This window comes from Jaculus jaculus, chromosome 9 (assembly GCF_020740685.1).
Source record: "Jaculus jaculus isolate mJacJac1 chromosome 9, mJacJac1.mat.Y.cur, whole genome shotgun sequence".
Classification (NCBI taxonomy): domain Eukaryota; kingdom Metazoa; phylum Chordata; class Mammalia; order Rodentia; family Dipodidae; genus Jaculus; species Jaculus jaculus.
The window spans coordinates 130,777,017-130,847,189 of record NC_059110.1 but is presented as its reverse complement, the minus strand read 5'-3'; the positions used below and the strand labels follow the sequence as shown (position 1 = coordinate 130,847,189).

General features: G+C 50.6%; 1 protein-coding gene across 3 annotated transcripts; it reads left to right on the top strand.

Moving 5' to 3' along the window:
* The first annotated feature begins 35,465 nt into the window (after positions 1–35,465).
* Positions 35,466–65,789, top strand: Axin2 (axin 2). Of its 3 annotated transcripts, none has more exons than XM_004655135.2 (11): positions 35,466–35,629; positions 38,265–39,191; positions 46,393–46,533; positions 54,208–54,310; positions 56,967–57,107; positions 57,213–57,712; positions 57,960–58,154; positions 58,448–58,678; positions 59,142–59,237; positions 60,625–60,792; positions 64,314–65,789. In XM_004655135.2, exons 2-11 carry the CDS (start codon positions 38,377–38,379, stop codon positions 64,438–64,440), a joined length of 2,517 nt encoding a protein of 838 aa, XP_004655192.2. In that variant the 5' UTR covers positions 35,466–35,629; positions 38,265–38,376; the 3' UTR covers positions 64,441–65,789. The 3 variants fall into 3 exon arrangements, with proteins under 3 accessions (XP_004655192.2, XP_045013932.1, XP_045013933.1); XM_045157997.1 differs by lacking the exon at positions 35,466–35,629 and adding an exon at positions 36,158–36,308; XM_045157998.1 differs by lacking the exon at positions 35,466–35,629 and adding an exon at positions 37,242–37,484.
* Positions 65,790–70,173: the final 4,384 nt, after the last annotated feature.

Sequence of the window (70,173 nt, the reverse complement as noted above, 5' to 3'; positions counted from 1 at the left end):
GCGCTTGTACACACACACAAATAAATAAATACAACTTTTTAATTTTTTTATATATTTATTTGACAGAGAAAGAAAGGGAGAGAGGGAGAGAATGGGTGTGCCAGGGCCTCCAGCCACTGCCAACAAATTCCAAACACATGAGCCACCTTGTGCATGGGTCCTGGGAAATTGATCCTGGGTCCTTTGACTTTGCAGGCAAGTGTCTTAACTGCTAAGGCATGTCTGCAGCCCAATAATAAATAATTATAAATAAATACATAATATATTAATAAAGAAAGAAAGAAAAGAAAAAGTGGCATGTGCTTTTGACTTTCAGAGAGTTCACAGTCCTGGGGGCTGAATGAGATACATTCTGACCCATTTTATTGTGACAGAAGAATTGCTGGAAAAATAACGAGTATACCAAGAACCTGCTATGATGAACCAGATAGTACACTGCTTCTAATATCCAAGTCTTATGACAGAAGTGCCTCCCCACCTTACGAGCTATGGAGACATAGAACTGAGGGACTTGCACAATTACCTTCAGACAGTTTGTTGCACCGTTCATGAAGTATAGAGTCTCGGGCTACACTGGACAGATAAAATTGCCTGTTACTGTAGTCATTAGGTGAGATACACCGCTAGGTTTGTTGGTCTTAGGTGTGTTCTTTACTTCCACACCGAAAAGCTTGCTTCCCGCAGTGGAATAATCTCCCTCCCCTACACACACACACACACACACACACACACACTTGTTTCTCTCACAGTGAGGCATGGTACCCTAGGAAGACAGGCTATCTACCCTGTAAGTGCTGGCCAGAGCCTGTTTCTGCTGGAGGCTTATTAAGAAAAGTGTCCCTGGCATTGGGCCCTTGTATGCCTAACAGCAAAGCCACCTTCAGTAGGAGCCTGTTCCTGACACCTCTTCATCTCCCACAAAGCTTTCCTCTCTGAAAGCAACATGAAAGATAAGCCTTTTTCTTGGTTCCTGAGGTAAGACTACTTTTTTGGCCTGCAGCATTTTTTTGTGTGAAGAAATCTCTTGGTAAATTTCAGATTTAACTTTAGTTGGTAATTAATGTCCATTTTCCCAAGCTGCAGAAATACATCACATAAACCTTCAATCCCAGCACTCAGGGGACTGAGGTAGAATTGTGGTGAGTTCAAGGCCAGCCTGGGCTACACAGTGAGTTCTAAGTCAGCCTGACCTAGAGTTAAGACTCTGCCTCCAAAGAGAGAGAGAGAGAGACAGAGAGAAGGAGAAAGGAAAGAAGGAGGAAGAGAAGGAAGGAAGGGAAGGAAAACAAATATGTCACATAAACAAACAAAACCTCCAAGATACAAATATTGTCAGATTCCCATAGTGAAATGTGGATAATGAACAGAAAGATGGAGCCAGTCCCTGACCCCGGGCTCTCCAAAATGTTCAAGGTCCCCTTATTGGGTTCCCAGCCTCTGCCAGCTCAGAACATTGTCCCCCACATGTATGAGAAGACTGGGTTATACTTTCCTGAACTGTTAATTTTTAAAAAATATTTATTTATTTGAGACAGAATAGGCACACCAGGGACTCTAGCCACTGCAAATGAACTCCAGACGCATGTGCCACCTTGTGCATCAGGATTACGTGGGTACTGGGGAATCAAACCTGAGTCCTGAGGCTTTCTAGACAGGCACCTTAACTGCTAAGCCATCTCTCCAGCCCCTGAACTGATATTTTAAAATATACTTTGTGTCCCATCTTTCTGCTCTTTAGGGAGGAGACAACATGAAAAGTATTTTTCAGAAGTATGTTCTTTTTTTTAAATTTACTTATTTATTTGAGAGCAACAGACAGAGAGAGAAAGAGGGGGGGAAAGAAAAAGAGACAGAGAATGGGCACGCCAGGGCTTCCAGTCACTGCAAACGAACTCCAGACGCGTGCGCTGCTTTGTGCATCGGGCTAACGTGGGTCCTGGGGAATTGAGCCTCGAACCGAGGTCCTTAGGCTTCACAGGCAAGCGCTTAACCGCTAAGCCATCTCTCCAAGCCCTCAGAAATATTTGCAAATGACCCCAAGGCCTTTGAAACTCTTGTAAAAATCCAGCCCCTCATAATGTATTTTCCCCTTCGACTATAAACATCCACCAGCATCTTACTTTCCAATGTGCAAAGATTGGGAGCCCAGCATCGAATGGAAAAGCCTGAAGTAAGGAGACATTAAAATGACTCTGACCATGAGCTGATTCGGGTTTTCAGACTCTTTCGCTCCTTGGCCGAGTGTTGAGCAGTTAGATTTCTGGTAGGAAGACAAACGAAATTCTCCAGCCTCACTAAAAGTTCCTCCAGGGTCTACACAAATCATATTATACAGCAGCTTTTATATAGATCCAACAATAATTACGTTTGATCCGAAGAAGTCTTGTTGTTGAGCTAACAGCCTTGACGTTAATTGGGAGCAGATGCTGGCCACAGCCCAGACGGCCCAGCACCTCGAGCTCGCCTCGCGTGCAGATAGGTGTGCGCGCATCTGGGCGTCGGTGGGAAATCCTCGCAGCGCGGGACAGCCCACCACCCTCTGCAGTGGCCCAAACCAGCCTCCATTCGTGCAGCTGCTCACTGGCTGGACCCGAGCACGTGACCCTCCCATCTGCCGCGCCCCCACGGTCTCTGCTGCACCCCCATCTGGAAGAGCTGGATGTGTGAACGCCGTGGTTCGCTTTGAGTGACGTGCCCACATCTGTGACCCCTCTGCCTCCTTTAAATCCAAGAAATGGAAGAGTGACCTAAAAGGAATGAGGGCTCAGGCTTTAAAGGATTACGCTCTCGGAGAAAAAGTTCAGTCCCTGGGAGAAAAGATCCCTAGGCCTTTGGAGAAAGTATGAGAACCATTTTGATCTTTTCACATAAACCATTCTACTTTTCAAACCCTGCTGGCTCCCCCCCCCCCCGCCCTGCTTCGCAGAGTGCTAGCTGGGCGTGTGGATAAATAAGAAATAAAAACCTAAGACCCCCTAATCCTACGTGTTAGAGTCTCAAAGCAGTTGGTCCTGCCAAGCGCGGACTGGGGAGAGGGGGTGGGGGCGCCCTAAGTCCGGTGATTCCCAGGAACAGGGGTGTGGGCTTCCCGTCTGTGCGGGCTAAGGACCAGCAAGGCCAGGCCTCAGGACCCAGGCCAAGGGCTCTAGGTTCCCAGCACCCATATCTAGCAGGCCGAGGGCGGCGGCCCTGGTTGACCCCCTCGGGCCTGCACGGGTGACCCAGCATGCCCAGCTCAGCGTCACTCTGCAGGAGGAGACTCTGTAGGCTCTGGTGGAAAACACTGTCCAAGGCCTAACAGATGGAGAAGGGAGCTTTCCAGATGTTGCACACAATAAAGGGGGGTTTTATTTTTATTATTTCTTTTTCTTTTCTTTTAATGAGGAGCGGGGGAGTTGTAACAGGGCAAAATGTGAGCTTTGCAGGCTGCGCGTGTGCACGTGCGCGCGAGGCGCAGAGGTGCGGCGCGGGGCTGGGGCGCAGGGCGGGGGCGGCTGCGCGTCCCGGTGCCCCGTGCCCGGTGCCCCGTGCCCGCGTCGCTCCATGCGCGGTGCCCCGAGCCACTGGAGACTGCGGGACGCGCGCGCTCCCCCTGGTGTTTTCATCTTCCCGGTGTGGACAAGTGTTCCAAGTGGGATTAAATGAAACACACGTCCCCATCACACACATACACACACCTTTTTATGACTCCTCCCCTCGCAAAAAATAAATAAATAAAACAAAATAAAAAGAGTTGTGATGTTTTTCTTGCCAGAGAGCCTGATTTTTCTTTCTGATGGGAGAGGCTAAGATGAAAGTTTCTGGTTCGCCCCAAGGCCTCTTCCAGAGACAAGATCATTTTAACAAGTCATTTCCTGGTGCAAGAGAATTTCTTCCCCTAGCGCTCCTAGAGTCACCCCCCATGCCAGACATCAAAGCCCTAATTCAAGCCCATCCTTTAATTGTGTCCTTCCCCCTTACTTTCTCCTCCCATCAGAGCCCCAGATGACCACTTGCTCATCATTTTCTGAAGGATTTGAACATTTCTTCCTGGATTGTTGTTGGTGGGGTGCACAGACACACACACGCACACACACTTTTCCTTTTTCCCTTCTTCAAGTGGGGAACACAGTTCCTTTTGTGCCCCCCCCCATCTTTCCTAAATCAGCCCACAGTTAAAGGGATATTCACACCTTCTCCCCTCCTGGCTCTTCTATTCTTATGAAGCTCCCATTGATTATTGTCCTGAAATTCCTTGGTCCAGTCATAGATAAAAGGATAATGACTTCAAAGCGAAGAGTTAAGAGTTTAACCCCAAGCTAAGAGAGTGGACAACTAGGTAATTGAGGGTAATAGCCCATCACAGGCTGGCTTTCAAAGGATCTCCAGGCTGAACTCTCAGGTGGCTTTAATTTTATTAACATTTGTAGCCACTGACTGGAGAGGCTAGTCTGGAGTCATTCCGAGCATCAAAGTTCCACCAGGTAGCACTCTGCCTGGCCAGGACCTGCCAGCAATCTGGTCCCCAGAGCTCTGCTTTTGGGGAAGACAGCGATTGCTGACCCCAGAGGCTTAGGAGATCTAAAGGTCTCTGTGGTCTCTCCCTTCCTCATGGCAATCAAGAATTCAAGTGAGGCTGGGCATGGTGGCACACATCTTTAATCCCAGCAGAGAGGTAGGAGTATCACCATGAGTTCAAGGCCACCCTGAGACTGCATAGTGAATTCCAGGTCAGCCTGGGTAGGGTGAGACCCTACCTCAGAAAACCAAAAAAAAAAAAAAAAATTCAAATGAAATGGTGATGCATACATACCAAGAGCATGATTTGGGAGAGAAAAGTACACCTTCCTTTCTCAGTGCCTTAGGATGTGGGTCTTCATGGAAGCTCTCAGGACAGGCTTTTAGAGATAGTTGGGAGTGGGGAGGGTTCTCCGCAGTCAGGTGAGCCTGAGTTTACCCCATTCTGGTCCTGAGGCAAAAGTAGTGGGAAGAGAACTTGAACCTTCAAGGTCTTCCTTCCATATCCTCCTTGCATCTGTGAGGTGCCCCTGGCATCCTCCGTAGAGAAGCAGGCCAACAACTTTATCTTGTGAATGAGAAGATATCTTATGAATGAGAAGGCTTGTTCCCAAAACACCTGAAATTTGGTAGCAGCAGAAACGGAGCTCCCTGCACAGCAAACAAGGCCCAGGTAGGGAAGGACTGCACTGAACTAGTAAATTGCCCCAGACAGACACAAACAATGGCAACATCTGGGTGAATCTCCAAGTTGCCTTCCTGCCCAGCACACCTGTACCTGACCCTTCTAAATTCCAGAAGTGAAAGGAGCAACCTCTTGTTCATTATATAGCCCCTTGACATGCAGCCTCTGATCTACTGCTCCAACTGCCCAGCTCTGGGCCTCCCTTCTCTGTGGCTGAGGGAAGCCTGATAGCCTTCCAGCTTTCCCAGTGAATGGCTTTGGGCAGTCCTTTTGCTCCTTAGAAGTCTAACAAAAGGCCTTTGAAATGGACACTTAAACAGCTGCCCGGGCTATGGCCTCATCCCTGCGCAGGCTACAGGGCAGGGCTCTCTGACCACCGTCCTGGTCTGTCCAGCCAAGGGAAGGGAGGGGGAGGTTCCAAGAGTTCTTTCACAACTGCCAGCACACCTGAGCCCCTCCACCCCATCTCCTGCTCTTATACAGTGCATCTCCCACATCCTTGGGGGACCAGGAAAAGCACCCTGGGCCAACCAGAGCAGGCAAACTGCATAACATGGAGTAAGACTTTGTCAGTGTTCCTCAGGTGCTTGCTGAGTGCAAAGGGTTGCTCCCAGCTCTCAGGACCGTGGATTGCCTGCACTGCATGCCTGAGAAAACCACCTTCCATGGCCCCACCAACCTGAGGTCCTTCCTCCCCATTGCTCACCCAAAACCTTCCCTCAGGAAGTAGGAGAACTTCCCTGGTGAAACCGCAGTGGGAGCTCCTGGAGTAGAACGACATACCTGTACAGAAAGTGGGGGGCTCGGGGTAGGGCAGAAGAGGGGTCTCTGCACCTGCCTCTCCTGCAGGGACTTTCTGGCCTGTCGTAGCAAGCCCTTTGTAGAATAATTGTCTTGGAAAGTCAGTGGCACCCTTGGAGTTAGCACCTTTGAACACTTGTGAGCTAATCAGTTGATCAATTTTTACTTCTAGAGCTTTGCTTATTTTTCTTTTCTTTCATTTATTTATTTTGGTGCTAGGGCATACTGGGTAACTGTTGTTCCATAGAACTGCATCCTCAGCCCTTTTTTTCTCCTTGAGGCAGGGTCTTATGCAGTTGCCTAAGCTGCCCTTGAGCTCCCTCTGCACCCAAGCAGGCCTTGGACTTGAACGTGAAATCTTCCTGCCTTAGCCTCCTGAGTTTGTGGGATTATAGAACTGTGTCATCGACCACAGCTTTTTATGGTGTTTGTTGGAGTACTTGTTTTTGTTGAGAGGAGAACCTTTCGACCAACTGTGAGATCACAGTAACGCCTGGAAAAGGTCTGCTTGCAACCACTTGCGCTGTGTGCACCCAGGCCAAAACACACCGCTCTTGGTCACACACACATTATGCACCTTCCAAACCAGGCGAGTGAGGGCTGCTTGGTCAGCTCATTGCATTTGGTTTGTGGCTCAAAAATTATGATGGGAGCAGGCTTGGTGGCCCAAGGCCTTGCATCCCAGCACTCAGGAGACTGAGGTAGAAGGGTCAAAGTGATTTGAGGCCAGCCTGGGCTAACAGCAAGATCCTGCCTTGGAAAAGCCAAAAAAAAAAAAAATTATGATGAATATTCAGTGTCACCTCATGGGGGAATGCAATATGCTTCGGTCCAGAATCAAATCCGAACTTCTAAGCACTCATCTGATAGTTTAGACATCCTACACAACAGCCTACCTTCTCAGAGAAGAGAGCCGGAGCTCACCGGAAACAGAAACGTGCTGACCCTGGCCTGTCCTCCCCCTGGGAACCTACATGCACATAAAAGCCTTCCGTGGGCCCTCAGCAGAGCCTCTTGTCAGCAAAGATGTGCCTGGGGTCAGGGTCAGGAGTCCTTGGCTCCGAGACAGAATCAGCCCGTGTGTGAAACTAGATGCTGAGAACGCGAGCTTCACCCGGCTTGCATTTGCATACTGTAGGGACCCAGATGTCTCAGTTCAGAGGCCGCCAGGTGTGCTAGAAAGAGCCCGGGCTTTGAAGTGAGGCAGGTGTGCACTCAAATCCAGACTCTGTCGTTTTGTTTGTTTTTCCTTTCTTCCTTAGAGACAAGGTAGGGCACTGAATCCCGGGCTGGTGTAGAATTCATAAATCTCCTGCCTCAGCCCCCTGAGTTCGAGGATTACGGGGATGAGCCGCCATGCTGGGTCAGGCTCTGCCGTTGTTTCTGACTTGCGTAAATCTCAGAGCCTGAGGTCCCAGGTTGCTCTGGAGGCGTGTGTTGAAACACAGCCACTCACTAGTCAGATACTAAGGACACCTGCTGACTCTGGGCCCTGCCTAGCATGAGATTCTGGGACCATCGCAGGGCAGAAATCTTACCCTTAGAGGGTTTAGAGACTAAAGCTAAGGGCAGAGATGGCCTAGCCATCCAATGGTGTGAGGTCTTTAATGGAGATATTGGCGGGGGCGGGGGTGGAGCCTGGCCACCAACTCGTAGCCTCCTCACTCAGGTTCCCACTGGAGGTGGGGTACACACACTGACCGAGGAGCTGGCAGAGGTCATATGTAGCTGTCAGGCAGTTCAAAGGATGCAGTCAGAGTTTCCATTTTTTTCTTTCAACCTTAAGGATCCAAAACCACATAGGCTTTCTAAATGGGCCTGGGCATAGACCTTGGTGCTTTGAAGGATATATTGTATTTGAGGGTCTACCAAGGGCAGAAGTGGAGTCAAAGAACCAATCTGAGAGGAATGGTGGCTTCTGGCTTCCACTGTGACAGGAAAGAGATTAACTTTGGGGCTAAGTGGCTCTGGCTGGCCAGGAGTGGGTAGAGGGGGTGACTGAGTGGGATGGACAAGGACCTTGTACCGAAGTCTCTCTGACTTCCGGTCTGAAGTGCGAATGCACATGCTCAGAGATGAGTGAGGTTTTGGGTGGCGAAGCCATGCCTTATGATACCTACAGGGACAGACCAAGGCCAGAGTGGCCGAGCCTCCAGCCTGGGCCCCTTCTTGCACTGGCACAAGGCCTGCGAGGACATCCTTGACTGCAGGGGTGATAAGTGAATACCACTGCCCTACCTGCTTGCCTTGCCAGACATTACCCACCACGTTAGAAGTGGGGTATGTGTAGGTTTACAACATGCCTTATGCATTCATGGAGAACATGCCCAGGCTGAAATCCCACTTTTATTCTTGTAACAGTCATAGAGATGAGTAGGATGGGCAGAACCAGCCCAGTTGTGGAGGCAAGGAACCCTGAGTCACTGCGATGGGAATTGGACCTCGCCCCATGTTCACCTAAGCAGTCAGTGGCAGCCTTTGGATGGGCCCTGACTCTTTCTGCAAAGCCGTACTGTGGCCATTGATGTGGTTCACTGTTCACGGGGTGAGGTCAGTACGGGGCCAGCTTCTCTTCTATGTCAAGGCCCTTGACCCTTTCTGGCTGGGAGGAGTCTTTCAGAGCTACAAGGTCACCCTAGTCCTAGAGATGGAGTTGGTGCAGCAGCCCTGTTGGGACTTCCTTCCACATTTCAGATTTGAACCCTTCACATTGTTCCCAAGTATCTGTGGTGATTGGCATGCATGAAAGTCCTTGGACAGTCTCATGATGGTGGCAGATGCCCTTAGGGCTCTGCTGGAGGAGCCCTCGCCTTGCTCTGGACACTGGCTTCTTCATACTTCCCTCAGTTTTTTTCTCCAGGGTCTCTGGTGGAAGCTACTGGAATTTACTTTGCCTACAATTTAGCGCCAAGGATCCGTAATCTGTCACCACCCCCCAGCCAGTAACCAGTGGCTGACAGATGCCAATGTATAATCTTCTTTCTCCTTGACCTCTGGAGAAGAGGAGGAGGAGGACTGTCCCCAGATTCCCTGTGGGTTGGACCACAGATAACATTTGTGGGATATCATGTCCCAATGTGGCCTATTCCCTTCTAAGATCCCTTCTACTTCTTTGCAGGTAGTTTGTTTGTTTGCTTGTTTTAATCTTTCTCGAGACTATTTTCTCAGAATTCATATGATTTTTCCATCCCAGGGTCAGTTTCTGGAGAGCCCAACGTAAGGCAGTTACTGAAATAAAATGCAAATATCTAAACAAATATGATCTCTTAGATTATTGTAGTGGACTCCCATGGGGCTTCTGCCTCTGAAACCCTACCTTTGTTAAAACCAGCCCCAACACTCCCACATGAGGAAACTTTCTAAAACACATTGGTTAACATAACCCCTCACCGCCCAGTTTAAGGTAGCTTCTCTGTGAAGTCGAGGCTGCAGTCTTAGGACAGTGGGTTTCCCCTTGGCATAGCCATGCCATCCTCCACCCTTTGCCTGCCATGCCATGTGCTGGTACCTGAGGTGTAGCTGTGTGGGAGCTGCTCCTCCTCCTAAGGCTGATTCTAGCCTCTGAGCCCTTGCACATGCTTTTCCACTCCCAGAGGTGCCTTTGGGCTGGCTCTGTCCCTTTGACATCTTATCTAGGCTGAGCTCAGGTGTCCTCTCTCTGCCTCTCTCTGCACCCTGGGTACATTCCACATTGACCCTTATTGTCTGTTTCCTGGACTTATCTCCTGCAAAATGACGGCTCCTGTAGGTTATAGCCCACGTCTGACCAGTGCCCATTGTGTGGCAGACACACAAGTTAGTCTTGTGTCTGGATATCTTGTTCTGAAACTCATGAGACACAGTAGGTTCAATGTGTCCCCCTCAACTCATATGTTGAAGCCCTAACCCTCAATGGAAACATTTCATGTTTTTTTTAATATTTATTTTTATTTATTTAAATGAGAGAGAAAAAGGCAGATTGAGAACAAGAGAATGGGTGCTCCAGGGCCTCCAGCCACTGCAAATGAACTCTAGACATGTGCGCCACCATGTGCAGCTGGCTTACATGGGTACTGGGGAACTGAACCTAGGTCTTTAGGCTTCACAAGCAAGCATCTTAACTGCTAAGGCATCTCTCCAGCCCAGGATAATCCGATTTAGATGAGATCATGGGTGGGGGCAATGTGATGGGATTAGTACTCTCAAGAAGCATTAGAGCTAATTCTCTCTCTACCACAGTCAGGAGATGGCTGTCTGCAGGCCAGAAAGAAACCTCTCACCACAAACCAAATTGGCCAGCATTATGACCTTAGAATTCCAGCTTCCAGAACTGTGAGAAATAAATTCCTTCTATCTAACCCAGCCGTCTGTGGCATTTTGTTACAGCATCCCAGGCTGACTAATGCACATGGATACTGTAAAACCAAATATATAAACTTCTGAAGAGCTACCAGTGTTCCTCTTAGAATCCTGCATCAAGAGCTGCCCTAGTGTTTTTATTGTTTCGTCTGTTGTTACGAGAGAAGGAATTGATCTTCCTGTCCATTATTTTACATGTCTGTAATGACAATCCCATCACCCGTATGTTTTAAGATATCTTGGTCCTGGCTAATAAAACTAAGTGGGCTAAGTCACTGGCCCCCACAGCTACACTCCTTAGTCATAGGAGAAGAGCTGTAAACGGAATCTGGGTTTGTTGAGGCCTCCCCCAGGACTCCAGAGCAGATATAACCCACAGCGAGCACTGCTGGACCTCTCACTGGACCCAGGAGATCAATACCCGGGCCTAAAGCCCGACTGATAGACACTCTGACTCATGTTCCGCTGCCTGCCTGGTATGTATCGGGTTTGCAGGGAGGCAGGCAGGCCCGCGGCATTATAGTGCACTCATCCGAGATGACAGCAGAAAGACTGTCCTGAAGGAACCCCTCCAGGCTGGGGACATTAGTCTCACTCGTCTGGGCTCAAAGTCACCATCCTTCCTGTGGGTGCCTGGGGTCAGACATAGGGGCAGGTGCACCCCGCCCTCCTCCTGCTCTTGGTGGAGGTATTAGGTGGGGAAGGCTCTCCCAGCACCGCACCCCTACCCCCAGCCCTAGCCTGCTCCATAAACAGCTCCTGCTCGCTCCAGCAGCAGTTAGGGCCTCCGGAGACCCACAGACTCCCTGGTGGCGCCACCCGCTCTCTCTCCTGCGCCAGCACATTGGCCTTGGCTTTGCTGCCCCTGCCAGCAGCGGGCACCATCCTTGCCAGGAGCTCGCAACTGTGATCCTACAGCCAAAGCTCCGTAGCCTCTTCTCGGGGACAGAGAGAGAGAGAATGGCTCTGTGGAGTCCTCTTCAGCAATCCAGAGCCTCGGGGGGCTCCCAGACCATGGTGCCTTCAGAGAGGCAGGCTGGAAATCCTGGCAGGGGCCAGAGGGCCCCGGGGCAGGCTTAGATAGGTAGAGACCCGGTCCTGCAGAGGGCTTCCTACCTCCCCTGCAGAGCACCTTGGGGCCAGGCAGCAGAAGAGTTAAGTTCTGCACTCAGGCCACAGTGTTCAATTTCTTTATTTCCTGTTGATGACATTATTGCCTTCCTACAACCATTGACACATGTTGCTTTCATCTGTTTCATTTCAAGACATGAGAACACTCACTGGAAACTATGCTTAATAGCTAAACTCAAAACATTTGGATTGTCTTTCCTTCTGTGACTCTTTGCTGGTTTGCTGCATTCTGTAGTTGGGGGTTTGGGGGTGGTGGCGGAGTGTGTTTGTTTTTTCCCTCAGCCACCATTTTCAACCCAACAGAGGGAAGTCACCGGCTCCCCCACCAACTGCCTAAAGGCCCATCTACCACTAGGGCACATGCCCCTTCCCTGGAGGAAGCTGAGGGCTCACCCCAAGTTGCGGGCACCAGAGAGCATCTCCTAGCCCTCCTATCTACCCAGCTCCTTGCCCTGGCTGCCAGGGAAAGACGCTGGCTTTCACTACGGTATGGCCAGGTGGGTTCTCCAGGCTGTCCCTGTGTCCCTGAGGCCACATCTACCCTTCTCTGACTCACCCCCAGTGGCACGGGGCCTCATGCCATGGCGGGACCTTCAGAATGAAGGCTCTGGAAGAGAGAAGTCAGCTCGTGGGTCTGAACCCAAGGGCTCCAGGGATCAAACGGGCCTGGCTGCTGTGACGGGGATCCGGGCAAGAATCCCCTGGCAGGAGCTCGGATGGGAAGTGGCTGCTGGACGCTGGCCAGCCTCATCTCGTTGGAACTAGGTTTGAAGCGTTTCTAAACCTGGTTGCAGAGCCATGGCCATCGCCACTCAGCCCTTCCCGGGCACAGGACAGTCTGAAAACACAAGGCAAGTCTTCTCATGGGAGCACCAGGAAGATGCTGTCAGCCCTCAGGAGGCTTGAGCTGTTTTCCCACAAGAACAGAGTGGGAGAGGGCTACGGTAAGACTGACCCCCGTGAAAGCATCTTTCCCATAGGCAGCTGTTACTTTCTCATTGCCCTGACCAATACCTGACAAGAAACTTTTTTTTTTTTTTTTTTTTTTTGGTTTTTTGAGGTAGGGTCTCGCTCTAGCCCAGGCAGACCTGGAATTCACTATGTAGTCTCCGGGTGACCTCAAACTCATAGCAATACCTCCTACCTCTGCCTCCCGAGTGCTGGGACTAAAGGCGTGCGCCACCACGACCAGCTGCCAAGAAACAAGTTAAGGGAGAAGACTTATTTCCGCTGAGAGTTCAAGGTTACAGTCCATCATGGTGGCCCGGGAGCTTGAGGCTGGTAACATTCAGGCCACAGTGAAGAAAGAAGCAGAGTGTGGGAATGCTGGAGCTCCGCCAGAGCGGCCTTCTTTTTTTGTTTGTTTGTGTTGTGTGTGTGTGTGTGTGTGTGTGTGTGTGTGTGTGTGTGTGTGTGTTTTCCCAGCAGCTTCCCAAAGGCATGAGACACACCTGTTTGTTTCCTTTTTTTTTTTTAATTCAGTCCAGGACTTCAGCCCCAGGAATGGTACCACCCATGTCAAGGTGGGTCTCCCAATGTCAATTAACCTAATCAAGATAATCCCTTACCAGCATGCCCTGAGGCTAACCTCATCAAGATAAGCCTCCTCACAGCATACTCAGAGGCTAGCTTTCTAGGTCCTGTCATCTAAAATGGATATAAACCGTGACACCTAACAGAATGATTTATTCCCATTGAACAGTTGAGATAACTGAGGTTTAGGAGAGTGAACAAAATGGCCATAAAGCTTTAAAGTGGTGACATTGGTTTGACAGCCAGAGATCTCCAAGGTCAATTTTTCTCTGGCTGCAAAATAATATCTGTCCTTTTCCCAGAAGCCCAGGGTGGGGACCTGCAGGGCGGGGCAAGGTGCACTGGCCCAGTTCCCAGTCCCCTGCACCCATTACTTCCACCCTGGGCCTCTCCTACTCAGAGGGCACAGGCGGGTACAGGAAGACAGGTCACCGGAGATCGGCCGTGGCTGCTTCATGCCACCCTGTCTCTTTCACATCCCCCAGTCTGCCCAAAAATCTGAGATGGAAGGAAGTGTGGAAAACAGAGACTTCAAGGGACGAAGCCTGTGAGCCTGTTGGAGGAACTGGAAAAAACGAAGGATTCTAGGGCCCGGAAACTTCTCCCTCTTATCTGCTCAGACTCACTAACAAAAGTCCCTTTACTGAAGAAATGGACCTCAAATTCTATAGAACTCATTAGGCAGCTTCTTTCATTTTTCTTGTCTGTATTTCCAGGCTGCATGTGTCCTGGTTTGAGTGTGCGTATGTGAGCTAGAATTTGTGTGACAGCCTGGAGACCCATGTGTAAATGTAGATCCACCTACTGTGGTCTAAGAATGGGGTCAGCTTGAGGAAAATGATGCCACGCTGCCTTTCAAAGGTGACATTTCCAAGAGGGACAGACTCTGTTGGCCTGTCAGGTGATCCTGCCAGGTCCTGGCTGGGACTCTCTGATGCCGTACTCCTTAAAAGAGATCTCGGGCTGCACAGAATCTAGATGGCCTTGAAGTGTCACTCTTGCAGACACCAGGCTGATTTTAAATACAGACTAGCCCAGACTTACAGTGAATGGTGCAACCTATGAGTTTTCAACTTTACAGTGGAGTGAAAATGGACTCATACCACCATTGCTTTTCACTGTCAGTACATGAGACATTCAACACCTCACTACAAAACAGGCTTCGTGTTAATGATTCTGTCTGACTCCAGGCTAATGTAAGTGTTCTGAGAATATGTAAGGTACACTAAGCTAAGAGATGATGTTTAGTAGGTCGGATGTAGCCCAACATAATCACATATGGCTGTAATCCTATTGGCTGCAGGGCTGAAGCAGGAGGATTGCACGTTTGACCCCTACTATTGTGCTATTTAGAATAGTAGATCAGATGTATTGAATACAATTTTTTGTTGTTTGTTTTTTGAGGTAGGGTCTTGCTGTAGCCCAAGCTGACCTGGAATTCATTACGTAGCCTCAGGGTGGCCTCAAACTTTAAGGCAATCCTCTGCCTCTGCCACCACGCTTGGCTTCAGATGCATTTTTGACTTATAATAGTTTCTTTTTTTGCTGCATGTATGTGTGTCGTATGTATAGTGTGTGAACATGAGGTGTTAGCAATATTTACATGTGTGTGCAGAGGTGTTGAATCCCGTGTGCATGTGTGTGGAGGCCAGAGGAGAATGTTGGGTGTCCTCAGTTACTTTCCAACTTGTTTATATATTTTTTTTCAAGGTAGGGTCTCACTTGAACTCATTCTGTAGTCACAAGCTGGCTCTGAACTCACAGGAATTCTTCTACCTCTGCCTCCCCGAGTTCTGGGATAAAAGACATGTGCCTCCAAGTCCACCCATCTGTTTTTTTTTTTCTTTTATTTTATTTTCGAGGTAGGGTCTCACTCTGGCCCAGGCTGACCTGGAATTCGCTATGTAGTCTCAGGGTGGCCTCGAACTCATGGCGATTGTCCTACCTCTGCCTCCCGAGTGCTGGGATTAAAGGCGTGAACTACCATCTTTTTTATTTTTTATTTTTTTTGAGACAGCATCTCTCAGTGAACTGACTTGGCTAGAATAGCGCTCCTCCTGTCCTCCACCCATCAGTGTTGAGGCTATGGGCGTGCGCTCCAGTGGCTGGCTCTTACACGGTGCTGGGGTCACATGCACATCCTCGGCTCACACAGCCAGCCCTCTGACCCACTGAGCCGTCTCCCAGGCCTGACCGATGGTGTGTTCAATTTAGGGTAGGGTTACCGAAATTGAGAACGCCATCAAAGCTGAGGACATCAGTGTTTGAGTATACAGAAGCATCCCAAAATAGTAGGGCCACTTGAGGGTGCCGTGGCATTCCCCCATTAATGGTCCTTTGTTTTATTAAAAGTAATATAATGAGCAAGGCGTGGTAGTGCACGCCTTTAATCCCGGCAGAGATAGGAGGATCGCCATGAGTTCGAGGCCACCCTGAGATTACATGGTGAATTCCAGGTCAGCCTGGGCCAGAGTGAGACCCTACCTCGGAAAAACCAAAAATAAATAAATAAATAAAATGATAATACTATAATGGCAGAGACATTCTGAAAAGTGGAAGATAATGTTACTCATTTGAAATGACCAGCACCTCACTCAATGTACCTCAAGGGAAAATGGGGTATAGTATAAGAATAAAGTCCTTGGGTGGGAGTTGGAGGTGAAGCCTGTTGGTTTCTCTGTCCCTACATCATGGCTTCCCCTCTCTCTTTTTATTTATTTATTATTTATTTATTTAAGAGTGATAGAGAAAGAGAGAGAATGAGGCAGAGAGAGAGAGAAAGAGAATGGATGAGCCACGGCTTCCAGCCACTGCAAACAAACTCCAGACGCGTGCACCCCCTTGTGCATCTGGCTAACGTGGGTCCTGGGGAATCGAGCCTCGAACCAGGGTCCTTGGGCTTCACAGGCAAGCGCTTAACCACTAAGCCATCTCTCCAGCCCACCGCTTCCCTCTCTACTGACCTCGGCTCACCCTTGATCCCTGCTCCCTCCTAACCTCTGCAAGTCCCTCACCCCAGGCAGCTGTTCTCCCACCCTGGTTCTGGCCCCTTTGGGCAGCTGCAGCCCCTTGGAACATAGCTTTTCCCTCGCTTCTTAATTCAGATGCCGGAGCCGGAGAGAGAAGGTGGGCAGCACAGATCATGCGGGTAGACCAGTGACTCAGTCCCATGCTGCTGGCCAGCTTGTAACTGATGGCTTGTGAGTCACACGGCAGGGGTGCCACGTCCCTGTGAAGGGGCAAGGATGAGGGCTAATACAGGTAGGAAAAGCAAGAGGGAGGGTGGGAGGGTTCAACAGTGGAGAGCACTTCCTGTGCAAACCTGAGGGCCTTAGGAGGTCCAGGAGACTGACTGCTCATGTGCCATCCTCAGGACCCACATGATCAGCTGCTTGTGGCCATGTATGTCTCTAACCCTAGGCCTGTGGAGAGTGGTGAGCAGAGATTGGAGAATAGCTGGGGCATGAAGCAGAGATAATAACAAATTGTCAAACTCTGGGATCAGTAAGAGACTCCAGCTTAAATAAGGATGAGTGGGAGAAACGCGCAGCAGGAGAGCCAGGGTTCCCTCTGCGCACACGCCGCACCCAGTTCCGATGAGCCGCTATCCTCCCGTCTGCTCTGGCCCAGTCTTGGTTTCTGTGCCTGACTCAGTGTGTATGGGATAGAATTTTGCAATTTGACGTTAATCTCAAAGCATTTTCTTTCTTTCTTTCTTTCTTTTTTTTTTTTTTTTTTTGCCTTTTTTGAGGTAGGGTCTCACTCCAGCCCGGGCAGATCTGGAATTCACTAGATAGTCTCAGGCTGGCCTTGAACTCACAGCGATCCTCCTACCTCTGCCTCCCCAGTGCTGGGATTAAAGGCGTGCGCCACCACACCCTGTGCTGCTTGTCAATATTTCAAGTCGATCACCTTTTCAATCACTATGCAATGTTCCATGCACTGCTTGAGTTGTACACATGAGTTTTACTTGAGCAATTCCCTACACACATGACTGTTCCTTCCAAATTCCTGCAATTCTAAAGAATCCTTCATAAGACAACATCCTGGACTCATTGGTAACGCTGTGTTTAGGAAACCTGGCACAGGCAGGAGTATCGTGGCTCCTTGGAGACGGTTGTAGGAACAAGGACTTTGTCCCCACGACTTAGTCTCTACCTGTACTCACATTGTCGTGAATTGTCATTTTTTTCTTTCTTTGGTGTTTTTTTTTTTTTTTTTTTTTTTTTTGCTTGTTTTGTTTTTGTTTTTCAAGGTAGGGTCTCACTCTAGCCCAGGCTGACCTGGAATTCACTATGTAGTCTCAGGGTGGCCTTGAACTCATAGTGATCCCTCCTACCTCTTCCTCCCCAGTGCTGGAATTAAAGGTGTGTGCCACCACACTCAGCTATGGTTGAGTTTATTTTTATTTTTATTTATTTGAGAGAGACAGAGAGAGAAAATGGGTGCACCAGGGACTCCAGCCACTGCAAACGAACTCCAGATGCATGCGCCCCTTTGTGCATCTGGCTAGCGTGGGTCCTGGGGAATCAAGCCTCGAACCAGGGTCCTTAGGCTTCACATATAAGTGCTTAACCACTAAGCCATCTCTCCAGCCCATATGGTTGAGTTTTTTAAAATTTATTTGCAAACAGAGGGAGGGAGAGAATCTGTGTGTGAGAGTCTCCAGCCATTGCAAATGACCTCCAGATGCATGCAACATTGTGCATCTGGCTTTACATGGGTACTAGGGAATCAAACCCAAGTGAATGGGTTTTGCAGACAAATGCCTTAACTGCTGAGCCATCTCTCCAGTCTCTAGTTTTTTTGTTTTGTTTTGTTTTTTAAGACAGAGTCTCACTCTGTAGTGAGTCTGGCTTAGAACTCACTATGTAGCCCAGGCTGGCCCTCAACTAACTCAGAGCAATCCTGCCTCCCAAGTGCTGGAATTATAGGTATGAGCCACCCAAGTCCAGCTTACATTGTCATTTTTAAGTACTAGACCTGAAGGATAACCCCAAAGCCACAAACCAGCACCTCTCTCATCACCCTCAAGAAAGGCTAAGACAACTGATGCAGAAAAAGAAGGAGAGTGCATAGGTAGAAGCCTTCTGATGTGCTTGTTCCTCTCATGCAATAAATATGACTGTCTCAACACGAGAACTGCAATGAGGAGGGAGCCCAGAGATAGAAGAGCAGTTGATGTCAGAGTGACAGGCAGAGATGCTGCCATTCAAGCCCTTCCCTGTGCAGATAAATGGCCTGAGTCGCAAGACAGCCATAGTTGGAACATGGATGGGCCTCTCAGCCCAACCTGGACACTTAGAACCCATTCTCCCCATCATTCATTCACACAGTAAGAACATGCAGTCAAGAGGGGAGGGGGTATCAAAATACCTCTTTACTTTGTTGGCACTGGTCCTTAAAAAGTAGCAGCTCAGGGCTGGAGGGATAGCTTAAAAGTTAAGGCGTTTGCCTGCAAAGCCAAAGGAACCAGGTTCGATTCCCCAGGACCCATGTTAGCCAGATGCACAAGGGGGCGCATGCATTTGGAGTTCATTTGCAGTGGCTGAAGTCCCTGGTACACCCATTCTCTCATTCTGTCTCCCTCTTTCTCTGTCAAATAAGTAAGTAAATAATAATAATAATAATAATAATAATATTAAAAAATATAGCAGCTCAGCCAGGCATGGTGGCACACGTCTTTAATCCCAGCACTTGGGAGACAGAGGTAGGAGGATTGCTGTGAGTTCGAAGCCACCCTGAGACTACATGGTGAATTCCAGGCCAGCCTGGGCTAGAGTGAGACCCAACCTCGAAAAATCAAACAACCAAAAAACAAAACAAACAAAACAAAAAAGCAGTTCAAGGGCTGGGATGCAGCTTAGTTGGTAAGAGTGCTTGCCTAGTAAGCAGGAAGCCTTGGATTATCCCCAGCAATACATAAACGGGGTACTGTGGAACACGCTTATAATCCTAACATTTAGGAGATGGACGCAGGAAGATCAGAAGTTCAAGGTCATCCTCCACTACATAACAAGCTTAAGTCAGGTCTGGGATTCATGAGACCCAGTTTCAAACAAGGAAATAAACTAGCAGCTCAAACTAGCTTTAAAAAATTAGGTCTGTGAGTACCAAGTCCTGCTGCTCGGGGAAGAACGCTGACACCGGGGTTTTAATGAATCTCCTGCCCATGAAAGAGGTTCTAAGGCAGGCCTGAGCCCCAGACTTCAAGGCAGGTGGGCTCTTGGTATCAGAGCCCACATGTCCATCCTGGAGAAATATTTATACCATAGCTTCTTCTAGCCCCCTATACAAGAAGGGTGTTATTGGCCCATCTTGAATTCTCTGCCTTATAGGTGAACTGTCAGGGACAAACAGAAATACAGAAATTGTCAAGGCTATCTGTCGGGGAGTTGGATGACCTTAAACCATTCCTTCGTCCTCTCTGAACCTTTACCTGTGGCTGGCAGCTAATGCCCGTCTTGGAGAAGGGCCGAGAGGAAAAGGTTTTGTACTTTCTCACTGCGCCGTCACCCGGCCTCCCACGCCTGACTGGGTGACCTTTCTCAAGCATCTCACCTCCTCCAGAAAGGACTTCTTCCTGGTGTAAAAGATGTGCAGTCACTCAAGGCCACACTGTGCTCAGAAGGCCCAATGCCAAATTCAGTTCTGTGCAGCTGTTGTCATGAAATTTCCAACCTGGAAACCAGGTATCCCTCATTGCATATTGTATGCATGTATGTACCCTGAAAATCGTGTGGCAGGATCTGCCTCCAGACCAGCATCCATTTAAAAGGTTGTCAGTACTACCTCAGGGAGTATCTGAGCAGGGAGGTCAATGAGATCTCTTAGGTCAGCCCACAGGAAATGTCCCTTCACCTTAGCCATTTTTATATGGCCGTTACTGGAGAACCTTCGGCAGCCTGCCTCTTGCCCTTGATCAGTGCACTGCCCCCAGTTCTTTCCTGTCCCCCTCCCTCCATCCTTCCCTCCCTCCCCCCATTTCTCTTCCTTAATCTTTTTTCCCTGTGAACTCTGAACCAAGGATTCAAATATCTGGGGGCAAGGACCAGGACGTGCAACCCCCAGCTGTCTGCTGGGAGCCCTTGAAGCTCTTATCAGAAGGGAGCTGCTAATGAGTCTGTCTCGGTTTTATGACCCTTCTTCCCGCTCCTTTATGGCCTTTTAACTGCTCCCTGGGCCCTGCGGGTTCAGACAGGGCTGCCCTTTGTGAAGGAAGATGGCGCCAAGGACAGAGCAAAGATGGTGCCATCTCTGGTGGATGAGCCTCAGACCCACTTCCCTCTGAGGAACAGGTTTGGGGTGCCCCGTGGATGGCAGGGAAGACCCTGTGGCTAGGCTGGCTCTCTGGGTTCAGAAGCGCATGTAGAAGATGTATGTGATCATGATGCCCAGGGCTCTAAGCACCTTCCTAGATCTGATCTGTCTGGCAAGAAGATAACATGTCTATGTCACTGGTCATTTGGCAGCGACAGCAATGGGGGGGCACTTTACCTGCTGTCTTATCTTCATACCTGCAGCCCTGGACCTACTTGGTGGCCAGAACTGGTATGTGGGAACATAAAAAAAAAAAAAAATTAAAAAGGAATGACTTAGGGCTACGGAGATGGCTTGGTGGATAAAGTGCTTCCTGCATAAGGACCTGATTTTGAATCCTCAGTACTCACGAAACATGCTGAACGTGGCAGTGCATACTTCTAATTCCAGGGAGACTAAAACAGCAGGATCCCCAGGGCTTGCTGGCTAGCTAGTCCAGCCCAATCGGCGAGCTCTAGGTTCAGGTCGAGAGCCTATCTCAAAAGAATGATGTGGAAAGAAGACACGCAACATCAGCCTCTGGCCTCCACATTCACTTGCTCTTACACTCATACCAACACACATACACACCACTCGCAAAAAAAAAGAAAAAAGAAAAAGAGGGGGATGACTGCAAGTTCATTTCAATCATGTTATTCGGTTATTTGTTATTAGTGCTACAAGGGGTTGAGAAATGAATGTCAAGAGAGCTACAACTTATTCAGGGTCACAACTAGTCGGGAGTTAGGACTAGAAACAATATTGCGCCTCCAGCATTTCTCATTCACGAATTCCTTTGCTTGCCACCCCGCCATCACATCATGTGATCCCAAATTAAGCGTCCTGGCTCCGTGACCCTGCTAGAGAGGGACAACCTCAGATCTTGCCCCAGTGGAGCTTGATATAGGAATCATAGCTGCTGGAGTTGTGGAAAAGAAGGGGGACACTGCAGGCTAACCCCAAAGAGGTTGTTCCTGCCCAGGCTGAGCAAGGGCTGCAGCCGGCCTGCCTGCCTAGGAGGGATTGATGGATACAGTCATTGAAGGGAGCTGTTCCCTCAGCCCCAACCCTGTGGACACCCTAATCACTTTACCCAAGTTGGCAAGGCTGAGCCTGCAGGGTCCATGCCCTGGCCATTCTTCCTACGTCAGGAAGATGGACCAAGAATCCCTATACTGGGTCCACTCCACCTTCAAGGCTGTCTGTCTAGCCTGCTTGCCCACCAGCAGCCTCCTCCAGAGAGGGGACTGAAGACAGAACACAGAGCAAAGCCAAGTGCTTTCCAAACACACGCGCTCACCTCTCCCTCTCTGCCTCCCTGCTTTCACTACATGCCTTCCATGTTGGGCACGGCACTTACTTCAAAGACTATGGGAAGCATAGATGGAGTTTATATACTTTCATGGTTCCTTCATATGGCTCTTCCAGAGGATCCAGAGAGCCATGGGCAGGAAGCCCAAGGAAAAGAGCCTCCGGGATATGTAGAGACAGACCCACGCCAGGTACCCACAGAGGGAGGACAGATGACCTGGACTACATCTAGGAGTGCAGTGGATGGAGTGTGAACAAAGCACTGAGCATTAGTGTGCAGGGGCGAGGAGCCTGGAAGCGCTTCAGTATCTTCCCTTGAGCTTCCCAACCACCCTGGGGTACCCCAATACCACCACAACATCAAGATATTGCAGATAGCCATGTCTCCCACACCCACAGAAGCTGTGTTTGTGAGTGAGACACCCCTGATTCTCAGGAACACATGCTGGTGACTCGCACATCTATGTGGCTTCAGGAACCTGGTCAATGACCAGAAATGTACTCCAGGAAGGCTGGAGGTGTGTACTGCCATCCCGTCATCCCCTGGGGGTTCTTTTTGAACAAGTCTTTTCCCATGTAGAATACCTTTTTCTTTTGTGGGACTGGGGATTGGATTCAGGGCCTCACATAGGCTAGGAGACCATCCTATCATTGAGCTACATCCCTGGCCCCCAGGTAGAATTTCAATGAGGAGTGGAATAGATACAGGGGGGAAAAAAAAAAAAAAAAGGATGCAACTCTGTGTCTTGAAGCATTGACAAGAGAGAGTATCCAAGATGCAGGAGAAAGGCCTGGGAAACTTGACGGCCACACTCTGATCATCATGAAATTGCCAAAGCCAGAGAGCCGTAACAGGGGCCCATGTGTGTCTGTGGCCAATCATGCCAAACCTGAAGGGAAGATGGAGAGTCAAGGTGCTAGTGGAGCGGTTTGAAGTAACAGGGTCTCCAAACAGGCAGCTAGGGTCTCCTGGCCTCATCCTGCGAGACCCATGGAGCCGCTCTAGCAGGAACAGTGAAATTACAATCAAGTCACTGCTGCCCAGACACTCGCACTGGAGCAAGGTCGGAGGTTGGGAGGTGGTGTTGACAAGGGGAACAAGAAAGCTGGGGGCCAGGGCTGCTGGTGCCCAGGGTGTGGATGTCCTAGGAACCCCAAACCATCAGATGCCAAAATGCCAAGATAGTCAAGTCCTTTTATATCAAATGGTGTATCGTTTGCATGGAGCCAACATACATCTTCCCACATATATTACATTATCTTTAGCTTATTCATAGTACCTAATGCAGTATATCCGCTGTATACATAGTTGTTTTCTGTGTTTAGAGAATGGCACACACATGAAAGTCTGAATGTTCAGTACATATGCACTTTTCTTTTTTTTTTTTTTTTTTTTTTTTTAAATTTATTTATTTATTTATTTATTTATTTGAGAGCGACAGACACAGAGAGAAAGACAGATAGAGGGAGAGAGAGAGAATGGGCGCGCCAACTCCAGATGCGTGTGCCCCCTTGTGCATCTGGCTAACGTGGGACCTGGGGAACCGAGCCTCGAACCGGGGTCCTTAGGCTTCACAGGCAAGCGCTTAACCGCTAAGCCATCTCTCCAGCCCTGCACTTTTCTTTCTCCTGAATATTTTCCATGTGAAGTTGGTTAAATCTCTGGGCACAGGACTTGGGGGGCTGAGGACCAAGAAGTCCTATTGTCCTCACAGCTTAGCAGGCTGGAGCAGGCGCTGTCTGTCGTGTGGCCCAGTCTTCTGCCTCTGCTCTGGAGGCTGGCAGTGGACTGCAGAGAGATAAAATGGAAGCCAGGCTCCTCACTGGCTTTCGGGAGCCATTTGTAGCAGGAAGCTGAACATTTACATGTTTCAGAAACAAAATTCACTATCCAGACTATCTCTATTTAGACCTACCTTAAAGGTGCCCTCATTTTAGGATGAAGAGAAGGGATCTTGAACCTGGCATGGTGGCGCACGCCTTTAATCCCAGCACTCGGGAGGCAGAGGTAGGAGGATTGCTGTGAGTTTGAGGCCACCCTGAGATTCCATAGTGAATTCCAGGTCAGCCTGGGCTAGAGTAAGACCCTACCTCTAAAAAAATAAATAGAAAGGGGGAGAGAGAGAGAGAGAGAGAGAGGAGGGAACACTTGCTAAAATAGTCCAATCTAATTCCCCCTGGGCCGGCATGCTCTACCTTGTATCATTCCCGACTGCATTCTGGAAAGGGTGGTCCCTCTGGCCTGGGGGCCTCTGTTCCCAGGCACTGGTGGCTCATGCCCAGTGCCCTCCTGGTCTACTTCAGTTTTCCTCCCCAGCGCCTGGCATGAAAACCTGTCGGACAGGCCACTGGCTTACTGACCTCCTCCGGGTTCTCACCCAGGCGCCCACTGCAGAGGACAGGGTCTCCTCTTCTACAAGGCTCTTTGGGAAAAGGACAGGAGGATGTCAGGCAGAGTTACATCTCAAGGACACGTAGGTCCCTCCCTGGTCTGGAGGACTCACACCTCTTCTAAGGGGGCTTTCAGAACAGGGGCCCCCCTGCGGATGGCTGGGGAGGGGCAGGAAGCTTGCCTTTGTTAGGGTAGAAAAAGGTCAGAGCTTCAGCGGTGGGGGTGGGAAGGATCGGGTCAATTCAAGATGAGTCAAGTTCGGGTGAGGCAGCTGCGGGACCTACAGCGGGTGGGGGGGCCGCCCCAGAAAGCGGAAATAAGTGGTCGAAAAAGCTTTTGACATCCCACCCAGCCCTCGCTCCCTGCCTGGGTGGCGTGGGGCTCTGCTGTGGAGCCCCAACGCCCCGTCTTGACCTTTGGTTCTGCAGCTGGGGACGTCCCCAGGGTGCCCGACCAGCCCGGCCCAGCGGGCCCCGGCCCGGCCCTCCCCCGGCCCCAGCCAGGCAGCTGTCTAGCACCTGCCTTTGCCACCTCTGCTTGCTCTCAGGGAAGTGGTTCGGGGCCCCGACTGCACTGGGGCGTTGAAGGAACGAGCTCCCGACTTGTCGCACGGCTCTCCAAAGCCAGGCTGCCCGGGCCAGGTCGTTTTCTGATGTGTCGGTTAAATGGATTTATGTGAAAAGCTTTACACAGGTAGGCAGACTTAGCATGCCATCCTAGGGAAATGGACTCTGTACGCCCGGCTGGAGATGTGCTCTCCGCCTCCCCTGTTCCTGAGGTGTTGGCTTTGGCGGGGTCGGAGGTCTAACCTTGCCTGCAAAGCTGGTCTAGCTCCAGACTTGTTTATTCCACTTATTATTTTTTTCTAACCTCCCTGTAAATGTTTGGATGATTTATTAAGGTTACCATCTTATAGTTTAAATATCAGTGTATCTTCTTCTATGCCCAAAAGTTATCTGTGGAAGTATTTATCAAGAGAGTATAGGAGGCTAGGCTCAATTCACCCATTTCATTTTGTTTGTGGTGTGCCTATGTGTTTTTTTTTTTTTTTAAGAAGACCATTCTGCTCAACCATAGTGATCTTGGGATAAATTCTCCTCCTCTGTTCAGAGGGCACAGTCCCAGAGGACTTTCACTTAAAAAAAAAAAAAAAAGGAAAAAAAGAAAAAAAGTTTTCAAGGGGTTAAGAGAGATGGCTTAGCCATTAAGGCACTTGCCCGCAAAGCCAAAGGACCCAGGTTCAATTTCCTAGGACCCATATAAGCCACATGCACAAGGTGGCACATGCATTTGGACTCCACATGCAGTGGCTAGAGGCCCCTTTCTCTTTTTCTGTCTTTCTCAAATAAATAAATAAAAGATAAAACCTATATTTAAAAAATCAAGGGCTGGAAAGATGGCTCAGTGGTGAAAAGCACTTGCTTACAAAGCCTGACAGTCTGGATTTAATTACCCAGGGTCCATGTAAAGCCAGATGCACAAAGTGGCACAGGCATCTGGAGTTCACTTGCAGTGAAGGAGGCCCTGGAGAACCCATTCTTTCTCTTTCTCGCTTCCTTCCCCTCTCTCTCTCAAATAAATAAATATATTTTTTAAAATAATCATAAATAAAAATACTTAATTGTCATTTGAAGCCAGGTGTGGTGGCAAACACCTTTAATCTTAGCACTCAGGAGGCAGAGGTAGGAAGTTCACCGTGAGTTCAAGGCCACCCTGAGACTACAGAGTGAATTCCAAGTCAGCCTGAGCTAGAGGGAAACCCTGCCTCGAAAAAAAAAAAAAAATCATCAAATAAAGACGTCCTCAAAGTCATTCAGGGCCATTCTGTACTCCATCTGTATTTAGCAGACACTCAGAAGTTAGAAAGCAATGGCTAACAGAAGATAATGATGCCTCTCCATTTAGGGGGTGGGGAGAAAGGTAGAAGTTTGAGTGTGATCAGACATCTCTCTTACATAACTCAGTGAAACCTCACCATGACTTGCTACTCTTTTCCTAATCCATTTGGAGAGTGTGTTTTTTTTTTTGTTATTTATTTATTTATTTATTTATTTTTAAGAGAGATAGAGGCAGAGAGAGGGAAGGAGAGAATGGGTGTGCCAGTCACTGCAAATGCACTCCAGATGCATGCGCCACTTTGTGCATCTGGCTTTATGTGGGTCCTGGGATATCAAGCTCTGGTCCTTAGGCTTTACAGGCAAGCACCTTAACCACTGAGGCATCTCTCCTGCCCTGATCTTTTGTATTTTGAGGTAGGGTCTTACTCTAGCCCAGGGAGACCTGGAATTCAGTCTGTAGTCCCAGACTGGCCTTGAACTCAAGATGATCCCTACCTTTGCCTCCTGAGTGCTGGGATTAAAGACATCTGCCGCCACACCCTGCTGAGAGTTTTGATACAGTTTTAAAAGGTCCAAGAATCTTCTCTTGGTAGACCTTCAGCGATGTGGTAACTGTTGCCAGGTTGTGTTTGTTACTACTCCCTGCCACGGTGCTCTTATCTAATAAGATACAGAAAGGCTTTGTGCAACTGGTGTGTCTTTCAGCTTGGGTCTTGCCATTAACCTTAGCTGACAGAGCGGAAGTCTCCTGCCTGTCCCCCCCACCCCGCATAGGAGCTGTGTTTGCTGCGCCCCTCCCCTAGGGGTGGATCTTAACCGCTGGGTTAATCTGGCCCTGGCTTGTCCCATGAGTTCCTCTAGCTCTGCGTGCTCCCCCTCCCCCAAGAGGCTGCAGGTGAGCCAGCAGCTGGGTCGGTGGCCTTGTCAAGGCTGGGCTGGGCAAGGATGAGGACTGGTTTCCGGATCACTCACTTGGTGGGTGTTGGGCCTGCTTCATGGTCTCAGTGAACACTTCTCCAAGATAGAAGTCATCATCTTGCTGAGCGTGGTGGTGCATGCCAGCACTCGAGGCAGGAGTAGGAGGTTTAGGATGGCTGTGAGTTCAAGGCTGACCTGGGATTACAGAATGAGTTCCAGGTCAGCCAGGGTAGATTGAGACCCTACCTTGTGGTGGTGGGGAGGGGGGCAGTAAATCGCAATCTTTTTATAACCTAATCTCAGAAGGAACATTCCATCATGTGGACCACATTCTACTTGTGGGAAGTCAGTAAATCCCACCTATGCTCGAGAGGGGAGATCTATATATAGCACATGGATGTCAGGAAGTGGGTGTCCCAGCACCTAGGCCAGCAGCACTTCTGACTGACTAACAGCTTTTACCAGCTGCTAAATTTTCCCCATAGTGATCTTGTCCACAGTCTAATTCAACCATCGTTGGAATCCCCTCCTTGTCCCAGCTAAGAAATTCCTAAAACATGGTCCCTTAGATGGTTCATGACCGAGTGGGTGGAACAGAAAAGTAGATCACCCCAAGGGACCCAGGTGCTGCAGGAGTATGGAGGAGAGGCACCCAATCTAACCCTGAGTGAAGATAGAAGTGGAAGGTGCTGGGGAGTGGCTGGCCACTGAGGAACCTAAAGAGGAAAAAAGGCAGAGAGGACAAGGAAGATGCCAGTCACCATGCAGGATTCTGTGTGGTGGGGACATGGAGGTGGCAGAAATGAAACTGAAGATTGGTACAGGAAGGCCAGTTTATGGGGGCCATGCTTGGGGTTTCGAGGCTTAGCCTAAATGGATAGAGGCAGCCAGGGGAGGATTTGAAGCAAATGAGAGATGTGACCAGCACTGAGGTGCGGGATGCTCACTGTGAGCGCTGTGTTGGGAATTCAGGCCATGTGAGTGCGAATTGGCAGACATGGCTGCTGGTTAGAGCTGCTGCTGTCCAGAGAGCCACAGTGGGCTGTGGATTTGGGGAGAAGGGAGTGATGGGAGAGTTAGAAGATGCATAATCACTGGTGCTGGGAAAGTGAGTTGGGGGTATGTGGCTTTGGAGAGAGGAAGGAACCTAGACGTGGTCCAAGTTTCTGACAGCTGGGGATGGTGAGGTTGCTGCCTTCAAGAAAAACCAAAAAGAAAAAAAGGAGCAAGGGACACAGTGGGCTTTAAGTATGTTAAATTGGAGGTAACTGTGGCTTGCCTATCACAGAGAAGATGAACTGGGATTGTAAAAGACGAGCTGGAGAGATGGCTCATCAGGTTAAGGCGCTTGCCTACAAATCCTAACAACTCAGGTTTGATTCCCCAGTTCCCACATAGAGTCAGATGCACAAAGTGGCACATGCATTTGGAGCTCATTTGCAGTAGTTAGGGCCCCTGGTGTGCCTATTCTCTCTCTGCCTGCCTCTCTTGTCTCTGTCAGTCTCTGCTTGCAAATAAATATATGTATATTTTTAAAGAAGCCAGAGTTATGGCTTTGGCAGGCCCTGGTCTACAGACAGTTTAAGGCAATCCCTTGAGGAGGAGCCTAAAAACACATCCAGATGAGTGGAAGAAGAGCCAACCTCAGCTAGCTGAAGGAGGCCTTGAGGAAGACAGCTGCCGGCAAGTGAAGCCTACCTCCTCCCCTTCACACAGACCAAAATGGGTCCCTATGACTTCACAAATAAGATTGTTGTGCATGCGCATGTGTGTCTGCATGTATGTGGGTTCATGTGTGTGTGGCGGTCAGGGGTTGAAGCTGGGTGTCTTCTTCATTCACACTCCACCTTGTTTATTGAGATAGACTCTCTCACTTAACACCAGACATCATCACTTCAGTTGGTGTCGCCAGTCAGCTTCTTCCAGGGACCTCTGGACCTCCACTTTGCCCCTCTGGCATGTACGTGGGTGCTGAGGATCTGAACTCAGGTCCTCATGCTTGTCTGGTAAGCATTTTACTACTGAGCTATCTCCAGCCCCAGGATGATGATGGTGATTGGTTTTGCAAGGTAGGGTCTCGCTCTAGCCCAGGCTGACCACAAATTCACTGTGTAGTCTCAGGCTGGCCTTGAACTCACAACAATCCTCCTACCTCTGCCTCCTGAGTGCTGGGCTTAAAGGTGTGTGCCACCACGCCTGGCTTCCAGGATTGTTTTTATAACCAGCCTAAGAATGTATAAGAGTTGTATGAAAATAAGTTTGTATGTGTGTGTGTGTGTGTGTGTGTGTGTGTGTCAGAGAGAGACTGAAACTGCAATAGACTGACCAAAGGAAAGTAAGACAGTGTGGACAGCCAGTGTAGACTCCTTGAAAGAAGCTTGCAGGTCAGTTCTACTACCGGAGTGCACTAAGCGAGACAAGTGACAGATGACCACAAAGACGTAGCACTGGCAGGTTTAACAGGAAAGCAGGGCTCTGGAGATCTGATGCGGAGAAGTTTCCTTTAGATGGAATAACATCCAGAAGGTTCTGGAGCAGGCTGGAATTCCACAGTGCAGTCTGCCACCCCTCTTCCCCCTGCCATGACAAATCCTTCAGGGCCTCGGGAAAAGCTGTCAGCCAGCTGTGGCAATGCTCAGAGCAAGGCAAGAAATGGTGAAGGAATAAAAGAACTTATTTCCAGATATGCTAAGAGCAAAACGAACTGCTAGGGGCAGTGTTTGGGAGGAGGGCTAAGGCAGCCAGACCTCCCCGTTAGCACACTTTCACGTGTCCTCCTCGCGGGGATGACTTTCGGAATTTCTTCTCTTAGTTTTCAGTTCCTTTCCTGAAAGTAACCTTTGATTCGTTCATTTGTTTGTTTATTTATTTATTTTAGTTTTCTAAGGGAGGGTCTCACTTTAGCTCAGGCTGACCAAGAATTCACAATGTAGTCTCAGGGTGGCCTTGAACTCATGGCAATCCTTCTACCTCTGCCCCCCCCCAGTGTTAGGCTTGTTTATTTATTTGAGAGAGAAAGAGAGAGAATGAACATGCCAGGGGCTCCAACCACTACAAACAAACGCCAGACACATGTGCCCCTTTGTGCATCTGGCTTACTTGGGCCCTAGGGAATAGAAACTGAGCAATCTCTCCAGCCCCTAACAATTTTTTTAAATTTATTTTTATTTTTATTTATTTTATTTGAGAGCGACAGACAGAGAGAAAGAGGCAGAGAGAGAGAGAGAGAGAGAGAGAGAGAGAATGGGCCCGCCAGGGCCTCCAGCCATTGCAAACGAACTCCAGATGCGTGCGCCCCCTTGTGCATCTGGCCAACGTGGGTCCTGGGGAATTGAGTCTCAAACCGGGGTCCTTAGGCTTCACAGGCAAGTGTTTAACCACTAAGCCATCTCTCCAGCCCAACCTTTTTTTTTTTTTTTTTTTTTTGTAGGTTGGTTGTTGGTGTGTGGCACTATACATATGGTGATTTGGGGAATACCTCTTCACTTTCTCTTCATATAAATAATTTTCTCATCTTCTAAATGAACTAAATTATGCTTGAAGAGGCACTGGAGCTGGAACATTCAGTCTTTCAAAGCATGTCTCATTATTGTGGCCAGATATTCCTGACAAAAGCCACCATACAGGAGGAAGTATTTATTTGGGTTACAGTTTGGAGGAATACAGTCCATCGTGGCAGGGAAAACACGGTGGTGGGAATGTGAGGTGCCGGCTTACATTGCCTCCTCAGTCAGGAAGCATAGAGAGAGATGAATGCTGGCACTCAGGTGGGTTCCTTGTCTTTCCTTTGTATTCACTCTGGGATCCTAATCCAGGGGACAGTACTACCCACCTTTAGGGTGGGTCTTTCCTTCTGAGGTTCACCTCTCTGGAAACTCCCTCACAAACAAGCCCAGATTCCAAGTTCCGGGGAGTTGACAATGAACACTAACCATCAAGGTCTCCTTTGGCTTTACTTCTGCAGGACCTCCTGAGGTCAGCTTCCTAGGGTCACTGATAACTCCTAACTGGAGGTATCTTTGCTCAGATTGGGCAATGCCATAGTTTGAATCTGAAGGTACCCATGTTCTGAACACTTGTTCCTCACCTGGAGGCACTACTTTGGGTGAAGTGCCAGAGGGAGGCTGAGGGACCTTTAGGAGGTGGGACTGGCTGGCAGAAGTGGGTCATTGGGGGCAGGCCTTTGAAGGTGGCACTTGGTCCCCGGTTCCTGTCGAGCTGTCTCTCCACCCTTGGACGATGTTGCTGTGAACAACCTCCTCCACATACTCCCACTGCCAGGCCTGTCCCACCATGACCTCCCTGTCATGATGAACAGAAACTGTGAGCCAAAATAGATTTCTTTCATCCCTCAAGTTGCTTTTGTTATACATTGTGTCACAACGACACAAAGGAAACTTACATGGAAATGTCTTTCCAGAACATGAATAGTCTATTGAGGGAAAAAGGTAAATGTGCAGAAATAATCATCATGGTGGTTTGTTGTTGTTATTGTTTTGTTGTTGTTGTTGTTCATTTATTTATTTATTTATTTATTTGAGAGTGACAGACACAGAGAGAAAGGCAGAGAGAGAGAGAGAGAATAGGCGTGCCAGGGCCTCCAGCAACTGCAAACGAACTCCTGACACGTACGCCCCCTTGTGCATCTGGCTAATGGGGGTCCTGGGGAAGAACGTCTCAAACTGGGGTCCTTAGGCTTCACAGGCAAGTGCTTGACCACTAAGCCATCTCTCCAGCTCTCTGGTTTTTACAAGGTAGGGTCTCTCGCCCTAGCCCAGGCTGACCTGGAATTCACTACGTAGTCTCAAAGTGGCTTCCAACTCACAGCCATCCTCCTAGCTCTATCTCTTGAAGTTCTGGGATTAAAGGTGTGCACCACCATGCCCGACTCGATCACCATGTTTTGAAGACCTAGTGTACCAAGTATGTGCAGGACATTGACCTTATTGCTTGCACGCATAGACGCATCCTCCGTCTTCAGGTGAACAAATGGCATTCAGAGTGGTTAGGTAACCTGTAGTCTCAGGAAAAGTTACCCGTGTCTCTGGTTCCCAGGTACATCATACAAAGTGGCACTTTTCTCGAGAAATAAAAGACAAGGTTCCAATTGCAGCAGAGGGACAGAAAGGTTCTTAGAGCCACAGGCAGCAAAGGAGTATCCAGAGGCATTGCCCCTCTCCGCCCCCCCCCCCACAGTGACTGACTGCTGCTGTCTAACCGCATAATCCATAACCCCGGGCTGATTACCAGTACCCCACTGAGGAGGGGAATGGAACTAACACATGATTTGTCCATACAATAAGAAGTTTCTAATTGATTAAAAAAAATTTTTTTAAAAAGACAAGATTGCTGAATCTTAGCATTATACCCTGGGGTTCTGTGACTCTGAAGTCTCAGCTAATGTGACTTCCCCTCCACAATGGATTTCTTTTAAATTTTTATTGATTTATTTACCAGGAAAGATGGGTGGGGTTGGCATGGATGCATCAGGATCTCTTGCCCCTGCAGACTAACTTCAAATGTATGCGCCATTTGGTGCATCTGGCTTTACTTGGGGGCTAGGGGATAGAACCTGGTCCAACGGGTTTTGTAAGCAAGTTCCTTTAACTGCTGAGCCATCTCCCCAGACCCACAGTGGTTTTCATGGAGCTGATGAAGAGTCAGAAATCTGGCTAGATGCTTCCCAGGGAGCCCTTAGCCTTGTTTTCTTAGGTTCTAAGATTTCATCTCAGCACATCACTCCAGAAATGGACTGCTTTGTTAAACTTGTCTCCACTTCTGCAAAGTGTACTGATTACTCTCTCTGTAGAGCTATTCTGTAAAGAGAGGAGGGGAGTGAGTGAGCATGTGCAGAAACCCATCACCTTGCTTTCCAGTTTCCAGGCAACCAAGCAGGATTACAACAGGTCACATGATAATGTTGCTGCCAGGGAGAAGAGGAAAATGGAAAACGGTGTTCCCTTGAGAAAGGGGCTGCGAATAAGCAAAAGACCTTTGGTTTCTCCTCCAGAAACCTGATCAACAAGTAGTCATGGAGGCTAGAAGATTTGAGGCTCCTCAGCACTTGCCAGCCTCCTGCGGGATGGATGGATGTCCCTGTAGATAGGAGGTTGGAAGGAAGGGGATAGGGCCAGAGTGGGATGGTAATGACGGGAAGGCCTAGTCATTGGCCTAAGGTCACCTTAGCACCTGTTCTGGAAACCCAGCTCCCAGAGGAGTTATTACTGAAAAGCTCCAAACCACCCGGCCTCCCAGGGTCCCACTTCTGCTGCAGCCCTAGCATAATGAGGGAGCAGAGGAGCCCTCTGGTTCCACCCAGTCTGTGATGTTTGAGGCTGGTTGGGGGGTTGGGGGCAATGAAGGGTCAGTGGGGGCAAGTGCGAGGGGAGGAAAACCACCCATGAAGACCTAGTTTCCACTTCCTTTTTCAAAGCCTTCTCTTTCTGAACATTGTTTATTTTGATTTGGGATGTTTTGATTTTTCTGTCTCCCCTCCCCCACATTGCACGTGTGTGTGTGTGTGTGTGTGTGTGTGTGTGTGTGTGTGTGTTTGTATGAGAGGGAGTTCATCCTCCTGTCTACACTTTGGTTCCAGTAATGACACCTTCTGTGGTCTGAGGACTCCCAGGAAGCACAGTGACAGCTTTCCCCCTGGCGCTCCTGGGGTCAGTGATAGGAGGGTATGCCTTGGATCCAGGCTCTCACATTCCAGTTCAGAGCCAGAGGCTGAGAGCAGGCACAGGGTCACTCTCCTTCCAAGACTGCAGAAGGCAGAAGGCAGAAGGCAGGTTCTTAGAGTCATCCAGCTTCCGCCCACCCAACAGATGTTTTCAGATAAAGATGCATCACGGAAATGAACTCCTTCTCTGGCTTCCGGGAGGGACCAAATCTCAGCCTGGACCACTGGCTTTGCATTCTGGTCCCCTGGAGTGACAAGCTTGGTGGGGTGTACCATGGGCATAAAGAGGTGGGCCTTGGGGAGGGGGTGTCATCTGCTCTAATGCCTTTAGACTTTGGTGGCTGGGGCTGAAAGAGCTCTAGTGTCTTGTCTCAGGCCTCAGCAGAGCACAATCTCAGGTCCTTTCCCAGATGAGCATAGGTAACAGTTATTCTTCCCTTTTCCTTGGGAAACCCAGGCAGTTACGTTCTCTCCAGTTTTAAAGTTCCAAGGGCTTAATGACAGAACTTCTTTGATTTAGAAGGGCTTGCCACCCTTCACATTCAGCAAAAAAAGTAAAGAAGATATGAAAAAGTTGACAGTCAAAACGTTTCACAGCACTAAGGCTAGGGCTGTCTGCCTTTCACTTCTTAGATCTTTTTTTGGGGGGGGGGACATATTTCTTAGTTTAAAAAAATACTTCATTATTTATTTATTTGAAAGCAGAGAGAGAGAGAGACTATGAAAATGAGAAAGAGGGAATGGGGGGCACCAGCGCAGCTTTGCTACTGGAAACAAACTCCAGATACATGCACCACTTTATGCATCTGGCTTTATGTGGGTGCTGGGGAATAGAACCTGGGCTCTCAGGAGGTGCTTTAACCGCTGAGCAACCTCTCCAGGCCCTGTTATTCATTTATTTATTATTACTATTATTTTTACTTTTTCAAGGTAGGGCCTTGCTGTTATGCAGGCTGACCTGCAAAAGCCATGTATTACTCTAAGGGTGGCCTCCAACTCATGGGCCATCCTCCTATCTCTGCCTCCCGAGTGCTGGGATTAAAGGCAGGCACCATTACGCCCGCTCTCCTGTTTGTTTTTTAAGATATAAAAGTAATAAACTTTATCTCAGGAGGAAATCATTCTATAGTTATACACGAATCAAGGACTGTTCTGGGTTTGTGGCATATTTTTCTCAAGGGAGTAGAAAAGGTTATGCCTTATAAACATTTTGGGGGGGAAGAATTTAAAGGTGACAGTAGGGTGAATTTTTATACATTAAAACCGTGTGTGGAGTTTGAAAAAGGCATTTCACGTCTGTTTAATGTGTAACATATGAGATGATGGCAGCCTTCTGCGAGAGTGGCAGGCATGTAGCAGTTGGGGAGAGATGGTCCCTCTGAGTGCAAGGTGGGGTCTGATGGCCGGACAAGATTGGGAAGCTGCAGAATAAGGCATGGTCCCTGACAGGGAGCTGCACGCAGGCCTGTGAGACAAATTCACACCCTCACCTTCACACCTCTACAAAACGCAACCCCTCTGCAAGCTGTAGCGTCCCCTGCCCGGCCCATTGATCGCCAGGGCTATACCTCCTTTAGAAAGGCCTCCAAGCCCAAATTCCTAGGGAAACTTGAGTCAAGGTATAAAAAAAAAAGTGTTTGATGATTTAAAAAAAAAAAAAAAGGAAAGAAAGAAAGAAAAGAAAAGAGAAGAAAAAAAAAAGAAATTCTGCTTGCTTGCAGTTCTTGCGATGGCCAGAGAGCTAGCTAGGAGAAACTGTTGCATTCCAGAGCTGGAGAGCGCCAGGGCAGGCAGGGGGAGGAGGCTGGAGGCCGAGGAGGAGAAGGATCCCAGGCCTTGGGGAGCTGGTTGGGGGGCGACCGGGCGGAGGAGGGCTGAGGAAGGGTTAACGCGGGTGCGGAGCGTGCGGCGGGGGCGGGCCGGGCCGGGCCGGGGCGGGGCGAGCGCGCGCGCGCTCGCGCGGTCCCTTTAAGGCGGGCGGGCGCGGGCCGGCCGAGCGCCGCTGTGATTGGCGCGGCGGGATCACTGGCTCCCCTCTCCGGGCCCGGGGGAGTCGGCTGGAGCTGGCTGCGCTTTGATAAGGTCCTGGCAACTCAGTAACTGCCGGGATTCGGGGGAAATAAAAATAACCCTCCGTGGCGATGGATTTCGGGGCCGTCCGGAGGCCCAGGCGTCCGCCTCCCCAGCCCAGAGCCCTGCTTTAAAAGGTGGGGGTGGAGGCTCAGCCGAAGCCGAGCGGCTTCAAAGCCAGCGCCCCCCGGGGACCCGAGCGGCGGGAGCGCCGGGCAGCGACGCGGGCGCGGGCCGCGGGAAGGGGCCGGCCGGGTAGAGGCAGGGTCCGCCGTGGGCTACGGGCGGGACAGCCCCGCCGAGGGGCGGTGGGGGGCGAGCGGGGCGGCCCGGGAGCGGCCCGGCCCGTACCTCCCTTCCAGGACCGTGCGCTCGGCTCGCGCCTTTGAAGTGCACAGTTAAATCCACAGCGCAGTTTTTGTTGGAAGCGCCCGGAGGACATTTGGTGCGCCGAGTGACTGCTGGAAACAGGACCTGTGTTGAAAGCTGGCCGGGGCGGGGGCCGGAGGGGCCCGGGGCGGCCGCGGTGGGGGCGGAGGCCCACTTGGATCTTTTGCATAAAAAGAGGGGCGCACGCTCCCCTCCCCGGCGGAGAGCCCGCTCTCATCCTGGGGTTCCTTTTTTTTTCTTTTCTTTTAAATTTTTTTTTTACCCCGCACCCCCCTCTCCCTCCTCGCGACTCCCCATGTTCCCCGATGCCCGGGCCAGCCCGGGGAGGCCCGGGGCTGCTGCTGCGAGTCAAGCCTGGGGTCGGGACCGGGGCCCTGCCCGGGGCGCCAGCGAGGTGTGGGCACGGAGTGCGCGAGCGGATCAATGGTAAGTGCCGAGGCTGCGGCGGCCGGGCGGCCCGCGCGCTTTGATGTGAGAGGCGGCCCTTTGAAGTTGTCAGGCCGGCTATTTCGGGGCGCGCGGAGGGCCGGCGCGGAACAGAGCTGCGGGCCTGGCGCCCGGCGCTCCGGGGGGCTTGGCCGGGCCGCGCCGTGCGCCCGATCCCCCCTCCCCAGCGCGGCGACCGGGGTGGTGGTGGTGGTGGTGGTAGGGGGCCGGTCAAGGAGACTTCTCCAAGTGGCGTCGGGGGTTGGGGTCGGAGAGGGGCACTGCACCCCCCCTCCTCGGGGGTCGCGTCGCTGTCGCTATGGATGGGAGTCGGGGTGTGCGCGGGAGTGCCTTTGGAAGGTGGGATGAAAGGGTGGTGGCGCCCCCCGCTCGCCCTCCCCGGCCTCTTCCCCGCCCCGCTCCTCTCCCCTCCCACTTCTCTCCTCCCTCCTCCTGCTCGTCGCCCTCCCGCCGTGGGTCCGCGCTTAGGTGCCCCGAGCGCTGGCCGAGGCTCAGTGTGCGCGCCGCACCGGCCCGAGCCCGGGGCGCTCGCGTCCCTCCTCGCGGTCCCCGGCCCCGTTTGCGGAAAGCCGGAGGGGAGTCCGCGCGCGTCGCCATTTCTGGACCGGGCGGCCGCTTTGCGTTCCTTTTCTGCAGGAACCGCTGCGAGCCTCGGTGTCGGGGACAGATCCCCCCCCCAACACCCTGCCCGAGGCTCATCTGTGACCCCCCCCCCCCGTGCTTTCTGGGGCTCTGGAGGTGTTTTGATTTGGGTTGGGGAAGCCAGGCCGGAGGGGCAGAGAGGAGATGAGAGCCGGCCTTTGGCGGCCTTCATCTTCCAGGTAACGGGGCCGCCCCACCTCCTCTGCGCCCGGATGCGCGGCGCTACCGGCGGCCTGTTGGTCCCCGACGGGGGTGGCTTGCATCCACCCTGGGCCCTGGATCCCGGGTCCCTGGCCTGGCATGCCTCCTGATCTCCAGGCCCGCCCCTATCCTCTTCATTTTGATCCATCCCGTGCTGGGGAAAGCGGCTTGTTTATTGGTTAGATAAGACTTTTTTTTTCTTTTGGAAAAAGAATAGCTTAAGATCAGTAGAGTTTGGGATTCTTGGCACTGGCAGTGGCGTGAGACGCCTTCTCTGATCCGGCTTTGTAGGGCTGGCGGCTCTGGGAGGAGGTAGGTTGGGGGGGCAGGTCCCGAGACTTCTCTGCTCTTTCTCAAAGTTTGAAGATCAAAGTGTCTTGTTAGTGAATTGGTTTCTGGCTTAGGGGAGCCAAGAGAACAGAGGTTGTAGACTGAGCCGGATTCTTGGTGGCGAGTGGGACTGCATGCTGAATTGGGAGACCGGGAGTCCATCCCCGTCTATGCTGGGCTGGTTTCTTTCGCTGGAGGATCTACTAAATTTTAAGGAGTAGTGCGGGGGAACGCAGAGGGAGGGGGCGGGTGGGGGGAATGGGAACCAGATGCTGGGGAAGGGCACTTTTAGAGCTCGAGTTATCTCTGCATAACCGAGTGGGGAAATTTACTGAAATTGGTTTCACCTGCAAACAGCCCGGCGGCTGGCGTGTGCCTCTTTGGAGTTGAGGCTGTCGCGCGGGAGGGGGCGGGCTGCGATGCCCTGAGTGCGCCCGGGCCCGTGGGTTCTGGGAAGGTTTGGGGAGGTTTTACACCTCCCACACCCCTCTGCCCCTCGCCCCTGTCCTTTCTTCTATCTCACCTTCCCTTTCTCCCACCCCCCTCCACCCCCCAAAAGTGTGCAGGGGAGCTCAGATTTCGCCTTTGAAAAAGCAGCGTCGGATACTTGAGATGAGCACCTCGCGGATAGCTGGGTTGCTTGATTTGAATTTGAGAGTTGAAAAGCCTGTTTACTTTCTTGCTTTGATGTTGGGTAGATCTGGTTTTGATTAGATCAATACCCTTTTCTCTCTCCCCACCTCCCCCTTCCTTTCTTTCCAGAGAGGAGGCTCAGATGAGCCCCTGCTGACTTGAGAGAGACCAAGCCGATTGCTGAGAGGAACTGGAAGAAGAAGAAAAAAAACCCAAACGCAGTGAGAAGCGCTCCCTCACCATGAGTAGCGCTGTGTTGGTGACTCGCCTGCCGGATCCCAGCAGCAGCTTCCGCGAGGATGCCCCGAGGCCTCCGGTTCCGGGAGAAGAGGGAGAGACTCCACCGTGCCAGTCAGGGGTGGGCAAGAGTCAGGTCACCAAACCCATGCCTGTTTCCTCAAATGCCAGGCGGAATGAAGATGGGCTGGGGGAGCCCGAGGGACGGGCCTCTCCTGATTCCCCTTTGACCAGGTGGACCAAGTCCTTGCACTCCTTGTTGGGCGACCAAGACGGTGCATACCTCTTCCGGACTTTCCTGGAGAGGGAGAAGTGTGTGGATACCTTGGACTTTTGGTTCGCCTGTAATGGATTCAGGCAGATGAACCTGAAGGATACCAAAACTTTGCGAGTAGCCAAAGCGATCTACAAGAGGTACATTGAGAACAACAGCATTGTGTCCAAGCAGCTGAAACCTGCCACTAAGACCTACATACGAGATGGCATCAAGAAGCAACAGATCGATTCCGTCATGTTTGACCAGGCACAGACCGAGATCCAAGCGGTGATGGAGGAAAATGCCTACCAGATGTTTTTGACTTCTGACATATACCTCGAATATGTGAGGACTGGGGGAGAAAACACAGCTTATATGAGTAACGGGGGGCTGGGGAGCCTAAAGGTGTTGTGCGGCTACCTCCCTACCTTGAATGAAGAAGAGGAATGGACTTGTGCTGACTTCAAGTGCAAACTTTCACCTACTGTGGTTGGCTTGTCTAGCAAAACTCTTCGGGCCACAGCAAGTGTGAGGTCCACGGAAACGGTTGAAAATGGTTACAGGTAAGACTTGGGGCTGAGGCTTGGAGGAGGGGAGGAACAGGGCTTAGAGGATGAGCTGGAGTTTACAGATGTTTTGAGTTTAGGTGGGTGGATGGGCTGTGGAGGCTGATAAAGGTCTTGTTGAAAGCTAGGACTGCTGGCTAGGAACCCTTTGATCTTGGTTTTGTTGTTGTTGGGGGGGTGTGGGTGATGCATGCACAGCTGAATACCTGCAGTCTTTCAGTGCTAACTTCAAACAGTGGCAAGCAGTATTTATTAATGTGGTTACTTATTATCCTGGGCTAGAGTGGGGAGGAGAGAGGGAGGGAGGGGGGTAGAGAGAGAAAGAGAGAATATGAATATAGCAGCTTTTGATGTCTGAGTCATCAGACCCACTAAGCACTAGTTTGGGAAGGGGTCACTTCACCACTAATCAGCAATGTGGAATTAATGTGGCCAGGGAGGCAGCTGGGTTGTGGTGGAGACACAGGAAATAATGTGTGCACCCATGGAGGGGTAAGTGGGATCTCTGGAACTTTAATGTTAAGATACCAGCCAGTGATTGGCTTAGCCACTGAGCTTGTGGTTCTCTTTGTAGAAATAGATATTTACCCAGCAAGAAACACTTCTAACTCAGGGAAGGGCCTGTGACTTTGCTAACTGAAGGACCCTTGGCTTTAGAGTTTGCCGGGCTATTAATCTGGGTTTTAAATGCTCCAGTTGATGATGATTTCTGTTGTTTAGTGCTGATGGAGAAAAGGAAGACTGGCCCTGCATTCACTTTCTCTTTTTAAGGGTTCAAAGACAAAGCAGTCCTTTACAGAATGGCCAAGTCTCAAGGTTCTTGGTCTTTGTAGGTAAATTCAGACCTACTGTTAGAATGAATTTTTCTGTTCCTAAACCTCCTCCACTCCCAGATATCCCAAAAGCGAATGCACCTCTTAATTCTAGGTTGTTCCTTATGACATGCAGAGCAGGAGGTGGGGTGAGCATTGGATTGCTATCTGCATGGCTTATCTCACAGCCTCTATGGATTCGACCTGTCAGCAGCCTGTGAAGATCTCCTCCTCTTTGCAGGGCGTGGCCGCCAGGGTCCCGCAGCGGGTGTAGGGGTGGCGGGGAGGGGTCGGCTCGGTATAACTGATCTTCGCATAACTGCTTTCAGCCTCTTCAGTTGTCTCAGCTAGGCGGTGCATAATGTCGTGGTTACCCAGGCCTTTGGCTGCTAGCAAAAGAGGGAAAGGCTTGGTCTCCAGCCACTAGAGGGCGCCGTTACGGCTTCGGGAGCCAGTTTACCAATAGTCTGACATCTGGTCTACACCTAAACGAAAGGGCTTGGCTTTTGCGTGAGAGCATAGGGATCACGTGAGGGAATTGTTTCATCAGCTCTAGGCTTATGGAACCAGCCTGTTTAGATGAAGCTTTTGGGTCTGGCCTTGGCGGCAAGGCAGTCTCCTGGCACCTGCCCCTGCTACCCTGCTTCATTGTGAGGCTATGAGGGTAAAGCCTTGGTACTGGTCTCCTTGCCCTCCAGCTTGGCAACCGCCAGCGAGACTCCTTAAAGCCTGTGGTAAGGCTGCTTCTCCAGGGGCCTTCTGACAGTGGGGCTTCTGTGTCTCCAGCGTCAGCACCCGAGTGTCACCTTCGTAAATAGCACAGTGTGTGGTTTTGGATGCCATCAGTTAGAAAGTGCTCTCCAGGCAGGACTCTGCGATGACTCCTCTCCTTGTGGGTGGACGGTGGAGATCCAGCCCTGGTCTGCTTCCTCCCCCTTCCAGAGGCTTCCTCTGGGATATTACCAGTGTTAAATTTGGGAAGCACTTGAGATCCTGGAGCCCTGACTGACCTCTAGGGCGGCTTGGGAAACTGTAAGCATTATTGCTGTACGGAGAACAGCTTGTCAGTGACCTCGTGAGCTCCCACGAGCCTCTATGTTTTTGCTCACTGTTTCATTGGAACAGAACATTTCACCTGGATGACCCGAAGCCCCTGTGAATTGACTGGGCATTGTCAGAGTATTTCAGACATATCCAAATGCTCGAATTCATTTTAATGTGAAAGATATCCAAGTGTTTGTACAGTGTTGAGAACATCCTGAGTCTTTCAAAAGCCCAAGTTCCAGCCTGGTTCACCATACCACCTGGTTTGAAACCTTTCTGACCCTCATAGACCCATCTGTAAAATGGGTGGGCACTATGTCTTCTATGTCATAAGGTTGTTCACAGGATCAAAATAATAAACATGAAAGCCTTTTGTCAAAGGAAGCTGTGAACAGACGTCAAGTGTTATAATTAGTGTAATTAATGATAATAATTGGGTATGTGGAAAGGGCAGCCAGGTTAACATATCCCTTTTAAAGAATAACTAGAAGGTTAGGTGTCCCCCCTCCCCTTTTTTTGCATCATGTTTTGGGAGTAGTCCCCTTCCCCATTTTCTCTACTGGTTGAACTTTTCCAAGTCTGCCTTTATAGCCATTTCATGGGACAGGGGAACCAGCCTCACGTGTATAGTTAGTCCATCTCTCACATCTCTATGCATGGTGCCGAGTACCTGGTCTGGGGAGGCTGAATACGTTATGTCAGTTAAATACATGAAACAGACCTTGAGCCTGCCCAGGGCCTCTCTGCCTCAGCTGCTGAGAGGCATCCTGCAGTCTAGGCCCCAAGGCTCTCTGGCTTGCCTTCTAGCCCTGTGTTGGCCTGGGCACTCAGAGGAGCCTTGTTTTTAATGACTTGTTTGTGCCCTTACTGATTTGGTGTCAGGTTGAATATAAATAGTTGGGACGGAAGAGCAGGAATTATCCTTGGAGGGAAGGGCTTTGGTTTGTGAGCGGTTGAGTGGGGTGTCTGAGCTTTTGATGGTCTCTATAAATAACTGAGGGCAAAAGTGGCCTGTTTGGGGGGGAAGCACGTGTACAAACCCCAGGATAAAAACCCACCCCCAGTGTGGAGGTGTGATGTGGGGGTAGTCTGTGGGATCAGGCTTTATGCCCAATACTTATTTTAAGAAGGAGAATACAGTGCTGGCCTCACAGAGAGCGTGTGTGTGTGTGTGTGTGTGTGTGTGTGTGTGTGTGTGTGTGTTTTCCTACCCTGGCCCTAGGTGGGGCTCATCTGCCTCCCTTTGGGCCCTCTGCTCTGGCCTCACTTTCAATCCCATGGGCCCAGCAGATAGATGGCCCTGTGCTGGCTGCTTCCTGTTCTCTGAAAGAACGCGCTGATGAGGCCCATTTTTGTACGAGGCCATTGGAATCAAGCTTGGCTTCAATTATCAAAGAAAATGATGCCATAGGAAAGATATGCTGGAAGCAGTAGTCGGCAATTAGAGGACGAGGCTCGGAAGGGAAGAAGGCAGCTGGCTAAGATAACACTTGTCAAGCTTCGCCTGGTCCCAGAAGACAGCGGCCTCCTCACTGCTCCCACCCTCCAGCTTGTCTTCCAGAATTCTCCTCCAAGAGAGGACTGACCTTGTGGTAAAGAGTCAGGCTCATGGAAAGTGCTCTCAGCACAGCCTTCAAACTAAGCAAGCACTCTGTTTCTGTTTGTTTGTTTTTGGTTTCACTGTCAGGAGAAGGGACCCTGGGAAGCTTCTGTTACTCTCTGGCTGGGGAGGAGTCACGGTGGCCCCAGCATCTCATCAAGATAAGAGCCAAGAGCCAAGAGCCTTTGACACGTCCTTCTGGGTCCCAGGAGCCTCTGCCACCTGTCAGCTGAAAGTACTGTGACTGCTTAAGAGGTCTGGGCATGCCTTGCCCCCGGTGCCCACAGGCCTCTGTGCTCTGCAGGAGTGCCAGCTCCCTGCAGTCTCTGGCAGTGCGCAGTCCCAGGGAAGTCGTGGAAGCATCTGGGTAACAGTACGCCAGCATGCTAGAGTTTCTTTCCATGTTTTTTGTTTTTTTTTTTTTCTGAAGTCATCACAAGAAAACAAGGTCTCTAATCAATTTTCTTAAAATCATGTGGCACTTCGGAGTAAGTTCTGGGTGTTTAAAAATTGAATTTCTGGGCTGGACAGATGGCTCAGTGGTTAAGGTACTTGCCGGCAGTGCCTGAGGACCCAGATGTGATTCCCCAGGACCCACATAAAGCCAGATTCACAAAGCGGCACGTGTATCTGAAGTTCATTTGCAGCAGCTAGAGGCCCTGGTGTGCCTAGTCTCCCGCCCTCCCTCCCCCGGAAATAAATAAATAATTGAGTTTCTGTCTCTTCCCTCAACGCTGCTCCCTTCCTCTGTCTGTCTTATTATGACTGTAGGAAAGTCCAGTACTTTATTGCAGTCTACTGAGTTAGGAGCAGTATGTTCCATTTTTAATTACTGGTCACACAGTAGCCCTCTATTTTGGAAGTGGAGGGAGACAAGTTTATTTTGGGACCCATGTGTGAAAGGAGTGCAGGGCGGTGAGCACACACATGGGGCTTGCCTTAGGTGTCTTTTTTTTTTTTTGGTTGGGGAGGAAGGAATTTCTATTGAGTCATTTTCTCCCTTCAGAGGCTGAAGTTGTAAGTCTTAACATCTGAGACATTGCTGATGTGTTAATACCACCAAGATAGCAAGGCAGAGTGGAAGGAAAGTGTCTGAATGCTTTGGCTGTGTGGATCTCGTACTATGCCTCTTTAAACCCTTTTCAGCAGCCCATTTGATGGATGTAGGTCTCTGAAGGAGGCTCAGCCAAGTTTTGAGCTCATGCTTTTGGGCCACCCCCTTTCCTTTGGTGTGTGGGATGTATGTGTGAAGACAGGGGGAGCCCCCGTGGAGCACCCAGTCTGGGGCTCCAGGATAGGCAGACATGGGAGAAAGTAGAATGGGCGCTCTCCATTTCGTTGGTGGTTGGGTTTTGGACTATTATGTCTCCTCCAGTTCTGTGCCTCTTCCCTGGCCCTGCAGAGCCGGTGAACATGCGAGGCAGGTGGCTGTGTTTGGGCCACTTGTCCCCACACCCAGCTCCTGGTCTTCTGACTGCAGGCCCTACCTTGTGTATACACAGTCTGCTTGGCGCTGGATTCCTAAAGCCGGGAGGGGACCCTGAAGATGCCCCATCATCCTGACCAGGTGCCTTGATGTGGCAGTCCCGTCCCAGGCTTGTGGCGCTCACGTGCTCCTGAGCACCCAGCAGCCCTTCCTGCTCACTCACTGCGATGCTGGTTCCCGAGCAGTGATGGTGAGCAGGGAGCTCTCCTGCTTGTGAGTTCTCCACTAAGCAGGAGCCTGTGTTTGTTACCAGTTACCCACCAACCTTCTCTGCAGGCAAACTCAGCTGCCTCTCCATGCTTTCCCTCCCCGCCATGGATCTCTCAGAACCCTTTAGAGACATGGGCATGAGGAATGGGCACCAGCTGAATCTTCACAAAGTCCCAGGAGGTGGCAGCTTCTCTTGCCCTTAGCTGATAGGAGAGCAGGACCCAAGGCAGTATCTAGTCTGTTGGTCAGAAGTATATGGCTGGTTCACAGGCAGCCTCACAGCCTGTTCCTGGTTTGGGCTATTGTGTGTGCCTGACACATTCCTCCAAGGTCTAGCTCTCCACTCCATCCAGCCTAGAGCAGGACAGAACCAGTCTCAGCTTACGTCTAGCTGCTCTGAGTCTCCACTGGGTTTCCATGACACTTGGAGCTTGGCATTTCTTTGGGCAGTGTGGAGATCCAAAAAGATGATGGGACTGCACATGCCACATGAGCACTAGTGTGTGCCAGCCCTGTTCTGGGTGCCAGGGAGGCAGTGATGGCAAAAACAAAAGAGGTGGTCCCCTTGGAGCAAGGCAACATGCATGTGTGTGTACACACACGTGCTTAGTCTGTGGCTGCATTTGATTTGTATTAACATTTTTACGTAGAGAGCATTGGGTTAACACCGTAGGACTCTAGCTAGAGCAGAAGCAGAAGCCATCCCTAACCAGCCCCCGAAACCCTCCCCCCATTATATACACCTCATACTGTCGAGCTTCATGAACTGTCCTGCAATCGGAGGCGGGAAGAAAGGGCGAGTGAGAACCAGGGCAACGAGCCCGTGCCCACCCGTTGTACCCTGCACTCCAGGCAGACTACTGTGCGCCCGGATTACAGAATATGGGCCCAGCACAACGTGCCTTCCACCTGAAACGCCTGTCACTTTGTGGGCCCTTCATAGTGTCACTTGTACCTCCTTCGTGACAAAACGGGCTGCAGACACCTGAGAGCCCAGCGCAGGGCAGGAACAGGAGCTCTGAGCAGGAGCAGATGGCCGATCGTGACCTTTCCTGGGTCCCTCTCCAGCCAGACCCAACGCTGTCTCAACAGAGCAGCTGCTGAGGGCTGATGGGGTACGCTCTCTCTCCTTCCTTTCTCCCCACGTGTGCTGCCAGCTGAGCTTCCCTGGGCCTGGCAGAGCATGCCAGAGGCTTTGTAGATTTGCAGGTAGGGGCCTCCTTCAGCTTCAGGCTGGCTGACCTGTCTCCCTTACCCCTACTGAGACCCTTGGCTGGTGACACAAGAGGAATGCCACCCAGCAGAGCACAGGTATACTGGTTGTTCTGGGAGATCATCAAGAAAGCAAGAGGGGACCCAGAGGCTGACACAAAAGGGCTGGAGACCCCAAGAGGAGGGGCCTGAGCCTGCCTTAGACAAGGCTGCGCTGCTCATTTCAGCCCCTAGGCCTTCGTCAGCTCTAGGGCAAGCGGGTCAGGGGGCGGGGCGGGGGCATGGTAGAGGCCCAGTGCATGGCCCAGAGGGATGGGCTTCCGAACACTGCCTGCCCATCTACCTGGATTACCGTGGCCAGTGTGGAAAGGCCATCCCAGGTCTCCAGCTGCATGTACATCTGGAGTAGGCCGGCAGACCTCAAGATAAGGCATCAGGATGCTTAGCTGTCTGGGGTTCCTGACGTTGGCTCTGTTGGTCAGGCTTCGATGTGGAGGTTGGAAGGAGAAAGACTCCATCCCTGCTGGCTTGTTCTGGCTCTCGTCCCTCCTAGAACGGGGTCTATTTCCTCTTCTTTGGAGTATTGAGGACTTTGGTAGGTTTCTGTGGAATGGTGCTCGGGCAGACCCCTCTTCCTCTGGGGGTCAGGGAATCCCAGCTGCCTTTCCAGGGGCGTCAGTAGCACAGGGAGGCTCTCTGGGCCCTTACTTTCTGCCCAGGCTTGCAGCTGGATCCAGGCATCAGATCGGCACGAACAGATGTGAGATTGTACTCACCTGATGACCCGGGCTTCTGGCGAGGATCAGTGACCCCACTCCTGTCCTCTTCCCACAGGTCCTTCAAGAGGAACGATCCCCTTAACCCCTATCACGTAGGTTCCGGCTACGTCTTCGCACCAGCCACCAGTGCCAATGACAGTGAGATATCCAGCGATGCACTGACCGACGATTCCATGTCCATGACGGACAGTAGCGTGTAAGTATCTGGTGTCCTTTCCGCCTGGGTGTCTGGGAGTGTGGCTCGCTGGGGCTTCTGGGTAGAACTGTCACTCATCCTCGCCAGCCTTTGTAGAGCCCATCTCGGGCAGCGGACAGTTGGTTGGGAGGGCGTGTGACAGGGCACGTGGCTGGTGAAGGACAGGTGTGGCTGGAAGAGCGTGGGGGGAGGCTAGACTGGCGCCTAACACAGGAGACACGAGGGCAGCGGCCGGGCAAGGTGACCGTGGGCTCCTGGGATTTACAAACCATCTTCTGGTTGCTCTTGTGGGAGGATCACTTGACAGGTCCTAAAACCCAGGTATCCTGTCTGCAGCACCAGCAGGTAGAATATGGCTGTTTGGAGGGGAAGCCATTCAAGTTGAGGAACAGAAAGCTAGGCATCTCTTAGAGGGCCCGCGTGTGGGCTGTGTGCCCACATTGGAGCATTTCATTCAGTTCGGTAAATGGTGGAGACCCAACTCTGTGTCAGGTGCTGGGGACCCTTAGGAACAGGTTTTCTAGTCATGTCTGATTTTGGATCTTTGGATAGTAGGTGGCTTTGATTTGTGAAATGAATCCCTAAGTCATTGAAGTGGTCTCATGAGGTGAGTAGACCAACAGGCAAGGCCATGCTGTGAGGTTTAGGTCATTTGAAGTGAAGCCAGTCATCTCTGGCAGGACAATGATGACTGTCCAGTGAATGTCCAGGCAAGGTGTAGGGTGAGCGATGTGGTGGCCTGGGTATTTTTGTTTCTTTCTGCCATCCTTTGGAATTTTTGACTCAGGAGGCCCAGAGTAGAATTTGATCATGGGAGAAAGTTCCCCAGAGGCTTCTCACCCAACACCCAGTTGAGAACCACTGTTTTGGAAGCAGCCTGTGAGGGCTTTCCGACAAATGTCTGAGAGTCAGAATTTCTCCTGCTAAGGGAGCAATTTGGAAAGGCAACTCCATTGAACGGTGTGAGCTCTGGCATACTTAGGAAAACGTTGTTCCTTCCAGCTTCTTAAAACTGGACCACCCATTCTTCCCCTGTTTGAAACTATCTGGTTTCCATTGGCCACTGTCTTGTAGCCTGGCGTGTGTCATGGCACCAAGTGGAAGGAAAGTTGATGAGGTTAGTTTGGGGCTCTAGTATTGATTTTCTTGGTAGCTTCCATTGTGTTACCTCAAATTCCCTCCTTGTTAGCAAAGGGTAAGAGGCCCTGGAGGTGAAAAGCTGGAGTTTCAAGACAATCACAGAATGGTGCCCTTGGAGTAGAGGGGGGTATATATCTTCCACTCACCAGGGAGGAATGGAAGGTTTCAGAGAAGTGGGTTTTTCATACTGAGTTCTTAATTATTACACTGGGGGAAACCCATTATTTTTGGATGTACCTATTTCTTAAAATGCACCTGCTGTCCACATCAGACAAGGCATAGTTTGTTTCTTGATGATCCAAGAAATTAATACCAAAATTGGTCTCCATACTCCATAGTGGTATTGTAGGCTGTGAGGTTGCTTGGAGCTGCCTGCCCCCATCTCTACTGCCACTGACATGTCTTCTCTGGGATTGTGCCTGCTGTCGTGCTCTCTTCCCTCTGTGTGGGTTGGTTGGGAACTCACAGCTTGTGTCTAGGAAGCATCGCTCCTCCAGCAGACAGCAGCTGTGGATTGTGTGGGATCTTCTTGGGCATGTGTAAAAAGCAAGAGCACGATAGGACTGAATGAAGGTATTGAGTGAATCTCCTAAGTCAAGCAGTTCACTTAAGACTGTGAGGCTTCTGTTTAGATTTCTTCGAGACTATTTTTGGCTTCCTTCCTGGCCCTTGGCTGGGTTTCAGCCCCCATCACTGGGGTGTTATTCTGGGTGCGTGATGACCTAACTTGGGTGTGGTCCCATGCTTATTTCTGTTTGATCCTCACAGGATCCAATCAGCAAGGTAGACACTTACTGATGACTTCTGACCGACTAGAAAGGAGGTAGCCCCCTGTGCCCCTTACCATTCTTGGAAAAGGCGGACTTCAGACCCAGGCCAGACACTTTGACCAAGAGATGTGCTAGTGGGACTAGCTCCTCAGGCGACCCTGAAGCCATTTTGGGTTTCTTTTTGTTCATCAGTCATCATTGGGTAGGGTGAGGAGGAGTGCTTCTTGATTCCTCTCCATCTACTATTCTTTTATTCCCTTCCCAGAGGAACGGATGCTCTCAGTTTCATTTAGAAGTGACTTTAAAACTGTCATTTTAGCTAAGCTACCTTCAGGTCCAGAGAGGGTTTCCTGGTAGCAAGGAGTGGTGTGGAGGCAGTACAGCCCACTTGAAGGGACAGGAAAGGGCCTCCCTTCACTAGAGCAGAAGCTCCGTGCCCCCGCTGGCCGGCCTGGGAGGTTGAATGTGTAGCCATGAATGGATAATGAGTCAACCAGGAAGCGGAGAGGAAGTAAGTTGGAGGCTTGCAGACCTACCTTGGAGGCTTGCAGACCTCGGAGGGGCTGTGGTATTGGCTCAGGCACTCTGTGGGATTCCTTGTCACAGGTGTACCCACCTGGACATGTTTAGCTGGGCATGGGAGGACAGCTGGTATCAGTGGAAGATGCCCAAAGATCTCATGCCATCTAAGGGGGGAGGGCAGCTTCCAGAACCATGAGCCCATTGGATGGAGCCTACTCATACCTGGTGAGGTTCCGGTGGGTCTCTAGCCATGTGTGGGGTTCTCTTCTCCTGGTGGGGTTGGGGTCCCCTCGGTCCTGCTGAACAGACCTGGCTTGCACTAAAGGCTTGGGGCGATGTGAAGTGCGGCTTGGCTGGGCTTGCCCTGCGTGGGCAAGATTTGTCCTGAGCTGGGCGGTCACTTGGGATTCCCAGGGCTGGGATGAGAACCCCCCCACCAGCTCTGCCAACTGTGGGCCTCGTGCAGATGAGAGCACCGAGCGGGAAATAAAGGGTGTGGGGGATGAAAAGCGGAGCCGAATCGCTTTCAGCCCGTTGTTCATCCAGGGAAGCTTAGAGGGGATAAGAGGGTAGCAGGCCCCTTTGAAATTTCCTTGAACAAGTGAATAGGCGCGCCCCATAAAGCATGAAAAGAGCCCTGGCTGTTTCTCCTCCCCACAATGGCCAGCGTGGGCTGCGAGGGGCTGAGGGGCTGGGGAGCAGGGCTGGTTGCCCTGCTGGGCGTTGGGAGGGGACAGGGATGGGGGGAGAGAAGGGGTCCCTAGGCAGCCTTAAATAGACTCCAGAAGGTTGGAGTTCATTAGAAACAAGCCCAGGGAAGCAATCGTCTCATTTGCGACAGAACCAATTAAGTCCCCTGGGCCTTTGCAGGAGGCCTGGGTAGAAGGTGGGGCAAGGCTGGCCTGGACTCGGTTCTTCCAGGGGAGCTGAATGCCAGGGCCTGGGTGTGGAGAGCAGGCAAGGCCTTCACGCAAACCATTGCCCTCTCCCAGGGCCCACTGCTGACTTCTGTTTTCCCACTAAGTAAAAAGCCCTAATACAGATGGCTGAGATTTTCAGTCTCCATTTTCAGCTTCTGAGAAGGCTGCTTTTATGAGCCTGTTACTTCTGAAACCTGCATCCTGGGAAGAAGGGGCTTAAAAAAATTTTTTTTTTTTCCAAAGTTAACTGCCAGACTTCCAGCAAAATTCTAAGCCCTAATCTCTGGAGCATTTGGGGCAGGAGGAGCGTGAGGCTATGGCAGAGCCATAGGGACGCCTTGAAGGGCGGCTGCGAACATCAGAAGCAACCTGCGCTTGGCTGCCCAAGTTCAGGAACACCCAGCCCAGGGCCTTCAGGCTTCTTGGTCTTGTCTTTTGGTGGGGAAATTGCTACTATAGCCAGGATTATCTGCGGTCGGATATACCTCACTTCTACTTTGCGCATCCCCATATTAGCATAAGTTGACTTGCCCACTCGACGGAGGGCGTGGCACAAGTTATTTTATTTCCTCTTTTGGTTTTTCGAGGTAGGGTCTTGCTTTAGCTCAGAGTGGCCTTGAACTCACGGTGATCCTTCCAACTCTGCTTCGCTGAGTGCTGGAGTTAAAGGCGTGCACCACCATGCCCAGCTTTATTTACTATTTTTATATCCTTATATCTTAGTTAGGAGGTTTGCTCTGAATACCGGCTAACATACCTGAGTGAACTTCAAATATTACTTATCTTACAAACCAGGTTTTCGATGTTGACTGTGATGGGAGCCTGCCTCAGAGTGGCTGCCAAAGGCAGATGCACGTGGCTCGCGTGCAGGGGAGTCTGCTGCTTCAAAGCCACCAGAAAGCAACATTCAGGTTAGGTCGGCCACAATGCAGTCAAAAGGCTAAGCTAATTGGCTCTGCTTCAATGGTAGCTAAGTGGAGTCTTCAAACTCAATGTTCCCCAGAAACAGCTGGGTCCTGGCTTGTTAGTTAAAATGTTTATAATTAAAGGAGACTTAGAGGGACCAAAACTCTGGTGCTCTTCAGCTCACAGTTTTGAGCAGCCAGGACTCTGATCATAGACCTGTTGAGCGTGAGAAGAAGAAAGAGAAGGCCCCACTTTTGGAATGAAGGGCTGTTTCCGTAAGAAGAATCCTGGCTGAGTGGGGGGAATTTAAGCCGTATTTTAGCGAAAGCATCTTTGAGCCTCTTGGGGCTCTCCAGGCTGGACCTTCTTTCCCCTGTGATCTCTGGTCACAGTTGCCTTTCCTGTAGTGAGGGCCCTTACCTGTCCCAGGTGTTGGAAGGGCTGGGATATGATGGGTTCTGTGGAAGTCATTGGTTCCTCTTGTGGCATGCCCAGCTTGTCACCTGCTGCACACCTCCCTCCTTCCCCACTCTTCATTCTCATTGCTTTTTGTCCCCTCTGCCTTCTATGGAGGAAGCACGTGAAGTATAAAAGCCCTACCAGTTGATTTCAAGAGTGAAGACTATTGGTTGAAACTCAAGGGCAGAGCCTTGGAGGGGACGGATGGAGGTCTTGAAGCCATATGTTGGTGTGCTATCATTAGGGCTGGTCTGTGACCATTGCCCTCTAGGATTGTCATGGAGAAGGCTGGAGCAGTGCCCTCAGTCATTAAATTCCAGAAGAAGAGCCGGTGAGGGGCAAGGGCATTCTTGCATCTCCGGAGCAGCAGGAGTTGATCACACCAACATGAGACTCATTCCGTGCCCTCTCTGTCCTGCCTGGCTTTCCCACAATCAGTGTCAGTGCACACCAAATGAGGACTTTCCAGAATATCCTCCAGTTTCACAATTGTCCTTGCAAAATGTCAGGTGGCTTCTAGGGGCTTAGCAACTAGTGTTCCAATTTCAAACTCCTTAGAAAGCTTCTCCCTGGTTGGGGCCAGGAGTGGTGGTGGAGGGTGTGGAGGCACATGAGGGCCTTGAGGCGAGGTGGCTGAGGGCAGGCCGCGTGGTCTGGAGCCCAGCAGTGGTTTGGGTTGGGATCCTGGGCCTAACTGCTCCTGACAGTGGCTTTAAGCGAAGTGCGTTTCTGCTTTTATTTTCTTGGGGATGGAACCTAGGGCCTCCTGCATACCAGGCAAGCGCTCTGTTCCTCAGCTCCAACCTGTGAGAATGAAGTCTGAGGTATCAGGTATCTAAACCAGAACCTGAACTTGGGTTTGTGGGAACTGGTGACTTCGGACTGGAATTGGGTGGGACTTGGCTGTTGACTGAAGGGTTTATCAGGAAAATGGTGCCAAGGTAGGAGTTCTGCATCTTGACAACATCAACTGGAGATGTCCCTCAGTAAGTTGTTGGGCTTGAAGTTACACCCTCCCCACCGTTAAGGGCCTGGCCAAGTGCAGGCCTCATTGTCTCCTGCCAGTTCTGGCCAACTAGCTTCGTTGACGTCCTAGCTTCTCTGGGGCAGGACTTGAACCTGGAAACTCTTGCTTTAGCTTCCGATCTCTCTTCTGGTGGTCTTATTCACGCCCCTCGGTGCAGTTATCCTCTCTGCGCTCCTCAGTGAAGGCTTAGTTGTGTGTGGATGAACTTAACCTTCATCCTCCCTTCAGGAACCCTGTATTGGCCAAGGGCAGCTGCCTTCCCTTAAGACTCTGGGGCCTTGCAGTGAGAAGCCCCAGGTCACTCATTACTTCCTGGCCACTCCGTTGGTGTCTTTAGACATGGGTGGTTGTTACCCACTGCTGAAGAGCCACAGGGTTTTCTTCCTGTCATCCTGTGCTTGCAGTTGCAGAATGTGACTCCTCTGGAAACATGGGACCCTGAGGCTTTGTGAGCAAGTGGTCTCCAGAAGGACCATCAATGGGAGGGTCATACCTTCACCATTCTACTACTTCTTCTTTTTTCATTCTACTATTTTCAAGAATGAAATTCTTTAAAAAAGAAAATTGTAGCAGCTCCAAGTCCTGTTTTTAGTGGATCTATCTGAGTGGAAGCTTCCCCCCCTCCACTTGCTCATGTTTTGTTTTTAAATAGTATGATGAAGGCCATATGGGCCCATACTTTGCTTGGGTCTTTGCCCAAAGATTACCTATGAAGGACTTCATTGACCAATGCCTGGGTTTAGAATCACTCCTTCTCCATCCCCAGGGACTCCCATTTTATTGCTTGTAACTTTATCTTAGTGCTTGCCACCTTTGAACACTTTGTGCCACCCCATTAGAATATTAACTTTCTAAGGACTGCTGAATTTTCTTTCCCCTTTGTTCACTGAACTCTTGGCCTAGAACCTAGAACAAGGTCTGGCATAGAGTAGATCTTGCTTATTTTTGTGAATTGCACAAATTCCCACAATGGTCTTCTGTCTCTTGAGTTTGTGGTCAGGTGATAGGCTTGAAGCAATGGGAAATCACCAGAGGGTTTATGAGAAGAAATTTGGAAATGTTGTAGCAGTTACCTTCTTGTTGCTGGGACAAAACACCCGCCTCCCCTCTCCAAGCTGCATATGGAGGAGAGTGTTTGTTGCGCTTGGAGTCTCAAGGGGAGGTTAAAGCTTGGCATCACATCTCGTCCCCTCAGCTGGGAAGCAGCACTGAGAGCTGTGTAGTACACGCAGTGGGGCTGGACTGGCCAGCCTCAGGGTCCGGCCCCAGTGACACCCCTCCTTCAGCAAGGCTCCACCTCCCAAAGGCTCCACCACGTGCTGAAACTGCCACCAGATGGGGACCAACTGTGCAAACCATGTAAGACTATGGGGCACATTTTTACATTCAAACCACCAGAGGTTGACTGTTGTGCCTTTAGTATGGGTGAGCCTGTGGGTCTGGTCCCTGTCCTGTCCCTACAGCCTTTTGCTCTGACTCTGTGGTCTTGATTTCCCAACGCACCCCAGTAAGACATTGCAGTGGCACAAGACTATTGGAAGGACCAGAGGAGCCCAAGAATCTTCTGTCTGGGCCCTTGAAAATAGAAGACATGTCACTGTGTATTGGGCTAGTTAGACTATAAGCCAGTTCTAAGACAGCAAGTAGCCCAAGAGACAAGCACACACACTTTTTCCAAGTCTATGATCCTGAGTGCGAGAGGAAGCCAAGTTTCCAGAAATGACTGACAGGCAGGGTTTGAGGTAGGTTTGGTCATTTGACCTTGGATGGCTCCTTCCCCATGGGAACAGTGATTGCATCTGGAGATGTGTGGCTCACTCATGGAAGCATGGAGCCCTGTCCCTTGGCAGAATCTCAGGATGGCACGTGTGAGTCAGCTCACGTGCTGAAAGCATCCTTGTGAGCCTGTGGGTTTTGTCTTTTCTCGTAGAGACGGAATCCCTCCTTACCGCATGGGGAGTAAGAAACAGCTCCAGAGAGAAATGCATCGCAGTGTGAAGGCCAATGGCCAAGTGTCTCTACCTCATTTCCCGGTGAGTATAGATTGGATGGGGGAGGTGCTGCTTTCTGCAGTCCTGACTCAACGAGGCATAGGAGGGCAGTGTAGAGAAAGGCAGGAGTAGTCCCCGAGATCCCACAGGGCAAGGGGAGAGGAAGGAAGACGTGACAGACAGTATTATGCGGTTCTTCTGTTGAGACATTCTGAAGCTCAAGGTAACACTTCTTTTGGCCTGTATCCCACCCTCTTTGAGAAAGGGTCTCTTGCACAGACAAGCCCGACCATTGAGCAGCTTCATGTGGGTGCTGGGGAATTGAACCTGGGCTGGCAAACTCTGTCAGCAATTGCCTTTAACCACTGAGCAATCTTCCCCTTTTCTGAATTGAGGAATGGGCCGTTTCTCTTTGAGATACCAGACTAGCTCCTTTCCAGAAAGCAAGTGATGCTCATTAGACTGGAAGCACCCCTCCCCCCCCCCACGCACACCAGCTAGGCAGGAAATGGTGTCTTGTTAGATTTTGTACTCACACTAAAGAACAGCTTCTAACATAGAGTAGGTGCTCACCAAACACTGGAGTGAGTGAGGTTAGAAGGATCTCTGTCCACTTTGGAAGGAAAACCACATCCCTGGGATTTCCTGCTTCTCCCGCTGACTGCTCAGCTCAGTCAAGACTGACTTCTAAGAGCAGCTGCAGTCTTGTCTTGTCGAACTCTCCAGCTTGCTCTGGTGAATTTGCCCCACAAATACTGAAGGAATGGAATGTCCGGAAGTGAAGCTCCTGTGTGAAACTGATTGCTCTGCTTCGGCTGGAAGGGGAAGGGCTTCTCTGAGAATTTGCCTCTTACTTCCATGCCCCTGACAGCAGCCAGCACAAATTTGCTCCATACTCAAGAAAGTCACTCTGTTAACATTCCTATTTTAGGGCTATGTTCTTTTTTTAAAATTTTAAAAATATTTTATCTATTTATTGGAGGAAGAGTGAGAGAAGCAGAAAGACGCAGATAAAATGAGTATAATACCAGGGCCTCCAGGCACTGCAAATGAACTCCAGACACCATATGCACCACCTTGTGCATCTGGCTTAGGTGGGTCCTGGGGAGTTGAACCAGGATCCTTAGGCTTCGCAGGCAAGCACCATTACTAAATCATCTCCCCAGTAGGGCTATGTTCTTACACAGCCTCGTGGCCAGGATGCGAGGATGGTGTTTGGAGGAGAAGAGAATACCGGCCTTACAGCAGGTGTCTTTATGAATCCTTCCCACCAGCTTCAGACAACTCGGTTGGTCTGTCCAGTTATGTTGGTTTAGAAAATTAACACATCAGCTTGCTAACCCACCGTCACACCAGTGCACAGATTGTAACCCTTCTCCCAAATTTCGTTCTGTAGACAGTGGCAGAGTTCCCTTGTCTTAACATCAGATATTAAGATTGCTTTTCATAAGACCTCCAGGATTTATCCTCCTCCCAACACAGAGAAACAATATAGTTGGCAAAACAATTTCAAGGGGTGCTGTGTGCTGGGTGTGTGTGAGTTAACAAAGAAAAGTTGAAAATACGATGATTTTGTCCTGGGTGTGCAAAAGGAGTCTCTCCACCAGGCAGTGCTTTGAGGTGGGCGGGGTGGGGGGTGCATGGAGCCAGCCTGGGTGAGAGCAGCCGTCTGCGCAGGCCTTTCTGTCCCCGGTCTCGCTTGCCCGGCGGCTGGGTGGTTGCCGGGGTGAGGCCTCCTCTTCTTAGCTGGGGAGATGCTGGCCTTGGCGAGCTGGCTTTCTGCTGTCCCCACTACAGAGGAAAGGGCCGAGTATGAGGGAGGTGAGGAAGGAGGGAGAACAAGTGGAGAGGTGGGGGGACGGAGAGGGGAGAAGCGGGATGACAGAAAGGACAGAAAGCTGGGCGGTGGGGGTTCTCTGCGTGCTGCTTTTGGCAGGCGTTCTCGGCGCCTTTTTATATTCTGCTCTTGATTTGGAGATGTTCCCTATTCCCTTGATAGATCGGCTTCAGGCAGCCAAGCTCAGCAGTGTTCTGCCACTAGCCCGCAGCAGCTTTCTTCATTTTCTGTACAAAGAGATAGGGAGGAGGGGAGGAGAAAAGCGAGGGAGATCGAGGACAGTGTTGAGACAACACCACCTCAAAGGTGCGCAGTGTGCGGCCAGGAAATAAATTACTACTTCTGCTCTGATCTGGGGCCGGTGACTTTTTTCCCCTCTTTTTTTTTTCCTCCCCCCTACCTCTTTTCCAATCTTATTTTTTTTTTCTTTTAAATTTCCAACTCCCTTTCTGTTTAGATCCTACTTTTATTCCTTGAGTTAGTTTCTCTCCCCTCCCCACCTCAGAGGGCTGCCTCTTTTTTTTTTTTTTGATGTTTGACAACAGTCTTTGAAGATTTTCTACTTCAGAGTAGCTACTGATGGGCTGGTTGTAGTGCAGAGAGAACGAGCAGGGCCTCTCGGAGTGCGACCAACTGCTCCTGCCCAAGGCAAATGCTGGTGGGGACCGTGGCTCTCCATGAGGCCTCAGAGCCAGTGCATAAAAGTCCAGAGCAGCCTAGGCCGCCTTGCCATCCACTCTCCACCCAAACATGGGGACGCAGCACATGTCCCTGGGTCCGGGGAGCTCCAACCAAGCTCACGCTGCCAGTGCACGCGCAGCCTGCTGACGGCAGCCGTCCCTTTTCCTCCCGTGCCCTTAGAGAACCCATCGTCTGCCCAAGGAGATGACACCCGTGGAGCCCGCTGCCTTTGCAGCCGAGCTCATCTCGAGGCTGGAGAAGCTGAAGCTGGAGCTGGAGAGCCGGCACAGCCTGGAGGAGCGGCTGCAGCAGATCCGCGAGGTAGGGTAGGGGGCCAGGCCGCGTCCTCCGTGCCACGTGTGCTGACGTCAACCTGGGCCTGGGGTGCCATCTCATGTTACTTCCCTCCCCCCCTTCTGCTTCTAGGATGAAGAAAAGGAGGGCTCCGAGCAGGCACTGAGCTCACGGGACGGAGCGCCTGCCCAGCACCCGCTGTCCCTCCTGCCCTCTGGTAGTTACGAAGAGGACCCACAGACCATTCTGGATGACCACCTGTCCAGGGTCCTCAAGACCCCCGGCTGCCAGTCGCCCCCTAGCCTGGGCCGCTATAGCCCTCGCTCCCGTTCCCCCGACCGCCACCACCATCATCAGCAGTACCACCCCCTCCTCCCAGCCGGGGGCAAACTGCCACCCGTGCCTGCCTGCCCGCTCCTCGGGGGTAAGGGCTTCGTTACCAAACAGACGACGAAGCACGTTCACCACCACTACATCCACCACCACGCTGTCCCCAAGACCAAGGAGGAGATAGAGGCGGAAGCCACACAGAGGGTGCGCTGCTTGTGCCCCGGGGGCACCGAGTATCACTGTTACCTGAAGACCAAGAGCCACCCAAAGGCTCCTGAGCCCTCGCTGGGGGAGCAGTCCGGGTGAGTGGCTGGCCACCACGTCCTAGGGTGCGGCTTTTCTCCCAGCCCGAGTCCCGCACGTGTGTGAAGTGAGGCATAACACATCTTGGGCACTTAGCTTGGTGAAGAACGGAGGGAAGTGCTCACTGCAGGGTGAGGGAGTGACAGGTGCTCAGGGCCCCCTCGCCCCACTGGGTTGCCTACTTGACGGAGACCTGGGGATTCAGCGGGGTGGCTGGGTTTCAGCATGGCTTTTGACTCCCCACAGTGGAGGCAGGGGCAGCACCTTGCCCAGACGCAGTGCGAAAGGTACGGAGCTGGCCCTCACCCTGCCGGCCAGGGAAGGAGGGGCGTCCAGCGGAACAGGGGCCTTGCAGCTGCCTGGGGAGGAAGGAGACCGTTCACAGGATGTCTGGCAGTGGATGCTGGAGAGTGAGCGGCAGAGCAAGCCCAAGCCCCACAGGTAACGCCCCCGCGCCGGCTCTCAGTACAGAGGGACGCTGTGGGACAGCTATTCCTGCAGTCGGTGCAGAACAAACGTGGCTGCTCCTGCCATCTTCATATTAGACATCGGGCTGGGCAGACCACAAAAATGTCACGTCTTGGCGATGACCCTGTTTGTATTATGGTTGAGCTATTTTCTTCTCTGAGAGCAGAATAGACAAGTTTCTATTGAACTCACATTTTCCAGTTTTCTAACCCAATTTCTTTCCTTTTGCTCTCTTTCTCTGTCTCTCTTTCACTTATCTTACTCAGTGCCCAAAACACAAGAAAGACCTACCCCTTGGAGCCTGCCCACTCATCCTCCAGCGAGCGAGTCGGCCGGCATCATCTGTGGGGGGGTAGCGGACACCCCCGCTCGACCCCCAGGACCCACCCGTTTACCCCGGACCCTGCAGTGCCTCCCCTAACCCCACCCAACACCTTGGCACAGCTGGAGGAGGCTTGCCGCAGGCTGGCCGAGGTTTCCAAGCCCCCAAAGCAACGGTGAGTGGAAGGGACCCAGAAGGGCTGAGGCTGGGAGCTAGAGAGCATTCTTTTCTCACAGATTCTCTCGAGGGTCGGGCAGGAAGTTCTGGCTGAATAAGAGCTAGCCTTTAGAAGTCATTGCTTCTGATTGTGTTTGTAATTCCTTATAAATCCCATTCCTTAGGAATGTCCTAATCACTTTGTGTAAGGCTGGTTAGGTGAATAAGTAGCCATGACTAGCGGAGAGTCAAGTCTCATACCCTTTGCTGGTGCTGGGACTGCCTGGTCTGGGTTCGCAGAGAATTCAGCGTGGTGATTCCAGAATGCATGTTAACACAGGACCTTTGGTGGGTCTGCTCGGCGATGGAAGTTAGGTCCGCATCTCCTCGGGAGGGCAAAGGGGGGAGTTTTTGGTCTGCTCTCCACTTGTGCTGGGGACAGTGGGACACCTCTAAACTCCTCACTCTGGCTGTGTCCTCAGGTGCTGTGTGGCCAGTCAACAGAGGGACAAGAACCACTCAGCCGCTGGTCAGGCAGTAGCCACACCCTTCTCCAGCTCCAGCCTGGCTTCAGAAGAGTGAGTGTCTTTATCTGGCCTGACCACGTTGGTGCAGTGGTTGGACATTTCAGGGTCTATCAGAATATAGAGTTGTGCTTATGTGAAACTCTTTATATATGAAATGACCTTGATGGGGGGCTGGAGGCATAAGTGGTAGAGTCCTTGTCTCACATGCTTAAGGCCTTGGATTTTGATCCCCAACATTGCAAAAACCAAACAAAAATGGTGATGAAATGTTCTTGATTTTTTTTTTTTGTTGTTGTTGTTGTTGTTTCTTTTTTTTTCAAGGTAGGGTCTCACTCTAGCCTAGGCTGACCTGGAACTCACTATGTAGTCTCAGGGTGGCCTTGAACTCACGGTGATCCACCTACCTCTGCCTCCCAAGGGCTGGGATTAAATGTGTGCGCCACCACGCCCAGCTTGTTCTTGATCTTTAATGCTAGCCAGGCACAGCATTAAATTCAGATGTTACTATCAGTGAGGATCATGGGAACCTCCACTCAGAAATTACATCACAACATGAGGTCTCCAGGGCTCACAGGAATCAACATTTGGGACAGGAAGCCATTACCAGATGGGCAGACGAGTCACCCTCATAAAACTTCAAAGTGCGCAGGGCTTTGTTTGCCCTCGAGCAGGAAGATGACCGTTCACCGTTACAGATAATCGAGAAGACCATCTTTATGTTTTACTTAGGGAAAACAGAATATGGTTTCCCAAACTGGTCCATAATTATTTTTGTAACTTGACCACCTGCAGAGGGCTCGCCGAAGTTGACTCATTTGAATGACAGGATGGGACATTTAAAGTCTGCCAAGGAAACAAAACATGGCCAAAGGTTTTCTTTCTTAGCTTCATCAGTCAGTGTTTGGAGTTATGCATAAGCCGCCTTCCTAGACTCGTTCCTTGTTAGAATTGGTTTCTCTGAAGTCTACCAGTTGTCCCAACCCACAGCTTTTTTTTTTTTTTAAGTCACCCTGTAAAAAAATATTAGCTAGCGAAAATGACAGCGGACTATCCCCTATGATTGTTTGCTCTGTGAGAACAGTGAGTGTACCCCAGTCTGCGTTTACCTCTCAAGCATTCCCTGACCAGGGTAAGAAAACCTGTGGAGTTCCCTGATGGTCTCCTCTCTGGTCTTCACTGGTGGGCTCCCTGCTTATGCTAACCAGGAGGAGGCCACCATGTTACCCCCGTTAGAAGGAAATCATCCCTTCTTGCGTGCTCTGTGGATTAGAGGGGGCTGCCCCTGTTACGGGAGGGCCCTGCTGCAGGCCTCTAAGCTCACAGCGGCAGTCTCCATCATGGCAGGAGACACTCTCGCATACGTGCGTGTGTTGGGTGTGCATTCTGGTGTGTGTCTGCTTTAAGATGCTGAACTTGCTGCATTCCATCTTATCTTCAGTCACAAAGAGCCAAAGAAACTGGCAGGGGTGTACGCGCTCCAGGCCAGCGAGTTGGTCGTCACCTACTTTTTCTGTGGAGAAGAGATTCCGTACAGGAGGATGCTGAAGGCTCAGAGCTTGACCCTGGGCCACTTTAAAGAGCAGCTCAGCAAAAAGGGAAATTACAGGTAAGAGTCCAGTGGCTTTTCTTCTGTTCCAGAGTTTGTTTGCTCAGAAGCCAGAGTCAGAGCCTGGAGCAGCTCCCCTGGCCTGGGCAGGCCTCGGTGGATTTGGGAAGTTATGTGTGCATGTGTTGGAGGTGGTGGGCTCGGATGAGCTGCCCCAGTGGACTCTTGGACATTGTGGTTCCTTTTTATCCCCACCCCCCACCTCTCAGCAGCATCCACAAAGGGGAGGCTGATGAGGGGATCCCTGGAGACCTCTTCAGGTTAACAAGATTGAAGAGAAAAAAGCATAGCCAGTGCTCTACCAGGAAAGTCGTGTTTGGCTGTGAGGTGGACACTCTTCCTAAGATTGAGAGACTTCTGAGTGTGTGTGTCTGAGAGAGAGACAGACAGACAGACACAGAAGAGAGGCGGGGCAAAGGAGGGAGGGAGGGAAGGAGGTAGGAGAGGGGATGGTGAGGAGGGAAACCCAGAAGCTCCTGGCTTGGGTCTACAGAGGCCTTGCCAAATTCGAGGGGACTAGAAGGACAGAGACTGCTGCTTAGGGAATGCCATCAGTGTTTGCCTTGCTCGGCCCTTCCGCCCAAAGAAGATGCTGGCAAGGATGCCAGGTGGTGGGGCTGGACCTGTGGGTGGGCTCAGGGTGAGCAGAGCTGGCCCCTCTTCCTGCCTGACCCTTGTTCTCACTGTCCTCTCCTTGCGGGGGCCTTGGGGAGGGAACTCAACCCCTGGCTGAGGATAAAGGCTGGCTGAGCTGTTTCTCAGCCGCTTTCCTAACCGGGCAGGTGACGGCTGTGGTGTAACCTTAGTTCATCTAGACCCTGCGTGTGTCTCAGATGCAGAGCACGAGCCCAGGACAGAGTAGACAAGCAAGACAGCCAAGGGCACCCTGAGGAGGTGCCTGCCCTTTGGGCTTGCATCTAAGTTGTGTGCCATGCATAAAGTCACAGCCTGTGTGTAGCAGGTGTCAACCCTGAGGGGCCCTCGAACCTGCTGGCTGGGCACCATTCTAGATGCAGGCGAGTTCGTCTGAAGGGACTTTAAGAAGCAGATATAGCTTGACCAGCCACCCATCAGGGATCAGCAATGACAACTTTTTGCAGAGGGAAAGGAGCAAGAACCTGCAGGTGACTGGCCGGAGGGTCGTGTGACGGCGCGCCCTCTCCCTGTCATAGCAGAGCAGAGGCATTTCTCAAAAGTTATCAAAGCTGGGGACCAGGCCTGGCTGCTGCTGCTGCTGCTGCTGCACGTCTGCTTTTCATCTTGAAAAGACACAGGTGAAAGTAATTACACAAGTGCGCCCCTCCAGGGATTCATTTTGATCTTGGCTTTGACTCCGACTGGACTTTGAGGGGAACCGCAGGTGACCTTCAGGGGAGAAGCAGCACAGGGCTGAGCAGGGGCCCACAGGGAAGGAAGGGCCTCACTCTGCTACTCCGGCCACATCTGGCTCTGATTTTTTTTCCTAAGGCACATTTAATAAGTTTGGCTTTGAAGCTCTGGCCTCCCCTTTAATGCACAAAGACTTGCACAAATGGCCTCCCCTTTTAATGCACGAATGGTGGACTCTGACATTCTTTCCTGATTGGATCAGGCTGTGGGAAGGCCCTCCCAGCTGCCTTATCTCGGCAGGGCTTGAGTTGGACTTCATGGCCAACAGTAGATTGGGGTAACCCCAGCCCTGCCCCAGCAGAGCTTGGCCCCCAACATCTCAGTTTGCACTCCACTAATGAAATAAATAAAAACTTAAAGCCCAGCAAAGTCGGGGCCGTGGAGCAGGGACCTGGGCTCTGTTGAGTAATCTCTGCATGGCAGGCATTCAGAAAGCAAACAGTCCTCCCGACATGCCAGCCGCTGTGGGTGCCAGATGGCAGAGGAAAGCCGCGTTTGCCACATGAAGCACACTGCAGTGGAAAAGCCCGCTTCTTGGAGAGAATGAGTGCAAGGAACTGAGTTTGAGGTCCTGGGGGTGGGGCCTCTGGAGCGTTGCCTCTCTCCTTGCTGGAAGAGGTTGTAGTTATGGAAAAGGTCACTGTGTGTTTGCACAGAGATGCTACGAGAGCCCCGCGTGGCAAATGCCATGGGGGTTGGAGCGGGGCTGCAGGTGCCATTGGGATCTGGGCTTCTGATTTAGAAAAAGGACTTTTCTGTCTGCCATCCCGAGGCCTCTCCCCTCCCTCCCTGTTTTCTGTCTGCTCAGGCCCTCCGTAAGCATTTTGTTTTGACCCTTCTGTGTGAGGCTGCCAGCCTCCCTGTCACTGCCTCGTTCACTCAGCCACCACTAGCCTCTTTCCTGAGCCAGCTGGCAGCTCACCTGAACTAAAGAGGAGTAGATTTAGCCCTTAATTGATAAGGGGAGTTGATTTTGTTTTTTCAAGAGAAAACACCAAATCACAAACAAGCCCTAGCCTTGAGCCTTGAGACACAATTACATGTTTTAGAGGCTACCCTCGTCCCAGAAGATGGTCACCTAGCCCCTGTGAGTGGCCTTGCCTTTGTGGGCTGGGAAAGACAGCTTGTAAGGACAAGTTTAATCCGTCTGAGGGATTTCCCTTGCAGAAGGTTAGGAAGGATAAGGCCTTACTAGGGTCTTCTGCAAGGGCTTAGGGTGGGCCTGGACCAGGACAGCAGTTCTGAGAGAAACTGTCTCTTGCATGTGTACTATTAAGAAGCCTTGGAAGGAAGAATGCTGGAGAGGTTTTCATCAAGGTTGGTGGAGGCGGAAGCAGGAGGGAAGGGAGGCAGGGATATAGGAAGAAGGGGGAGGGTGCTGTAGGCCCAGTGCTGTCTGTTTAACAGAGTGAGCCTGAAGCCAGGGAAGGAACCCACAAGGGACCATCAGGGAGTGTGGACATCTGGAGGGTGGGAAGGACAAGGGGCCACCTCCATACTGAGTTAGTTGCCAGCCAACCTTCTCCAGACTCCTGCAGCTTAGGCTTGGCCCACCTGCAGCTGAGTTCCAGGTTCCTGAAGATCTCCCTACCCTGGTGCTGTAAACGAAACCAGGCACCCGCCTTTCCCCCCAAAAAGAGAGACAGAAGCGGCTCTTACTCCCCCCCTACCCAAATCTGTTTTGGGCAGGTAGGCACCATGCGGGCGGAGGCACAGGTTACTGCCTAGGAGAGCATAGTCATCCCCACAATGTATCTGCTTGGCTTACTTGGCCAGGCAGCCCCACCTGAACTGGGTGCCCCCAAAAGTGGAGAGGTGGCTTAACAGTTAAGGCACTTGCCTCGGAAGCCTAAGACCCAGTTTCAATTCCCCAGAACCCACTTAAGCCAGATGCACATGCTAACTCATGCATCTGGAGTTCATTTGCAGTAGCTAGAGGCTCTGGGACACCCATTCTCTCTCTCTTTCTCTGTAATAAAAGCAAAATATATTTTTTTTTAAGTACCATGGGCTGATTTGTAGACTGACCTACCCATGTTAGTGCACTCCTGGGTTTTCTGTGTTGGCATCTTTGCTCTAAAACCATATAGGAAGATGTGGTTTCATCTGGATTTTCCAATTTTCCTTTAAAGGTATTACTTCAAAAAAGCAAGTGACGAGTTTGCCTGTGGAGCAGTTTTCGAGGAGATCTGGGATGATGAAACGGTGCTCCCTATGTATGAAGGCAGAATACTGGGCAAAGTGGAGAGGATCGACTGAGCCTTGGTGCACCGTGGAGCCAAAGCTCTGGGACATGTCTTGGACCTACAATGACAGCCACACAACAGTTTGAAGGAAAATTAAATCAATGAAGAAAACAAAGTCTAGGGAGGCATTGGCCCCTGGGCCTTGAGGAGGGTGGGGAAGGTTTTCATTATTCATGAGCAGGGTACTGAGATAAGAAAAGCCTGAACTATTTATTAAAAACATGACCACTCTTGGCTATCGAAGATGCTGACTGTTTGAGAGACCGCCATGCATAATCTATGACTTCCTAGGGATCTGAAATCCATAAACTTAAGAGAAACTGTGTATAGCTTACCTGAACAGGAGTCCTTACTGATATTTATTGAACAGTCGATTCCCCCCCCCCAATTTTATGGATATGCTGCTCTAAACACGGAACGGGGAGAGAGGAAGTTGTATTTGTTCTGTCTGCACTTAGGAGCCGAGCTGGGAGTGCGTTAATTTCTTCGTTAAGAAAGGAATACCCTTTGCACTGCGTCAAGTGAAGACAAGCTTCTTAAAAGATGGTGCCCAACCGTTGATACACGTAGAAATTGGTGCATTTCCTACCCCCAACCCCTACGCACACCCCTGAGCTGCTCTGTTTGTCGTCAGGCTCTCGTGGGTGGGCTGTGGTGGGCACCCGCCCCCTTTGGTATCATCATGTTAGGTAGGGTGACCCAGCGTGGAGGAGGGAGCCTTCACCCTGTGGCCAAGGCCATCCTTCTGAAGCCTTCACCCCTCAGTCCTGGGGCCCGGGGGTCGAGCCTGCTGAAGCCACCGCCTTGTGGTTCAAGCTTGTATTGAAGTGACAATTCCTTGATTTTTTTTTTTTTTCTTTATAAAATTATGCCTTTGGACCACAACCAGTCAGGAACGCCCCCTCCCCCCCCCCCCACGCCCACAGGGATTCAGAGGACCTAGCAGCACCTCTCCTCCAGACGCTTTCCCTTTGACGTTCGGGTGTGTGTGAAGTTAATCAGTACATTGTTTGCCATTGTTCCCTGTGCTACGCGTCTGTATACAGTGTACGGCAAAGAGTGTTAACCCACTGGCTAGTGCTTGACTGGAATCAGTACAGTAGCTGTACCAGCACGGGACTCGCCGTGCGTCGCCCTGTATTGAGGGCTCAAGCTTTCCCTTGTTTTTTGAAAGGGGTTTATGTACAAATATATTTTATGCCTTTTTATTACGTCTTGTACTCAATGACTTTTGTCATGACATCTTGTTCTACTTATACTGTAAATTATGCATTACAGAGTTCATTTAAGGAAAATTACTTGGTACAATAATTATTGTAATTAAGAGATGTAGCCTTTATTAAAATTTTATATTTTTCACAAGGTCAGCCTCATCTTTGAGTCTCTGGGGTGGGAGCAGAGCCGAGGGGTCTGGCAGTGGGCAAGTGGCTTCCTGGATTTGTGGGCTCCCTCTGGAGGCAACCTTGAGCCCCATAATATCTTGATATTTGACTCTTGCTTCAACTCACCCTGGTGGCTCTGTGGAGGGGTTTGAAGTCGAAGTTTATGGGGGGGGAGGGATCTTATTTGCTTCATCCCAGACAAGATTGGAACTGCTGTCAGTGTCAGAAAGAAGGAAGTAAGGGAGGAGGCGATAGTTTATTGGTTAAAAAGGCTGATCAGTTTTGATCCCCAGCACCCACATAAAAGCCATAGCACATGTGTCCCATAATCCTGAGGGGCCGGTGGCAGTGGAAGGCTGGGAGGTGGAGTCAGGAGAACCCGGAAGCTCTGAGAGGGCCGGCGAGCCTGGTGTCCACAGCAAAGACCCTTGTTTCACCCAAAGTGAGAGCGCTAACTCGCCGAGGTCCTGACCTCCACAGGGGTGTCATGGCACACGCAAACCCACGCGTACACACACAAAGATGCGGTTGCCCAAGAACGTACTTCAACCCATTTGATTACTTAGGTAAAGGCATTTAGTTTGCATCTGTATGTGCGGGTGTACAGGCCAGGTGTTGACATCAGACATCTTAGTCATTCACCACCTTTTGAGATGGTCTTCCGCGGAGCTGGAACTCACCAATTCAGCTAGTCTAGCTAGTCAGATGGCAGAGATCTTGTCTGTGCCTTCCCCGTGCCAGAATTACGGGTGTGCGCCATCACACCCAGCGCAGGGTGCTGGGAATCCAAACCCAGACACTCACACTTGTGCTTCAATCACTCAACTCAGAATCATCTCCCCAGTCCAAGGTGTTTTTGGAAAAGGAACATGTGGGCTAGAGATTTGGCTCAGTTGATGAGATGTTTGCCTAGCATAAATGAAGCCCTCTGATGTCCAGCGGTGCAAAAAAAAAAAAAAAAAAAGTGTGATGGCGCATGCCTGTAATAGAGGTGGAAGCAAGAGGATCATCCTCAGTTACATAAGGTCAGCTTGGGCTACCTGAGACCCTGTCTCAAAAGAGAGATGGCTTAGCGGTTAAGCACTTGCCTGTGAAGCCTAAGGACCCTAGTTTGAGGCTTGATTCCCCAGGACCCACATTAGCCAGATGCACAAGGGGGCGCACGCGTCTGGAGTTTGTTTGCAGTGGCTGGAGGCCCTGGAGTGCCCGTTCTCTCTCTATCTGCCTCTTTCTCTCTCTGTCACTTTCAAATAAATAAAAATAAACAAAAAGAACAAATTGTTGTTGAGGTAGTAAAAGAATAGTGTATAATCTGGTGGTACAGAGGTACAGAAACTCCCAAAAGAACAGAAGGTGTGCCTGAACTGCAGACATTTTCCTGAGGATTATTCTACTCTATCAGATGGATTTCTAATAGCAAGCTTCTACTATATTATGTGTCCCAACAAATGGGAAGGAGTGATGTGGCAGAATAAAAAAAAATGAAGCTGGGTATGGTGATGCAACCCCAGCACCAATGGGGGAGGCTGATGGTGGAGGATCCTAAGTAGGAGCCCAGCCTGGGCTCTAGTGAGATCTTGTCTGGTACTATTCTGGTCCCAAATGATGAATTTGCACAGGACCTTAGGTCTGGCAGTTTAGCAGATGTGTGTATGTGTGGGTTCTGTACCTGTCAAGGGACCAAGAGTCACGTCCCTATTTGGGCGCCAAGTATTGCATGAAATTTTTTACCCTGAGGAGAGGCAAATGTATGTATATTTAGCCCAGATAGAGTGTGGATGAGAGATCAAAGCACGATTGCACCAAACCCAGTTTGGGTGAACCAATGAGTTTACTGGATACACTCACTGAACAGGGTGAGAGGTTACCTATAGGAGCAATGGTTGACTCAAGGGCAGCAGCATCACGACAAAGCCCACCCCAGCATCGGTGACTGCTCATGGGAGCTGCATCTCTGGAGGTCAGCTCAGTCTGGAGGTCACATAGTCTACAACACACAGCTCAACTTGCCAGCAGTTCTGCTGGTCAGAGTCATCCCTGCTTCCCTGCCACACGCTGCTTACCTTTTATAAAACCTTAGGGAGGGCTCCTGGCAACCTTTTCCCCCAGATTTGACCTTCTCCCCTTGGGAGAGAATGTTTCAATTGAGAAAATTGCTCCACCAACACTGGTCAGTTTGCCCCTCAACAGTTGTTTATAACCCTGGGGAGTGGTCCTATGACCTTTTAAAATTTAGCTCTCCCAGACTTGACCTCCTGAGTCTCTGAGGAGCCTCTTTCTTCCTCCCTGGAGGGTTTGTTGCAACAGGACGAATTTTCTATGCAACAGTGTACTATGGGCATTTTGGAAGGGATTTGCTACACGTTGAACCATTATAGGGGTTACTCTGCCTTCTTTAGCGCCCGGTCTGCCATCAACACTGAAGTCCATGTCTCTAAGTACTCTTCTGTATGAACAAGTCCTGCTGGACACACACTCTTCCCTGGCTCATCCTGAACTCAGCTCTTTTCAGCCCTTGGGTCTTGATTTCAGTGTCAGAGGTCTTCTTCGATGGTGGGATCCTTACTTGTCACTGCCCGCTGCCAATGCTCTGTGTCCCCCATGTTGTGATGTATAACTATATTGTAATTACTTAATTATTTGTTCATCCATGATGCAGGGAATAAGCGTATTTTATTCATAAATATATAAAATCACCCAGAACTCACTATCCTGTAGGCACTCCATATTTGTGAGATGGAAGCAAAAGAAAAATTGCCTACATTTTCTTCAGTGTTGTAGCCACTGGAAGGTTGCATGTGCACTTGCAAATAACCCCCCATCTATGGTCACGACCCTAACTGGATGTCGTGGGTCACATACCAGGAAAAAGAAGGGGTTCAGTGGAAGGGAGGACAAGAGCTAGTAGTGGGGAGTGGATTTAAAAAGGAAAACAGAAAACAATTGTCTGTAGTACTGTCAGGCAAGATTGAGACGACCTCTGTTAACACTTCAATGTCCTTCTGGATCAAACACACACCACACACCATGGATTATCTTTTTTGTCTTGTGCATGTACAATGTGATCTGGCGTCCCATGCACTCATCTACAGTGGAGGCCAGAGTGGAATTTCTGGTGTCTGCTGTTCCACCTGGACTTTGTTTTCAGTCCTAGTCTCCCAACTGATGCAGAGCTTGTGGGGCTCCAGTGGTTCCCTGGATTCCACTCCTCTGCTGGACCGGGGCTACAGGTGCATGTGGACACACCCATCTGTATACGGGGAATCTGAAGATTTGAACTCTGCACATCTCAGAACCCTTCTGGCCCTTGTGCTTATGCAGGAAGCACACTTAACTGCTAAGCCATCTCTCCAGACCCATCTGTGTTTCTTTATTTAATAATGTCATTGGCATATTTCCATGGCAACAAGTATTTTTCTGTATTATCTACAGTGAAGTTTCATTATAAGGCTGAACTATAATCACTTGACCAGTTGTGATTGGACATCCGTCTACATAGCACACTCAGGGACCGTTAGCAACACTGCAACAACATCGTGATAGTTTGATCTTCCTAACTCTCACTGCTGGCCCCATACTCAGAGCCAAACAGTCTAATTGCTGGCATGAAGCTTTCTCATGTACAATTGCTGGATTCGAGGTCCTTTGAGGACTTTGGCCACATCCCACCAGACTGTCTGAGGTGGTGACTTGTCTTTGAATCCCCAGTGCCTTGCACATGGTTTACGCTTGAGGCTGTGCCAGCAGTTGAAATTTCCAGCCCAAAATTCAGGGCTCTCTACAATCTGTACCAAGCTCCTCTGTGGTACTACAGATGTGCTTGACTCACAGGGTTATAGTTGATACGCTATCATAGGTTTAAAATGGTATAAGCCCAAACTGCCTAGAACACACCTAATCTACTGACTGGCTGCAGGGTTCCTGGTGTTTCCCTTGGTGGTTTCATGGTTAATCACAAACAGAGGCTTCAAGCTGACTCATGGACTCATGTCACTAGCCCAGAAAAATACTAAAATTCAAAGATTTGAGGTATAGGGCCAGAGAGATGGCTCAGTACTTAAAGATAGTTGCTCATCAGCAGGGTTCAATTTCCCAGCACACACCTAAAGTGGGGTGCAAAGTGGCACATGCATCTGTGATCCCAGCACACCTACAACCATGGGAGATGGGGCCCGGCTCATGGGCTAGCTAGTCTGGCATTTGTTTGCAGTCTAACAGTTTCTTTGCAGTCGCATGAGACACTGTCTCACAGAGGGTGAGGACACAGATACCTCATGACACACACATACATTTTAAAAATCTGAGGGCTAAGGTGATGGCTTAGTGGTTAAAGGCTCTTGCTTCCAAAGCCTTTAGGTTTGATT

Excerpts from the sequence above, each read along its gene's own strand:
- Axin2 (XM_004655135.2), top strand. The coding sequence starts at position 38,377 with ATGAGTAGCGCTGTGTTGGTGACTCGCCTGCCGGATCCCAGCAGCAGC. Across the intron at positions 39,192-46,392 it reads ACGGTTGAAAATGGTTACAG|GTCCTTCAAGAGGAACGATC; the intron begins GTAAGACTTGGG and ends CTCTTCCCACAG. Across the intron at positions 58,679-59,141 it reads TCCAAGCCCCCAAAGCAACG|GTGCTGTGTGGCCAGTCAAC; the intron begins GTGAGTGGAAGG and ends CTGTGTCCTCAG.